The sequence below is a fragment of the Lonchura striata genome, chromosome 4, assembly GCF_046129695.1.
Source record: "Lonchura striata isolate bLonStr1 chromosome 4, bLonStr1.mat, whole genome shotgun sequence".
NCBI lineage: Eukaryota > Metazoa > Chordata > Aves > Passeriformes > Estrildidae > Lonchura > Lonchura striata.
This window is the reverse complement of record NC_134606.1, coordinates 13,708,083-13,780,171: the sequence shown is the minus strand read 5'-3', so window position 1 is coordinate 13,780,171 and position 72,089 is coordinate 13,708,083. Positions and strand designations below refer to the sequence as shown.

General features: G+C 38.0%; 1 protein-coding gene across 4 annotated transcripts; it reads left to right on the top strand.

Moving 5' to 3' along the window:
• Positions 1-30,179: 30,179 nt before the first annotated feature.
• On the top strand, positions 30,180-41,404 carry HS3ST1 (heparan sulfate-glucosamine 3-sulfotransferase 1). 4 transcript variants are annotated; one of them, XM_031504574.2, is made up of 3 exons: positions 30,198-30,278; positions 31,220-31,485; positions 38,725-41,404. In XM_031504574.2, exon 3 carries the CDS (start codon positions 38,853-38,855, stop codon positions 39,813-39,815), a length of 963 nt encoding a protein of 320 aa, XP_031360434.1. In that variant the 5' UTR covers positions 30,198-30,278; positions 31,220-31,485; positions 38,725-38,852; the 3' UTR covers positions 39,816-41,404. The 4 variants fall into 4 exon arrangements, with proteins under 4 accessions (XP_031360435.1, XP_031360434.1, XP_031360433.1 ...); XM_031504573.2 differs by having other exon boundaries at positions 30,262-30,278; positions 31,215-31,485; XM_031504575.2 differs by lacking the exon at positions 31,220-31,485 and having other exon boundaries at positions 30,180-30,278.
• Positions 41,405-72,089: the final 30,685 nt, after the last annotated feature.

The following is a 72,089-nucleotide window of genomic DNA, read 5'->3' as shown; positions in this document are numbered from 1 at the left end:
AACATTTGCAAGTGTATAGATGTTCTTTGATAAAAAGCCATCCACGAATTCTACCATCATCATTATTTGCATTTATCTTACTACTGAGCACTGTAATAGAATTTCCTGTTATATGCCACCAGCAACCTATGAATCACAGCCCCCTAACTCAGCAGGGTATGAACTAGTTGTGCAAAAATTTGACTTGAAGGTAATTTCTTTTTCCTCAGAAGTATTTGGACAGATCCCACCTTTCAGCTCAGAAGGAACACCAGCTCCATGGAAATTCTTGATGAACCAGGTCCTTTAACACCTTATAACTTGTACAACACTGTAATACTCACAAGTGTAAAAAAATGTTTACAACCTGTCCTAAACACTTGTGAGACACACTGAGAATAGCATGGAAAGGTCATTATGAAAAACCTAACAGTGGGTGGCTCCACAGGTCTCAGACACTGCAATCAGAAAATTACTTATGGAAGGAAAACTAATAACAATTTTCTGCCTCTTCTTCAGGATCAAGTGTGCTTATAGATACTTGTAGCAGCCCCTACTGAAGTAAAGTTATACATATTCAGTAGATTAAATGTAGCCAGGTCTACACATACAAGATGAAGCTCTGATTTTTAGCTGAACATTTGGCATTGTCACCATGGACCTCTTAATACAAGCTGTTTTCTGTAATCAGGTGAAATAGATTAGGAGGGGTAAAACTATTTTGCTCAATCATTTCCATGATTATATTGACCTTCAGAACCTTTGTGCCATAGAAGGATTTTGTGTCCAGATGAAAAAAACATGTGAGTAGTACTGAAATGTTCATATGAGAGCTGCCTTTCATACACATCTTGTCTCTTAATACCTCCATTCCCAAAAAGAGTTGCAAAATATTTTCAATTTACATGAAAAAGTAAGGTATTGAGTGCATTGCAATTGCATATGACTTATAGTAGATCACAAGGGAAATATGATTTCTCAGCCTTTAAGTCCAGCTGCAATTGGGTCTAGAGTTATGCAACTTGCTAACAGAGCTAATAGATCCATTCAAGAGAAAATCCCAAAGAGTCCATGAAGAAAATCTAGCAAATGATATCTTTTCATGGTCTCCCATGCTGACTGGACATGCAACAGCCTGAATAAGGCATTAGATGTGGATAAGATGCCACACGTACTTTTCTTTTGGGAGGCTTGACACTCTGCTTTCTAGGCATGGCAATCAGAGTATTTCCCACTGGACTAAAAAAAAAAATCAGAAAATTGATTAATACTCTGTTTCTTCTTCACAGTGAGAGTTCTTCAGCTGACTGACTTTCTTGCTTTTTTCCAATGCCACTCACATTCAAAATACAATAACAATTACACTAACACAGGCAGTGCAGTCTCCTGTCATTTAAATATAGTTTTAATCCAGCTCCAGGAACACATAGCCCTCATGTAATAATCACTGTCTATAAAATTAGATTTAACCATATCTTGAGCAAACAGAAGGGTTTATTGCTTTTGTTAGTTAACATCTGAAAATATTCCTGTGTTCATATTTTCTTAAAAAATTAATTGTTCACCTCTACACTTTTCACTTAGTCTCCACTTTGAAGTCTCCTACAACTACTTTTAGAAGAGTTAAACCTTCACAAACATAGGAAAAGAAAAAGCAGCTCTGAAACCAAACTCTTCACTTAGTTGCAATTTTGATGCAGTTTTTCTTGACAAAACAGTAAAAAGAAATAGAGCAGATATTCACATAGCCACTGGAGAATTGAGGATATAAACCTAGGTTGTACCTGCTATCTTTTCTGTGTCCATTTTTTTCGAAGGTTGAGAGCAAAAAATATGTTGTGATGGCATATACACTTAATTTAAGATTAATATTGTGACAGAAAAAAAGTAGTATAGCCTAGAAGACAAATTTTAAACATAGATTCTTTGGATAGTCTCTAATGTGATTCACAGACACTAAGAATTAATTCCACTGAGAAAACTTATAGTCTGATCATTTCCATAAGAATGGACTTTTTTCAATTACACGTATAATAAGAGGAAGTTGAAAAAACCTATCTCAACTTTCTCAAAGTACACCAGAAATAGGAAACAATATTATTTTAACAATGTTAAAAACATTTCACACTGATTTTATTCTTAATTTACATTAGGCTGTGTTCTATTCTATTAAAAGTCAGAGATAACCAAAGGAAAATGTTGAATTGAAATATTATTATTATACTGAAAAAATAATAAATAACAACGTATTGAAATGAATGTAGGGGATAAACAAAAATTAAATCCTTCAAGTGTCCCAAATGATAGAATTTTTTTTAATGTAAAATTTCACTGAAATGCTATGCTATAATATCCTCTCTCTCCCACAAACACAAATCCAGTTTCTGACTTGCTTTTCTCTATTAACTGCTTGTAAAGATTATTTTATTACCTCCCTATGAGGTAAATTGTTCCTGTTTGGCACAGACTACTGGAAAAATCAATGCAGACCCTTGGAAGGAGTAACAGGAAACACTGGGGTTTCTCAGAACTCCCTGACTGTCCTGGGAGATGTGTCAATTTAAGACATCCTTTTAGTGAGGTACAGTATATTCACCACTTATTAATCTCACTGTGCTGGTAACAATAAAACTCAATAGCTACTTTCATGGATGATTATTTTTAGAGTTGCAATGGAGAAAGGTATTACAATGAGCATTGTAATACCTTCCATGAAAAACAGAGGAAGGCACAAGATTTACTGTAAGAAAGATTGACAAGATGTCCACAAGAATCTCATTACACACGTCTACAAAGAAAAATAACCTTCAGTAAGAGTAGCTATGTGAGTACTTATTTTTAGATGGAAACACAAATGTGATACAAATGCAGTCTGTGTGTTATTTCGCACAACATGTGAGCTCACAGGATGGCATATAGTGTGAGGTGACTGTGTGAGCAAGTAGAGAACAGACCAGACACATAAAAGCAGAGTGAAGAAGGCAGGAAAAGAATACTCGTGCCTCAATTAACTGGAGTACAGAAGCATCACACATCTCAGGTGCACACAACTCTAGCGTCTCATGAATCATCACTATGAAGCAAACAGTATTCATCTTTACAATAAGAATTGACGTGCAATCTGCAGTTTACTTTTTCCTTCTCACACACCGCTCAAAAATGTAGGTTGTCATATTCACTTGGTGTTACTGTTAGGTGTTAGATTTCATTATTTCACAAGCAGCTGAAACTACGTAGTTTATAAAGCAAACAGATTGCTCTTTGTTCATGTGATGCTTATTCATCTAGTCATTAGGTGAGATACCAGAAAATAAACACTGGTGGTTTGGTTTTGAATACTGTATTGCACAAACTCTGTAAAGTACCTCCTGGGAGAAGGATGACGGAATGCTGCTTTCCCTGTGATTAATCATTCTCAATTGTTGCACCGTTTTCATGAGGACGATGATATAATACACATGGCTGCATAAAAACATTAATACTTCTCAATTAAAAAATTAAGTTAACTCATCTCCCTATGCTCATGTCCTACCTTGGCCTTTTGCCAACATTTTTATGAACTCCATGGAAGAAAAATTAAATAAACAACAACTGATAAAATTTGTGCTTTAAAAGATATAAAAGCTAAACATGTATTTCTCTAATGCAGTGTAATTTGCAGTACTTACTAATCAACAGCACTGACGGACACATTTTGGACCAAGTGACTGCCATTTGACCCTGATTACCTTGCACGCTGATGCAGCTCAACTGTTTTACATTGTCATGGAATGAATAAGAGAAGATGAAGTTCGAAAGCTGATTTAGTAGGAAATTGACAGTTTTAATGACAGACACTATTACCCAGCTAGTGAATGAAAATTGTGGAGAAAAGATAGCTGTTGCTATCCTATGAGTGTGAAAGCATCATGTTCATGAAACAGGTCCTCATAGTCCATCTGACTCCAGTACTGATCTAAATATTACAGATCACGGGCCAGAATATTTATTGCCTTCCATTTACTCCTCTGCTAGGAGTATGAAATGTTGTCAGCGTGGGTAATGATTCAAAAAGGCAAGGCTGAGCATAATGTTCCCCTTTAACCCCTGAGTTGAGAGAAACCAAAGATTCTGCACTGGGAAGTTTTCTTCCTGTTCTGCATGCCTTCATGATCTGTGAAAGATGTTACTTTGCAGTGCTCACAGTGGGAGTCACAGTTTTAGCAATATTGTACATTTAATTTCGAGAAAGCATAAAACTCTGGTTTTGTCAAAGGAGAGAATCAATAGAACTCAGTTTGGCAACTCTTCATATTTTTTCCCCTCCCCCAAAACATTGATTAAAATATAAATATTAACATTACTTTCCTTTTTGCATCCTAGACTGGCTCAAGTCTGTAGACCTAAGTTTTTCCTGCAGTACTGACTTAAACATGTTTTACATAGTATAATATAAAAAGCCAAAAGTTAAATTAAAGAATTAAATCCTCCAGTTACTCATGTATTATAAATTTTTTCCCTTGCAATCACAGTGAAATGCATACACTGGATACATATACAAATCCAAGTTGTTTATCCTTGCAATGCTATATTTTTTTCTTTGAGTGCATTGCTATAATTCAAGAAAACAAAACAAGATATCATGGCAATTCCATTAAAATTAATCCGTCTGAAAAACAGTGATGGACTACACTGAAAAAGCCAAATTCTTCCATAGGGTGAGCCTGGCAATGTCAGTGCAATTAAATCAGAAATAAATTTGGGCATACACAGATACACCACTGGATTAATTTATTGAGCAATTTCTTTTCATTATGCAAGAAAATCTGTTCAAAATCTAGTGAAACTGCATAGGCTAATCTGATTCAATGCCAGCTGGAATGTTTGCTGTATAATCAACACTCCTTAGCAATATTGCATTATCTTAGCTTAAGGTTTACAGGAAATGATAAATGCCCGTGACTCCTGACAGGCACTGGATCTGGAAGCTTACATGAATGACAAGTTGAACAAATCTCTTCCTGGGATAGGTGTGCACTACCAGTGAAAAGATGTGCAGGTGAGGCCACAGAGGCTCAAATTCACTCATATACCTTCAATCAGCCACCTTATTTATTAGATATTTGATTATTGCATAATGTTGGCTGGGGAAGAAATGTGAAAAAATAGAACAGAAATGAGAAAGTTGTACTGTGATAGCTGAGTAACAGCAGGTGATTTATCACTGAGCACTTGAAAAAAAGAAATTTTACTTTTTACATACACTGATTATTTTACTTCTAAAAATGTTAGAAATTTGGTGCTAAACTTTTAAAGTGAGACGAAACAACATCTGAATACTTCAAAATTAGGTTATTTTGGGACTGCAATTTAAATGTGTTTGTGACACTCTAAAGAAACAGGTCTTTACAATGGTTTTCAGCACACACTATTAATAGCAACAAAAATGTCTACAGAAGACCAGGAATTTCAAATTTGGAGCAATTCTGTAACAGACTTTTGTCATGTATCAGAGTCCTTCACAGACCATAGCAACTTTCTCCCAGATCACTTTGATGATGCAATATCAAATTTTACCCAAAACAAACTATAAGCAACACAGTTGAGGTTGAGAGATCTAGAACTGATTTGAAGTCCAGTCATGACTAAGGCACCTCAGCTTAGGAACCTCTGCACTACCCATTTGATATGATGTGTTGGTAGTTATCTTCCTAACTTACAATCTCCCTTCCTCCTGACAACATTTCTTGTTCATGCACAAGGAAGAAGCAAGCTTCTGAACCAAACCCTCACCTTTGCTCTATTCTGACTCACACAAATGAAATGCAAACAAACATTTTCAAACAGATTAACAAATCTGAAGTTTGCAGCCACTACTAGAACAGGAACTGGTAGTTATCATGAGATGATTTTTATCACAATTTTGCCATAGGTACTGCTCCTAGCAATATTTAAGCAGTATTTTAACATGAATGATTGACTCTACAGAGGGTACATTATTTTATCTCTAGTTTACAATCAGGTCAGAGCTCAAGCAGGATGCCAAAGTGTTCTTGGATCAAACTAAAAGACATTGGCAGGACGGCATTACAGCTGGCAGGCTAGACACAACTACATGACCCAAGGTAGGGTTTAAGTTCTGCTCAAAATAGCAGTCCTTCTTTAGACGGACATATTTTCCTGCTAAGACCAGCTTGTTAAAAGGAGGCTGTGACATGCAGAACAGTGACAAAGCTGTGCCTGGCTCATGTCTGTATCTCTGCAAGGAGTCATGCAAGCTTGCCTCCTGCCTAAAGAACTCTCTTTGTGCTATGTGATGAGCTGGGCAATCCTGCCTGATGATTTCTCAAGAAAAATGAAGCCTTATTTCTACCTAGGTCTTATCCTCATTAAAAATACCCTTAAAACCTGCTTCAAATACTGATGTGGAAGGTGCCCTTTCACTTGCTTTTGCTTCTCGATGAATAAGTTAATAAGTTTCCACAAGTAGAGAAAACTGCTTTACCCTTGCCCTTCGCTTCTGTGTTGTTAGGTGAGAAAAGCTCTAGAGCATTTTGCCTTCTCATTTACTCTGATTATTTACAGCCCCACTCTTACCTTCACTGCTATAATTGCTTATGAGTTACACAAAATCAGTCAGTTGCCTTTATTCATACTGAATAGCCCCATAGACTATAGTGAAAGCATGCTGAGTGCAGCATACTCCAATTTATGACACCCATGAATCGCATCAGGCTGAAGAACTTTAACAGGGGAAGTAATTCAGAGAGCAACTTCCACTGTTTGCAAAACAGGACATGCCTTCTACCTCACCCTTCCCCTTCAGAGACTCTCTGTCTCTGAAGTAAACCCAAGATCCGAGTCCACCCCCTAGTTCTCCTTCTGGCATAGCTACAAAACCTGGGCAATCTGTGCAATAAAATTTAATGTGCAAGCAAAATTTAAAAAAACAAATTTCAATTTAAAAACAAACAATGCCCACAGACAATATAACCAGTGAAAATTATGGCATGAAACTGTAGATACCTTATAGCAGCCAAAAAATGACCTCTCCAGATTCTAAACTTTTCTTAGAAGAGCTTGTAAAATATCTACATACAAAAATTATGTTGTGAAAGGTGTTAGATATGGAAGTAGCCAAATGACCATAATTCAGTGTGGTCATGACAGAGAAGGAAGGTTTTTCCTGGACTTCTGATACTCTGACCTAATATCTCAAGTATCAAGCCAGAAGGAAAGGTGACACGGCAGTGACAGCACCAGCCCTTAGAGAAGCATAGCCTGCTAAAGCATTGTTCAGGAACAAGAACAAACAAACCCTTCCTGCACCCATCCTAACTTGGACTGTATCTTGATGTACAATTTGCTCTTATTTTCAGCTCTGCTGCACAGCCAAAAAAAAAAAAAAAAAAAAAAGGCATATTGCTTGTGTTACTAACAAGACTGAAAATAAGCCCTGAAGCTTAGAAAAATGTATTAATTATTTGGATGAGCACTTATTTACACCCTAATATGTTGGCTGTCTTTTCTACTTCAGCAGCTTTATTATCAGGGAGTCACCTCATTCTCTCAGAACAAAAAGAAATCTAGGTGTGGGTTAAATTGTTCCTTAACATACTATGGACAAATTATGCTTAGATTGTCTTCTGGTTTTGCTGCCCAAGGGGTTTTTCCCCATAAACACAAGCACTTGGAATTTTCCCCATTACTCATTTCATCTTTGCTCAGCTGCCACCATGGCATTTGGGACTGCTCAATACAGTTTTCAAAGCACTGCATCTGATATTTATGAACCTATAAACTAGTGCCGTTTGTTTGAAGCAGCTCAGGCTGTTGACAGGGTTTGTTTCTGAGTCTAATTGTAAACAAGTTTTGACTGCATTTCAGGTTCATTCAGAGTGAAACCTTGAAATATCCAGCGAGAGACACCAAATAACTTCAGGCATGTCTATATTCTTATCTGCCTTGGTTGTCTAAACATCTTCTGAGGATGGAACAGATATGAACTTGTCCTCACTGTCCTTTTCATTACACATATCCCTTTCTTCCACCATTGTTAACAAAGAGCCACCATGGTTTCAAATTATTTTCCCCAAGAACATCCTATTTCTCAGTCCTACATTTCCTGATATATGCATTTGCTGGGAAAGAACAAAGACTGTAAGGTATATAGTTCACATTAGCTCAGCTGTGTCTGTGGAATGCAGGCGAGAAAATTTCAATAATGGCTTGGCAGCTATATGTTGTTTTAGCAACATCACTGCAACCATTGTATAATGGTTGTAGTCCAGTTCTTGCTCACTCCAAGGATTTTCTAAGCTAAAAAGAGGCAGAAGCCTGGAAAACACTAAAATTTTCTACCTGATTTCCTACTGTTTTTCTTTCTCCATCATTCATGCATCATTATCCTGAAGTGGTGGAAGAGATAACACTGCACATCTTTCTGCTTATTTTTCCACTTTTCACTTTTTACAGTGTACAGTGGGAAAGATCCCAGACTGGGGAGCACTACAAGCTATACTTAATGACTCCTGGTGTTGCAGTAAAGACTAAACAAAGTTTCATCAATATCTCACCATTTAGAAAGTGCTCCTCAGAGTTTTATTTTTCAAATAACAAGTTCCTATAGCTCTACTTACCAATATGAGTATAAACAAGCTCCTCTTTTTCAAAGACTTAAACATCCTCCATCACCACAAACAACTGTTTGAATAAAAAAATAACACCAGATGTGCTGGTTTTGGCTGGGGTAGAGTTAATTTTCTTCACAGTAGCTAGTATGTGGCTGTGCTTTGGATTTGTGTTAGAAAGTGTTGATAAAACAGGAATATTTTAGTTATTGCTGTGCTTACAAAGAGTTGAGATCTTTTCTGCTTTTCACCCACCTCAGCAGCGAGGAGGGTGGGGATGAACAAGGAGCTGGGAGAGGACACACTGACCTCACTTGACCACAGTGATATCCCACACCACGTGGCATCATTCTCAGTATATAAAACTGAGGGAAGAAGAGGAAGGGGAGAACATTCAGAGTGATGGTGTTTGTCTTCCCAAGTGACTGTTAAATATGATGGGTCCCTGCTTCCCTGGTGATGGCTGAACATCTGCCTGCCCAGGGAAAGTGGTGAATTAATTCCTTGATTTGCTTTGTTTTTGTGTATAACTTGTGCTTTCCCTATTAAACTGGCTTTATCTCAACTCATGAGTTTTCACACTTTTATTCTTCCAATTATCTCCCCCATCCCACTAGGGCAGACTGAGCAGCTCTTTGGGTCTGAGTTGCTATTTGGGGCTAATCCATTTCACCAGAGAATGCTCCTGACATGAAAAATACCATTTTCCACACCATTTGAACCATCTCTAGCATAGTTCTGTCCAGGTCCAACTACAGTCTCTCAAGGAATTCTCAGCAAAAGTTGGGTAATACAAGCCAAGGACAGGGCATTTGCCACTCTGTTCAAGAGGGAAATAGTTTAACCTTAAGTTCATGACCAGACCACTTGACATGAATGCTAATAATATTCCCTGACATAGTTTAATTTTCTAGCAAATATGTAGTAACAGTGGTAACTCTCAATAATGAATCTGCTGAGCTTCAGTTTAAGATGGGAGGAAAGGAATAAATATTGTTACAATTTTCCAAGGCACAAGGACAATAATGCTTGCTTTCCCAATAGTATTTTGGTAAGTAATTCTCATTACTTCAAAGAGAAAGGTAGGGCTAATTTTATTCACCAAGGACATCCATGGGCAGAAAGGGATTTAAACTCACCATAGCTCAGAATCCAAGCAAATGGAACAAATTTTTTTCCTGTGGACAAAGCCTGTAGCTAGGATTAATGCCAAAATGGATTAATGCCTCTGGTTGTGCCAGCACTAACCCACAGTAAATTGGATACTTAAGCAACTCCAGATATGACCAATCCAATGCTAAGACAGGTCTCTAGAGTACAAAAAGCTGTCCTTTAGTTTCAGTTTTCTCTATTAATTATGAAGACAGCCTTGATGATTTTTCTGGTACATATACCTTAATTTTAGAAAGTTAAAATTAGAGAAGAATCCCACACCCAATCCATCTGTGAAACAAAAATCAAAACCCAATAAGGATTGTACAGGGGGCAGTATAACTTAGGAAGGTTAGATTTAGATCTTTGGCTTAATAACTTATAGAAAATTTCAGCAAGAACTTCTAAAATTCAAAATGTAAGATGCAATCATTTCACCAACAGTTTTGCATAGTTTCTAACCTTTTTTCCCTCCTAATGGTAAGTTTTAGGGACAATTTTTTTTTTCATTATCATAGACTCAGTGATCTCCAGATAAATTGCACTAATTTTATAAAATTATTTTCAGTTTCTTTTATTTTTCACAATCAAATGTAAGTGTGCAACTGTAGTTAAAAGTTAAGAAGTCAGAAGGATTTATCATTTAAATGACACAGATAAAATCTGCTAAGGAACATCTGCTCTAAGAAATTTATTATCAGAATACTTTCTAAGCACTCTCTTGATTATCTTGCAAAGATCTGCATACTAACAAATCTGCGGAATATCAATTTGCAGTGCATATATACTTACTTCTTAACATATCAGAAAAGCATAAATGCAAGAAAATTCAGGCACTGCCTATCATGGGGCAAACTCGATTGTAAAAGATTTATCTTACAGTGCCATATGCTTTTTCATATTCTCCATCCCAATTCTATATTTCCTGTTCTCAATCTTCAAGCAAACAGTGTGGGTGATTGTTTTCTCAGATACATCTTGGATCCCCAAACAAATGAGAATGAATGTCTTGTTTTCTTTTGGTGAAAACTGCCATTGCTTGCAATGGAGGGATATAAATAAATATACATCAAATTATATAACATGTCACACAGCAGACAGTCACAAGATGAATTTGTCTTTTTTAAAGGCATAGCTGAGTATAGATGCTGAGAAAATGAAAACAGTACCTCTGTTATAATGTACAGCATGACTCCTTTGACCTGGAGATAAAGGAAGAAAAAGCAACAAAGCCATGTCATATCTAAAGGATACAAAACCAGAGAAACCAGTGTACCCTGGTTTTGTGTACAAGTTTTCTCTACAGAAAAAAAAAATATTTCCTTTACATTCTGTCTCTTTATCAATACAGCTTTATTCCCAGAAAGCAGTACTATAGGTCATTTAGAGAAAAATCACTCATTGCTAATGGAAAAACAAATCAACAATATATTTACTCAGCTAATGCACTTCCCTAGGTCACATTATACAGGAAAGCTTTTAAAACTCTTTTGTTTGACTGATCATATTATAACTGAACTATTAGCTACTCTGAGTAGGAGGCCTTGTTTTAATGCAAAGGCTTTAAAGGTGCAGCTCAGATGTGCTCACTGCTGGAAGTAAGGAGCCACTGTGCTGCAAAACAGCTGTATTTCTGGCAGATGAAAGGTGCCTCAGGAAAACACAAACACTCTCAATACCAGCTCCCAGACTTTCTGCTGCAAACTCTGCTCATGACCCTGGTCTAAGAAGGAACAGTCCCAGCCAGTGGGCAGAGCTCCTGCTGGGCTTTCTGGGATGGTGTGACAGAAAGCTGAGTTTTTTCTTGAGCATTTGAATTAACTTAAATAATCACCATTTTGTGCAGAAGTGAAGGGGGCATTTCATGATGTGCAGTTAGTTCAAGCTCAATTTACCACTGGAAAAAAAGCCACAGAACATCTGAACACAAGAAACCATATGCTGAAACTGAGGGTGACCAAAGACTCACACAGGCTGTGCCTGAAGTTTGTGGAGACTTCAGCCTTGTACCTGACTGCACTGCACCTGTGCAGCACATTTCTGCATTTGCTACACCTGCAGTGTATATGCAGTGATGGTTTACTGAGGAAGAATTGCCATCTTTCCTTAGACAAAGCCTTATAGATCCTCACTCTGAAATCTCTTCAGAGCAAATCCATCTTGGCAGAAACCATCTGCAACTAATATGAGTCCATCCAAATGCAATGTATTTGTATTTCTATATATATTTAGATGTAACCTGGGTTTTAGCAGTTTTTTATTTCTGGTTTTAATCTAAATACCAGTTTCTAAATGTCAGAGAATCACAGAATATGTTGAGCTGGAAGAGACCCATCAGGATAATCAAGTCCAACTCCTGATCCTGCATGGGACACCACAAAGAGTCACATTGTGTGCCTAAGAGCACTGTCCAAAGGTTTCCTGAACTCTGTCAGGCTTGGTGCTCTGACCACTTCCCTGGGGAGCTGTTCCAATGCCCAAACATCCTCTATGTGAAAAGCTTTTTCCTGATATCTAAATTAAACCTCTTTCAACTCAGCTTCATGCCATTTCCTTGAGTCCTGTCACAGGTCATGAGAGTGAAGAGATTGGTACCTGCCCCTCCTCTTCCCCACATGAGGATGTTGAAGACTGTTGAAGACAATGAGGCCTTCTCTCAGTCTCCTCCAGGCTGAACAGACCAAGTGATCTGAGCTGCTCCTCACAAGGCTTTCCCTCAAGGCCCTTCACCATCCTCATGGTGCTCCCCTGGACACTCTCCTTTCCCAAAGCCCCTAAAACAGAATTAACTTCTCAAGGAAGCTGGGGCCAGTACAAGCAAAGAAACAAGGTTTGTCATAGAATGTTTTGAGCTGCAAGAAACCTCAGAGGTCATCTAGTTCCAACTCCCCAACCCTGGAAAGACCTTCCAGCCTTCCACTAGACCAGGCTGCTCAGAGCTCCATCCAATCTGTCCCTGAACATTTCCAGGGACGAGCCATCCACAGCTTCTCTGGGTAACCCATTCCAGTACCTCGCCACCCTCACAGTAAAGAATATCTTCCTAATAACCAATCTAAACCTACTCTTATAGTTTAAAGCCATTCCCCCTTGTGCTATCACTACATGCCCTTGTAAAATCTTCCTCACCAGCTCACTTGTGGCCCCTTTAAGATACTGGAAGGTGCTAAAACCTTCTCTTTTCCAGGCTCAACAGCTTCAACTCTCTCAGCCTGTCAAGACACTTCTGTGGTTTCTACTAGACAAATATTTCCCTCTACAACATTTTCTACTCATGAAACTGAACTTTCATTAGCAACTCGGTACCAAGAGCTGACTAAAATAGATAATTCATTATTTTTGAGGAATGTAAAACACAAAAGAAAGTTCTTCAATGCAAAAAAAAAAGTGATGGGCATGACAGAGGGCTGCATATGACCCAAAGGAATTATGCATTGTCCAGCCCATTGCTATATTCTTTCTCTGTCAGTCTAGTTCACATTCACCATTTTAGTCTTGGGGATTTTTTCAAGGGGTGCTATTATTATAATTATTTTGCATCAATCAAAAGAAATTATATTTAAAAGAGGATTGTAAGAGAGTAAGTAATTTATGTCATTAAAGAAAATATTTTCTATCTCGAATGTGAAACAAACCCTTTTTGACTGCAAGTGTCAGGGTCACAACTACATTTTTTTTTAGTTATCTATTTTCATCCTTTACACTGATAAGTACAAAAGACAACCTTCTGAATCAAAATAAATGCAACACTATTTATGTTCCAAAACAAAATAGAAGATAACAATTCTTTCTGCCAGAATTTCTCGGATTTGGAAAACTATATCCTAAATCTGTATTAATGTACAAGATCTAGTGCAATTTTTGTTAATGCTAAAATATTTTAAAATCTACTCAGAGTGGCTAGCAAATTACAACCCATGTAAATTTACCATGATTATTGCTGATCCGCTTCCTGGAATTCCTCTAGAATTTTTGTTTTGGAAAGACTTCAAGAGGGGAAGTATATCACCATTGCTTGTTCTGTTCATTTCTCTAGCATCCTAAATTGGCCACTAGCACACATGCACAGCAGTCCAAACAGACCTTCAGTCTGACTCATTACAGATGTTCTTATGTCCTCAGTATTTAAGATAATTGCTTTAGAGAAGAGAGTATATGGCTTTCCTACTAAGTTTGTGTTTTGTTTCAAAACAGAAGTGGCAATGCCATTCTCTTTTTTAATCTGTTTTGCATTGCTTAGCGCAATATTTTGCACTTTGAATGTAAACAGATTGCCCTTTGATGTCAGGACTAATTCCTTGCATGTTGATGGAGCAGAATATCAGAGATGAAATCAATCATATGGCTCTGAGACAAGAATCCATCTGTACCATCATGTTAATTTGACAACATATTTGGAGCCAAGATAACACATAACACTGCATGGAGCTAAACATCAAGCTGATCAGCAGAGACACAACTAAATGCCATTGAAGTCCAAAGAAAATAAAATCAGTGAGAAAATCAAATCAAGTTGTCCAGCAGTATTTCTTTATAGCACAACAAACATGTATGTTGCATTCATAAGCTCATATATTAGAAAAATAATAAACTGGGGAAACATTTGCAGACATACCACAGTTGAGTTGCAGTGTAAGTATTAAAGGGCATTAGACTTTGGCACTGTTTCTTTGGATCTGACATGGAAGCAACTCACCAACATTAGTATAAAATAATTCAAGCCTAAAAAGTTCTTCTGGCTATAGGAGTAGGGTATTTTGTTGGCAAGAACTGTTGGCATAGAAACTTTAGCTAATCCTATAGGATAAGGGAGTAACTTAGTCCTAGAAATAGATGAGTACATTGAGTAAAATACATGCCAAGTATTGTGACCGTGTATTTGTGGAAAGCCTTTGAGATGGGCTGATTGTGAGCACCAGTACCAGAAACTTGCTGGGTGCTGAGGAAGGTTGACCAAAACTTTCTCTACCCAGTACTACAACCTTTGAGGTCCAAAGCTACTGAAGAACGGGACCTCACAGCCTTGCTCCACGACCATACCCACAGCTAGAACAACTACTTGGACTCTCTCCTGGCTCCTCCATTGCATTAAACTGGCACAATGCCAGCACCCCCATGAAAATGTAACCTATCAATTGAATGCTGTGAAATGCAATCTAGAACAGAGCAAAGCAGGCCAAATTTAATAACAAGGGGGAAACTTTACTACACTACTACTACTACTACTATAAAAGGAAAAAAAGAAAAAAAAAACCCAAAATTCAAAATGAAAACCTTTCAAAACATTCCTTCTCCCCCCACCCAACTCCAACAAATCACAGTGAAACACATTTGGATCCTTAATTCAGTCTTCACCCTTCCACATAATCAATACTGAGTCCATCAGGGGAGAGAGGAGTCTCCCTTGCACCATAGACCCCCAGGAAACACAGCTGCCACCTTCTGTGTTTTCCATGTCACACACGGCACTGCCTGGAGAGAATGTGCCAGTGTGACACTCTCTTCTACATGTCACAGTGCTCTCACCACTGTGCATGGACAGAGACTGCTTATAGGGCCCCTTTAAGGATGCTTTGCCAAGGACCAACAGGAACAACAGTCCAGTGTCACATTTTGGGACTGCAGTCCCCCACATTTTCCCCTGGGGCCCGGGGTCCAAGAACAGAGATCGCCTTCTCTTCTTCTCTGAAGACGGAGGGCATCCTCACACCCTCCTCCACTTTCCTCTGTTCATTCCTGAACTGGTAGTTGCTGGAGGAGTCTCTTGGCTCACCATTGCACTCCCCTAAAATGCAGTCTCTCTTGGAGGAGAAATTGGTTTGCTCTATGGCTAACAAGAAGAGTCCAGCCAACAGCCACTCCATCATCTCCCCACAACCTTCTTTCCCTAACAACTGAGGTCCCTGGCTGTCTCTCTTTCCTTCAAATTGAGGAGGAGCAATATTTCACAAAGCCTTCATTTCACAGGAAAGGGTTAAAATTCCTGGACTCCCCATCTCTTGGCCCAGGACACTGTGCTGTCTCCCACGCTGGGCATCTTCCTCCCCCTCCTCCTTCTCCTCTGCTGGCAAACTTCCAGATGTCTGCAGGCTCTCTACCTCTTTCCCTCTAGGTTGAGGGGGGGGGGTAAACAAAGACATCTCAGATGTTCATAACCAAAGACAGCGAGTTCTCCTGGGAATTCTGATTTTAACCCCTCTGTGTTCTCAGAGGCATGTCCACCTTCAATTGGTCACCCCAAGTGTCGGCATCCAAACCTGACCCCTGACTGGACTGACCTCTTCCTTCCAAGAAAATTCTTTTCCTGTGTCAAACCACGACAATTGACTTTCCCATGGGACAGGCAAGTCACATCATTTGTAAAATTAATTGCATCTGTGATAAAAAGGTCTTGGCATCCAATCCTGAATAGTCATTTTCAGAAAGACTACTTAATCAATGAAATATTTGTTCATCAATTACATTTAGAGTCTCAGACAACATTTCAGGGAAAGGATTGTTACCACATAAATGCTCTGATATGGAGATTATATGTCATGAGTGACCTAGAACACACGTATCCAACTATTCATGTTACTAAAACTCTCATGAAGGTGTGGGACTTCTGTCCACTACAGCTCATCCCTGTGCATCTCTACATGCAGCCACCCTGTAATCAAACTGCAGGTCCCTGCCATCATCCCCACAGTCTGCAGGCATGTGCAAGATCACATGAACAGTGTACACTTTCATGTACCTCTTGTTTCTCTGCAAAAGCAGGGGTTCCACCATCAGGAGACAGACCTGCCCCCATTTGTATTACAGGGCATGCAAACAGCCTTGGGGCACCCAGCCTTACGTGTCTGAACATGCAGAAGAATGCCTTGTCAAGGACACAGCATAACATTCTGGCCGTGTTATGGATACACAAGGGCATATAGTGGAAAGGACTGGTTACACAGGGAAAGATGACAACTTTCTGGAGGGAAAGGATTGCATGGAAGAGGCTAGGCAGAAACAAACTGCCTAGATTGGCACATTTAGCCTGTGATGTCCCATCCTGCTGTTATACACCCGACAGTCCATCCTAATCCTGAATGAGCTTTGCAAAGTCCTTCCAGAGACAGTTCTCATTGTCTAAAATACATGTACACTAACCCATTATGATCAAATATCCCCATTAATGTGGGGAATGTTGAGGATGAAAAGACATTTCTACAACACCTGAATGGATGTGGCCTATCTGCTCCCTCATGCAATGGCATCACATCGCCTCCACCAACAGCAGCACTGGGCACAGTGGAAACACAATTTGTGTTCCTTCTGCAAAGTCTTCTTATTTCTCCGCTGAAGAGAGGTTGGTTCAGACATCAGCTGATGGACCAGTGACAGGATTCCCTCAGTCCCCTACTTAGATTAGGATGAGCCTGTACTAGGCAGACAAGATGTGAGAAAAATGACAGCATGATGAATCTTAACAGAAACTAACTTTTAATGAATTGTTCAAATCCATAAAAGTGACGTCCTCCATCTGTTTTAAAAAATGTGTCTTATTCTTCATGTCACTTAACTTGTCCTGAACACTGTGTGGGAGAACACAGAAGAAATATTAAACTAAGCTAGGAGTATTTCATAACATTTTGTGGCATCTCCTCTCAGTAAATTGTACTGCCTACTGTAGTTCTTCACATAGTTGCATTTTATGCTGCATTCCTAAAAAGCCACATGACACTTGCCTTTGGGTCAAATTCATAATCACTCAACAGTAGCATACATTCTTTCAGCTACTAGCAGAAATGACAGAATGTTTTTCCACTAGTATTCTAGTGGAAGTAATCTACAGAACTGGGGAAATAGGCATAGAGAGCTCTAAGTCAAATACAGAGTCAAATACAGACACTGAAAAAGACAGACCTATATAGCTTTATTGAAGAGTCTTCAGAAAGACAAACGTAAATGTCAGCTGGCCATCAAGATTCCTTGACTGTAATTAAGAAGCTATAGATAAAGAATGAGATAATTGAAATGTGTTTCATATTTCACAGCAGCTTTGTTCTGCTTTGGACACTAGAGCTGAACTATTCCTTTTTCTCTTGCACCACCTGTCCAAAGCTGTATTACCTGGATCTTGTAGGCAGCTGAGAATATCCCTTTGGGTACAGGTAAAACCCACTTTGCAATTTTTTGCATGGCCTGCCTAAAGCCACAAGTGGGTTGGAGCACTCTTCATCCTCTGGCATGCAATCAGCTCAACTTGTCCAACATAAGAAATCATGAGAGTGGAAAAAAAGTGACATCTTCTGTTAGGATCCAGTCTATCTAAGCACAATTCCTGAAGGTATTCTAAGAATGAATATGAAATTGTTTGATTTCATATAGTCATGAGCTTGCATAATTGTATGAGGGTATGGAAGCCTGGAGTTGAAGGAGAACCACACAAATGTGAAAATCACAGATTAGGTTTCTCCTCTACAGCGTGGTGGGTGCATTGGCAGATATTTGAAGAAGAAATGGATTCCATTATTCTACTGTGTCATTTTTCCATTTTTCGGAAAGTTATGAGAAAATGCTTCCTTTGCTTTTCCCTACATGTGAGATGACTCAACAAAATCTGAAACTCTGCTATCTTCAGCATTGTTCAAGTATATGATACAGAAGGAACATGTCAGCATGAGGAAGACAGGAGATGCAGAACATAAACTTAGCATAAAAAGGCTGAAAATATTTTTCTATGCCTCTTTCCCAAAGTAAGCAAGGAAGTGTTTACAAGGTACCTATTATGGGGTGCCAGCAGATCCAAGTATTGTATCTAAAGGGAGGGTGAAAAGAAGACAGAACCATGTTCTTTTCAGTGGTGCCAAATGACAGGATAAATTAATACAGGAGGTTCCTTCTGAACATCAGGAAACACTTTTTTACTGTGAGGGTGACTGAGCAATGAACAGGTTGCCCAAAGAGCTTGTGGAGTCCTCAGTCTGGACACGGTCCTGGGCAACTGTGTGTACATGGCTCTGCTTGAGCAAGGGATGTGGACCAGATGACCTCCAGAGGTTCCTTTTAAATTCAAGTATTCTATGATTCTGTGACAAATATGAAGGAAACCTATTTCTTAAACCTGCATTTAAAATTTTGGCTTGGCGGAACAATTTAGAAATCATTTCCCTGCAGTCAATTAACTACATGGGAAAAAAGGATCAGAACCAGGCTGTATGTTATTTTTCTATTGTATTAGATAGGTAGCCAAGTTAAAAAAAATGTAAAGCAATTGCTTGAATAAATGATCAATGCTATTTGCAAGATATTTACAAGATATTTGCATGCTTTAAAGTCTACAGTAAAACTGGCTTCTTCCTCTAGTATCAATGGCAATGTTGAAAGGTGTATTCTGGGAGATTACTCACCCACCAAGAAAAATACAGAACCTTCTCTGGTGCTCTTTATATCTTGTTATTCTTCTCTGGTGCTGTTTATTTCCTATGTTATTTCATAACAAAGGCACCTATTTCTATCCTAAGGAGCTGAATTCCACTAGAACTAGAAATGGCACAGACCTGAGCTAACAGATCAACCTTTTCTGCAAGCAGCTGTGCAGCCACCACAGATTACTTCTGCACCACTCCAGGACTGATTGAGCAATGCAGCCCAGAGACCACTGATATCCCAAAAGGAGAAGTGGGGTATTTAACCTATGCATTGAGACAAGGATTTAGCCCCAAATGCTGATTTCATTTTCTTGACTTTTAACTAACTTGTTTGACCTTCTGTGTCTAAAGAATCTGAATAAACGTCTTTTCTGCAGGAGGTATATACCCTCTGCACATCTGACAGCACAGTTTTACTGCAAATGTTTCCATCTCCTTTTAAAAGCAGGTCATTTGTCTAGTTGAATCAGACTTATATAAGCCACAGCTTACTGGGGTAGCAAATGTGCATTAGCACTTTTTTGTTAATGAGTTATACACAATGGTACTCAACAATTCTTTCTCCTGTTCTCCCAGAGAACTGAAAACAGGCAACGGGCTTAAAACAACTTTCTAACCAAGTTGCACCTCATTAATAGAGGGGTATTTTTAGCTTTTGCAGTGAGACTGTTTAAAAGTACACTTTAATTAACTCCAGGTAATTTCTGCTTACTCTCAATTTGATTTAGAAAAGGATCATGTGAGCTGATGCTCACAAATCAAGAAGTTTCTTTTCTTGCAACTTTTTAAACAAATATACAAACAAACAAAAATAGATTTTATATTTTAAAAAACCCATGTATTTCTAAAAATATTTTCATTAGGCAGGAATTTACATAAAATATAAATATTTATATGTAAAATTATTTACATGTGGCTATATTAGCCAGGCACATTTTAGTAATGAAACATACTACAGGACACACCAGGACCTGTGGACAGAAAAAGCAACCTAGAAAATGTAAATACTAGAAAATATTCTTATCAGAAATCAGAAATATGTGATTAGATCCATTTTTTAAAAAATCTCAGACTTTGAGTGAGAAATTAAAATAGGTTTTAGCTCTGTGGGTAAAAAAATAGCCTTAATAATGAATATTTTAAGTATAGAATACTTTTCTGCTGAAAAGAAATCTAAGCAGGGGTTTAAGAAAGAAATGTGGCAGACATGTGACAGAAATGGTTCCTACAATAAAGGAAGATAGGAAAGAAGCATCCTATAGTAAAGCAATAGGTCAAGCTGACAACTGACTGCACCTGAAAAAATGTCAATGGAAAGGAAATCACAGAAATCCGGGAGGTGATAGAATGCTATATAAGGTAGACATAGCACAGGCTGGCCAAAAGTGATTTGCACTGAATAAATAACTTGTATGCAAACAACTAAAATCACAAGAATTAGTGGAAGAACACAGCAGTTGACCAGGCTCTGGCTTTGGGCAGGCTGCACTAGATTGCACAGGATTCCTCTCAACCTGAGCTGCTATTGATCTAGATAGAAATCCATGTTAATGATGATGTCCCAAACCCACAGTATTTGTAAAAAGATGACTGACAAAGTTGCAATTGTTTTTATTATATAGTCCCCTTCATCAATGTATTTGGTGATTAGCAGGATGAATTATGAAGAGGTGGAACCTTGTATTCTCAAAAGTACAATTTGGATCATAAGATTTGGATAACTCAAGACCTACCTCTGCTAAAAGTATTGGTCCCTCAGCACCCCTGATGCCCACACTCTTCTTGTACTTTCTTCTTCCAGCATCTCTGAGCTGTGCTGTCCCCCACTCATTCCACAACTCTGAAATTCAGCCCCTACTCTTCAGAGGAAATGATATCAGCAGCAGCAATTCATAACATTTGGGTGTGTTTACCTCATTTGTCACCCTTCCTCTACTATGCTCTGCTGCAACATAAGGACAAAATTAATTTCTTTGAATTGCAAAGCTGGAGTAAAAGACATATGAAACAATTATTCTACCACAGAATTTTTCTAACAGTAGGTCTATAACTGTGTTAAGAGATGTAAAATTTATATTAGTCAGACATAGATACCTTTATTTGCTGGTAGCTGCTGAGGAAGATTCATGATGAGTCTGTGCCACTGGTCACTTCTTTTCCTGAGCTGTGTGAGTTGAGATGCTTCTGTCTTGTCTGTATTGAAGAACAGTAGGTAGAAAAAGAGGTTTCAGGTGTTTACACAAACACACAAGAGCCTAAAAAGTCAGCTGAATTTTAAAATTGCCGTATCTTATCAAACACTGTCTTGGAGCAAACTGGTTGCTATTCATATACAAACAGCTATTTGAAAAGCCTATCTTACAATCAGTGAAATATATCTTACACCTCTTCCACTGAGGGAGAGAAGCTGGAAGGAAGAAAGTACAGAAGAAGATAAAAAAAAACCAATCTATTCTTTTCTTTGAAAAATTCTTTGTCCAAAAAAATCACTGAATTACTTGAATTAAAATGCATTTTGCCTCTTTTTCTATAATAATCATTAAACTAAGGCATATGCAACAGATAAGCAAGAACAATGGCAGGGGAGGACAAGACTTTTCAAGAAAAGCTGTAGGTTATTCTTGCACTAAACGCTTTTACATATATATATATATATTTTCTATTCAATCATGTTAGATTTTGCTTTTAATTATGAAGTTAGGATCACCTTCCTTTTCTGTCACTGAAAGAATTGAATTGGCTCATATGATAAGGCTTCTGTAGGACTGCAGGGACATCCCCCATGAGGATCCCAGCAACAGCTTTCGTATGCAGCCAGTGCACAACCCAAGGGCCCTACCACCTCTAACAACCTTTACATATTGAAATTGGTCCCAGTCAGAATTAGATAAATACCTGAATTAGGCCAGAAAAACCAAGTGTTACCTTAAGTGACTTAGCAAGAAGTTCCTTTCCCACACCATAAAGGAAGCCTGAATGGTACTAGCCCTATGCATATAATAAAAGCTTTTTCACCTATCAGGTGTGAATGCCTTTCAGTCAGGATAGCCCCAGGAAAGGCATGCTGCTACAGGCTTAGGCAGATAAGGGTCACTCCATCTTTGTGATGATTTTAATATTTCCAAATGAAGTTTCTATGAACTACCATTCAATATTTAACAGTTCTGAGGGCTGGATTCCTGCCTAATGAAGACTCCTGCAACCAGGGAGCCAGGATAATTTAGGGACCCTGCCAGTGCACCCAGCCCCCAGGATGCTGAGGACCTGGGGAAAAAAATCAATCCAAGAAACCAGAAAATTCTAGGCAGAATTTCACAAATAACTGTTTCCTTCAATCTCCAGCAAAATCAGTTGGAATACTCTAATTTGACTACATGATTACTTCATCTGAATCTATCTAAACATCTGTACCCTCATCTGTACTTTCTAAAAAGGCCCATAAAGAATTGGTGTCAGTCCTGTCCTTCAGTGTCTAGGAACCAGGATCCATCTCCAGAGAAGTAAAAGAACCAGACTCAGAAAGGTAGTGAATTTCATTAAAGCTATATTTTCTAGTAAACAGATATTAAAGATTTGCTTTCTATTGTTCCTAACAAGTGAAATAGGGAATAAATGTTCTTCCCCTGTAGCTACAGAAATTTGAAACAAGTCCAAACAGCTTCTCTATTGAATTTACACAAGCAGCGGCTCTAAGCTCATAAAAATATATCACTGTGAAGCCTACAAATATGGCTTCATTTTATTACTCTTACAACGATAATTTGGAGCAATAAATATTTTACACTGAACTTGTATTCTGTCTGCAACATGGGTCATCTAATTTCCTTGGACTTCACTCTGTATTTCAGGTTTCACAACCCACTTGGTCTGTGCCTGGTAATTCTGATGGTGTTACTAGCAGTTGCATGCAAAAAAGGCAAACACAGACCAGCTCACATTACAGGAGTGGCCTTTGATTCAAAGTGTTGCCTACATTTGCAAGTGATTCAGTGGAAATCAACTGACCTTGCAGAACAAAGTCCATTTAACAGAGGAAATAAAGCCTGATCCAGGTTTTCATCATAGTACCACAGCTGAGCTTTAAGGTTTGAGTCCACCCCAGAAAAAAAAAAAAAATAAAAGCAACAAATTCTTTTAAAAGCAACAGTGGACTTCAAGGAACATAGTCATGGTGGATATCATCTGGTAGGTGAAAGCATTCAACCTTGAACTCTGTCTAATAAAGGTTATAAAGCATCTGTGTGTCTGGGTATGTCTTTTCATCTAAGGTAATCATACCCTACTGGAGCTATCACAAGCACCTTGAACATTATTTGGTGTTAAGAGCAATGAAAGCTTTTTTCAGGTGTCAAGTCCATTCAGTGACATTGCATTCTATTTAAAATAAGAAAAGACCCTGCAGTAAACAGGCATTTTTCCTGTAGCATAAACCAAGGGGACAAACAACCACGCAGTGGGTCCCAGTCATGGCCCTGAGCAGATAAACATTTCACACTGTCCATGGGAAGGATGGCTTCAGAGTGCCCCATCAGTTCCTACTCCTGAAAACACATGGTATGGTTCACCTCCTGCTGATTGTGTGAAAGAAAAGTGGGCCATGGCCTTGCCTCTCCTGAATCCCTTTAAAGCCAGCAGACATCCCAGAGAGGTGCAGTGCTATCGGGCTCTGTCTAGCAGTGAGCTGTGTACAGCACACATTTTGATTCCTGATTTCCTGCCCATGCCACACACTAAAGGCTGAGTAAAGACTAGACCTCAACAATACACTGCAGTACTAGAAGAAATATGTTTGTATTTACAACCTCACAGGTTTTCATTTGAGTTGCTGAGTATAAATTCAACAGAAAGTTGCTTCTTCACCTAAGCAAGAAAACCAGTAGAGTACAATTCGAATAGAGCATGCAGATCAGTTCTGGCCTATTACTATTAAGTTCTCACAAACCATGTAATTTTGGCACAACAGGGATTTGCTTCTAAAGAAAGCAGTAGATATACACACACACAAAAAGTATCAAACCCAATACAAACCAAACAAAAAAAGAACTCAAACAAACAAAACCAAAAATTCCATCTGATATAATATATTCCATTAGGTAGCAGGTACAGAAAAACAAAGAAGGGTAGAACAAATACAGAACAGTTCTTTCAATCACAGCAATGTCCTCTAAAAACTGAGCTGGAAATTGTCATTCTGAAGATCACAAGCATCTATCATTAATATCTTTCTCTTAAAATAACCCGAGGCCAATCATTCCTAATTTAGAGTAGCCTGAAGACTGAGCAATGGACTAACTTTTCTTATAGAGACCTTTTGGCTATTTCTTTACATTTGTACAAGGCTGTGAGTAGAGAAAAATTTCAGCTCTCAGACTGAAGGTATAATAAACCCAAATAATACAAGAGGGAGGCTTTTTGACATTGAGAGATGTCTGAAATTGGAAGTCTGGAAGCATTATAATGCTTGAACGGGAAGGCAACCCATTGTTTACACTGCCTCCTTCCACCATCTTTAGCATTCTTTCTGGATTTGAAACTGCATAGCAGGGCATGGATGCATGGATTGCTGCCGCCTGCTCTGAGTGAAAGGGTCTGTGCGCTGCTAGCAACTTCCAATGTACATAATAGCATTTGACTTTTCTGATTTCAAGGGGCTAAGTACCTGAAAATATAGATCCTAACCTTTTCTTACCAACTCTCAGTCACAAGGGAGTCTTCCCAGAGCAGATTGCACAAAACCAACAGGAAAAGATTCTCTTTGCTGGAGGTTTTCTCCTGCTTTAGCAAACTCAGCTGCCTAACAAATGAGTCCAGCAGCAGCAAGGTGAGGATGAGGAAAGTCATGTACCTGCCTTTTCAGCACCTGCAAGCTCTGCTGCCTTTGCAAGGTTCTACTAGACTTAGGATGTCATCCAGAACAGAAAGGTGGGAAATCCTGTGCAGCTGCAACTCCACTGGACTCACACAGCTGTTTGAGAAGATGACATTGCAAAAGTTAATGTTTTGTACCTATCCCTTTCTATTTATACAACAATACCTTACTCAAAAGGGGTACCCTACATTCTCCAAGTCTTAATTGCTTGCAAAGCTATGACAATGACACAGAACTGGAACTTAGATCTCATCCATTTTCAACTTACTACTAATCTTTTTCTTCCTTTACTTTGTTAAAACCAGCATTCTTCAGATCATGTAAAAGCCATCATTCAGAGTCTTGAATCACCAAGTGATAATCTGTTTCTTATTGCAAACAACACTACAGTTAGGGAAAGAAAAGGTCTTAAAAGTTTGTACTGATCTACAGAACTTTGACAAGCCTTTCTTACAGCAGTATAAACCTCCATGCTCAATATTCAACTCCAGGAGCTTAAAGTACCAGTCTGAGAATGTTTGACTAAAGAAAATGAATTAGAAGGCCATGGCACCACTGCATGCTTCATAGAGATCATTTTAAATAAAAGTCTAAACTGAGCTATGAGGCAGGGCTGTGAGGAATCTTCAGACTAATCCTTTATTTATTTCTCTGGAAATGTTCAATATTATCACTTAATTATCATTTATCTTCTCTTTTCACTGTAAGGTTCCTCTCTGCATGCTTCACTTCCACCTTTCTTTCATAAGCTCATCTATACCACAAGCTCTCATTCATTCTCTGTAGTTAAATCAACCCTGAAAATAGTTTTAAGAGATTAGGCTTTTTCGATTTTCCTTGCACCTCCTTCAGTATTGTACTTAGACTAGTCTGCTCCTTCTCACACAGCTCCTTTCCATCTGCTATATCTTATGCATTTTATTGCTTAATCTAAGGTGTGAACTTAATTTTAAAATATACTGGACCATTAGCGAGGATATATGGTAGTGGTGGCTCCCACCTTGGACAATATTATATCTCCTCAATATTACTATTACTAAATGCACCATCTGAGAAGTAGAGCTGGCTATTGAAAGCACTGGACACCTGACAAGCAAACTCAGCTGTCAAAAAGTTGACAGATTAGCCTTCTGCATTTTTGTTCAAGTCTGCTACCTATTCAGAATCAGTCTCATTCCCACAGTTTGTTTCCCTATTTCAGCTGTGCCTTCTACTGACAGCAACCAACCTGCATTTTCTACCTGATGGACAGGTCTTCTCTTCAGAGGTACTTCGCCTGTGCATAGGCTGGCTTATAGGCTCACATTCCTAACCACAAACATCTTTCTATACTTCCCTACCCTTTTCACTTCCTTTGCTTTTCTAGTCAAAATAGTGCCTTACTCATGTCTTTATACTCTTGCCCTAAGTTAGACATATATGCTATAAATTTTAGACCTGAAGTAACACACCTTTTATTTCCTGAATTTAAAATAACATTACAATATATACCTATTTAATTGTATTTTAAATTTCTACATCTGAATTCCATTAGCTGACTGGATAATACCACTAATTCCTCCCTGATTTCCCTAGAGTATTTCCCGGTGACAAAATAGAAACCTGTGAGTCTGAATTCTTAAGTTATATCTGCATTACTTCAACATGACATATGTAAATTTTGTTGTGTAACAGGCAGCTCCAACACAGACCGTACACAGAAAGCTCTATTTCTTCAATTAAAAAACTTTCATGTCTTTGCTCTTTCAGCTACTTTCCACCTCTGCATCTCCAAAACACCTACAGTGAGAAGCACAGTGTTTGAAATAAAGTTTTCAAATCCCACTGATGCTTATGACAGCATGAACCCAACGCTCTCCAGGCTGCACTGGGAGCTGCTTCAGCCAGCTCCAGAGCTGAGCCAGCACTAAAGCCACCTCCAGTGCTGACTGAGGCACTGGGCTCTGTCCTGGGAGCCACATTGCTTCCAGTGAGTCACCACTTCTTCCCTGCTGTTCATGCATCCCACCCCTGCTGTCCTCCTGTCTCTAACATGGGTCTTGTCCTCAGCTCAATCCCCAAATTATCCAATTTTGGCTCTGAATCATTTGCTATTTCCTCCAGCAGAGTTCTTCCTCTAAACAGGCTGCCATTTAATTTAATCTTTGGGCATAACACCCTTCCTTTTGCCTGTATGGCACATGTCAGTCATTCAGGATATGCTAGAACTTTGGTAACCCCATTTTTCACATCTTCCTTTTTAGACTAATGAGGGAAGCATAAATGAGTATTGGCAATGTTGCATTGATAATTTTCATTGCCTTTCTCATTCTTTTGGCTTAAAGAATTCTCATTTCCTTTTTCTAATTCGTCATTACTCAATTAGCAAAATAAAAATATGGCACTGTTGACTCAATGTCACTCTCTCTTACCACTTTACCCACAGCTGAAGAAAAATTACCACCATCATGTCAAATACATCTGCTTTGAGGAGATTACAAATTTGCTCGATAAAGAGAAGTGTGAAGTCAAAATACTCTCATAAGGCATCAGATTTAGTAGCTTGGAACATCTGAATTTAAAAAGTAAGGATTACATAACAATGAAAGGTACTTGAAATAGCTTAAGAGCTGTGTAACCAGTAAATCTTGAAACCTTATTGGCAATTGGGATTCATTATCAAAGCATTGTGAAAATGCTTCTATTGTCAATATTAAGCATCAGTATTGTACTCACTGATGAGACCTTGTGAAAAGTGAAGAAAAGTAATTAAATCTAAACTTTCTTGAGCCTTTCTGTGAGATGCTGCAAGAGATCACTTTGTTTAGCTTATTAAAAAGAGAAAAAGAATACTGAGAAATGACCTAATTAGAATAAGAAAGTATGTTTTTGGGCAAAACATATCTTTAATCTACCTGGGAAAGTGATAATATAAAGCAGTGGCTTGAAGTTACACTTAGATACCTTCAGATAAAAAGGTATACAGATGCTTTCTGTTATTATTTTGACACCAAAGATAGTTCATGATTGGAACAATAAAGAAATTATGAATTTTTCATCTTTTGATTCTTTTATATCGACTGAGTATTAAACATGAAATAAGTATTATGATACCTAATCTATAGATCACATGGAAGAAACAGTGATCCCTTATGACTGAATTATGCAGGTCTATAGCAGCTGAACAACATTTAAGTTTTTTGATTTTAGCCTGTTTCCAAGACAATCCAAACCCACAGTTATGACATAAATATCTGGGTTAAACAGCAGGGCTAATCACAAATGAATGTATTTCTCTACTAGACTCTCAGATTTATAACATACAGAAAGCTATAAAAATACAAAGTAAAAAGACAGTATTATTGTTTTGGGTTTTTTCAGTAAACAGTCTTGTGAATGTTCTGTTTTACAAAATTACAAGTAAAGTATTTGTACATATCTATTGGTGCTAAAGCAACTACACTGCAATGACATAGTACACTTAAAGACAGAAAACATCTTAAATATTAAATATGAAAACCCATAAAATAAAATACATTTATAGTTACACCATCCTAATTTTCCTTAAGTACTTACATTTGTTTCTTGAAAACCTTTAACAAAATTCTATGTGGAGATACTCTTTTTAAAAAATTGAGCACTCTTCACTCTTCAGATGTTCTGTTACATATTTCAAGGCTGGAGGTAAATGGTTGTAAACAAAATAACTCACAAACACAGCTATTTCCTCTAATCTACTTGAAATTGCTGATGATATTTTAATAAACATATCATCTTTGTTCTGCTTCCCCCAACAGAAGTCATGATTAGAAAGCAGAGTTCCATAACTGGTAGCTTTGCCTCCTGTCAAATTATCAGTGCAGGCCAAGGCTGAAGGTAAAGGATATAAGCAAATATACAGCATAGATATTTGTGTGTTGCACTCGTGCACTACACTGGTTTTTGGTGAAGTGAGTCAGAGTGACCCAACATTCCCAAGGCTTGGCACTCAAGGAGTAAATGAGGTGCGAGCCGGTCACAGCCCATGGTTGAAGAATATATATCCCTGCTGAGAGGGTCGAGGAAGCTGTTACCACCTGATAAACAACGCTGCTTATGGGTGAGGAGATTGAGGTACCAAACCCCTTTTTTGCCTCAGCCTTCAATGGCAACCACTCAGACTTCCATCATGGATGGACAACAGGATGGGGACTGGGGGAACAAAGTACCTCCCACTGTAAGTACAGATCACATTTGGGACCACTTGAAGAACCTGAGCATACACAAATTTGTGGAACCTGATGAGATACATCCCAGAGTCCTGACGGAATTATCTGAACTACATCATTTCAGGCAAAAAACCTAAGACCTGTGTACAACCAGTGCTAAAAGACTTTCTTTGGGAACACCCTATCTGTGTCAGAGCTGTTAAACTACAAGGAATTGATCGAAATCAACTGAGAATGTAGTATTTTGCTCACAGTAAATTTCAAGAGTTTGGCTGTTGAAATCATGGATGTAGTATGTTAATGCCAGTTTTAACTCATTTTGTCTAAAAAAAAAAAAAAACACAGTTCAGTTCATGGTAAATAAAGATCTATTTCAATAAATTAACCTTAGGACTTAAATCCCCAGAAGGTCTTTTCCCCACGGCTCTTAAGGAGCAGTACTTCAGTCATCCCAGACAGCCATCCTGCTTCAAATCCATCTGGCTTGACAGAAAGCATTTCAGGAGGAAAAAAAAAAAATAATAATCAGAGCCATTTTGTAAAGTCCCAAGAAAGTAAACAAGAAGTAGTAAATACAAGTACTGCAAGTCTGTTATTCATGAAACCTTGCGCGCGTGGTATTTTTATAAGTACAGGAAGGAGGCAATTGAAGGACTCGGACTCCCCGATGCTTGCGCGTCCCTTCCAACTCAAGCTATTAGGGAGGCGGGGGCAGGTGCGCTCGCTGCGCGGAGCCATTCGTTTCCCCGGAGCCGCAGCATGACCCGCGCGAACCCCGCCGCTGGCGGGCACGCACACCCCGGCGGGGCGGCCGCGCTCCGCGCTCCGCGCCCGGCGCCGCTCGCCGCCCGGGGCCGGGCGGGGCTTGTCCGTGACGCGGGGCGGGCGGGGCGCTACAAACGAGCCGGCGCCAGGCTCGGGCTGCGGCGCTGCCGGCCGGGCGAGGCGGGCGACAGCGGGCGACAGCGGGCGCTCGCAGCCCCGCTTGCAGCCCCGCTCGCAGCCCCCGGACGCCGCCGCCGCCCGCGGGCGCCCATGGAAGAGCGGGGCGAGCGCTGCCCCCCGGCCCCGCGCCCCGGCGGTGAGTGACGCGGTGCCTCGGAGGGGAGCGGCGCGCCGGGTGCTGCCCCGGCAGCGTGGGAAGTTCGGGATGGGCGAAGGTGCCGGCGATCGAGGATGGGCTCTGCCGCCCCCGGGGTGCGCCGCCGCCCGCCCGGCACCTGCTGCCGGCAGGTGGGAGCCCCGCGGCCGCGGCGGGCGAGCGCCGCTGTGGGGCTGCGGAGCGGCTGCCCGGCCCGGCGGTGCCCGAGAGCTGCCCCCAGCCTCGGCGGGGACGCTGCGCTGCCCCAGCGCTCCGGGCTCACCGAGCCAGGCTCCGGGAGGCAGCGCTGCCGGGAGGCGGGGTAGGAGAGAAAGCCGGGGGGAAAGCAAAGTGTTCGGCAGCACCTGGCCAGGTGCGGCTGCCGGGCGCTTACTTCATCTTCTTTCTCTTGTGGTAAAATGACAAGCACAAGTAAGGGCAGAGTGCAGGGCTCTGGAAGCGGGGCGCCTGCCTGACGGGAGAACACTTGCAAAAGCTCTGCTGAGCATCTTCGATCTGCTCCTTCGCATAATGCTGGAGCCGGCGGGATGCAGCTTGCTGAAGTGGAACCTGGCGAGCTGCATAGGGGTTGGGGCGCAGTGGTCCTTGGGGCTTGGCAGGAGGGCACAAAGCCTTAATTTGACCTCGTTTCTCTTTTGAAGGACTGGCACTCTAGAGTAGTACAGCAAAGGCTTGGTTACTGCAGTTCTCGGTGTGCTTTCCTAGGATGAAGGTGTACGCAGTTCAATTCTTTTGGGGGTAAAGGATGCTGAGAGGGAGGGGCGGTAGCCTTCAGATGGAAGAGTTTGGGTTTGGTCTCGTCTGCCAGCCAGACATTCCAAAGATCAGGAGGGGCACACAGCTGAGTACAGGCAATTCAATCACCTCAGCTGACTGGGAATTAAAGTACATTATTCTCCTTCCTTTCTTTGTCAGTGCAGTGGGTTAAGAGCTTTCCCGGTTTCAAGACTGTTCCTCTTTGGATTTTGGTGTGGAAAGAAAAAATACCTGTGAAGTTTAGGAATATCACGCTTGAATGGCATGGGTATAGAATGTCTGCAGGGAGCATCTTTCTGGCATGAGAGATCCATGCAGTGCCCACTCCCACTGAGAGGGAGCCTCTGCAGTATGTATGGCAAATGGAACATAGTAGAACACATTCAGTTTGGTGAATGCCTATATATTCTCTGGCTATCAAGCTTAATTGGTAAGTATAAATATAATAATTGTTGCAATTTACATCTGCCAGCATTTCTTACACTCTCGAATAAGTGAATTTCTCACATTGCTCAGAAACAAGCACCTCTCAATAAGAGCACGGTAACTGACATCAACTTCAGCTCTCACTTGCAGATCCACCCTTTCAGGATCCGCCCTCTTTTTTTCTCCTCTTTCAAAAATGCAGAGCATTTTGATACTACATAACCAAAATTACTTCTGGTAGGTTAGCAGGAAGGTTATGCATTTGAAGCAAGGCCAGCTGTTGCAGTGGAGAGACCCTATTTTGACAGAGCACATTCCAGCCTCAGGATTGCCAGGTTCCCGCCTGTGTCCCTTCCCTTGTCAGGATACCTTGGTTATTCTGAACTAGGTGTAGGCTTACACAGGCATTACAGGAAAAACAGAATGGGTGGAAAACACTTTCCAATGCATGTATATATGTACAGATAAGTACAACTTTTCTGCTTTTCATTAGAGGAAATCAAAAATGTTTTTTTTAGTCTCACTAACCTGGGATCTCTCTCTTCCCTCATTTAGAAATGCCACTCACAACGCATAAGATATCAGAGCTCAAAAATATGTCAGAGCTGATGGATTTCCATGAAAACTTTTGATAATAAGAAAAACAAAACAGTAATATGCTAAGGCAGACTAAGATGGGAGATTCTGCTGGCCATCTCATTTGTCACTCCAAAGCATGAGGGTTCCCTCCAGGTCACTGTGTAGTGCTTTGTTTAGTAAATTGATTGGTTTAGCTAAGTCTAATACAGTGATGACCTCACCACTATTCACCCTGCTCCAGTGTTATTCTGAAGGCAGCAGAGTGAAAGGCACAGAAGTCTACTTGGACTATGAACTAAATGACTGTTTTGAGATGTGGAAATTTTTTTGGTTTATATTGTTTTTATTTTTGTTTTAAATACTAGTATTTGAAACAGGGCCCACATCCCTGTGTAAGAGGCAAGAAATTGCTTGGCAGAAGAAATGAAAATGGGATTGCTTAGTCTCCTGTGTTCCCTATTTTAATACATCAAGTTAAGGTGAGCCTTGGTACTGAAAGGGGGCAAGACAGGACAGAGCCATCTTTTCACACAGGCTGTTTTCTTTGGGACAGCTTTGATGAATTACGAAGCAACTCTATTAACTGTGCAATAGATTTCTGCTTCCTAATTAGAATGTGACCCATTTTGCTTGGTAAGTGGGGTGGGGAGTAATTTCTGGAGTTCGAATTGAGCATTTGGGTTTATGGGCGGGTAGAGAAGGCAGTGCTACAGTGTACCCTCTTCACAAAAAAAAATTGAATCCTGACAGGTATTAAAAAAAAAAATACTAGAAGGAGTTAAGGAGATTCCATATTACTATTCAGTACAAAAAGAAATTTTGTGCATCCTGAGCTTTTCAAGTTATTTTTATTCTGGTGTAATGTCCCATATTTTTTTTTTTTTTAACTGCATGAGGTTCTCTGAAATCTAGAGTATTTTCTAACAATTTTTATGATCTCTTGCCATGAAAGACTGGAATGGTCCCTTCTGACCTTAAGAAAGAGTGCATGTTATATATAACCACAGTCTATTGTAAATTTGCTACTTTACTGCTCACATTGGAGCTGAACCACTTTAGAAGTCATGAACTGGTGGCCTATCTAATTTGCATAAACTGTATTTATCACAGCAGGTGCAGAAATACAGCAGATTTCAGCCAAAAATACTTCCTACCAAGTCAGCCTTTCTCATTTTGTGAAGTTCCCCTTCTGAAAATTTATCAACCTTTTAAAGTGTATTTCTGAAGTTTTAGTGCTGATAGTATCTCATCTTAACAGCACTGAAATTATTATTAGATTTCTTAACATCTGACTATAAAAGTTAAAGCCGTGGTTTAATCTTTGCTGGTTGTGCAGCAGTTTTAATATAATTGGGAAAAGTACATATCATCTAGGCACTGTAAGACAGGTTTTATACAGTTGCATGTACTTTCATGTCCCTTCTTAATGTGCAAATGACTTTTTTGATATATCATGGGGTGATCAATGGTTTATGGTTTTAGAGACCTTCAGTAGTATGTAGTTCTATTTCCTTTATTGCACTTGTCTCTGTAGCACTCACTAATGTAGGAAAGTGTTTGTAGTTAATTACTGGAAACTAGAATTCAAGCATTTCATTGCCAAGTGTTGTTTAAAACTTTTGTTAAAATGGGATTTAAAAACCACAAGTATACACAGTGGGAAGTATAGGAAGAATTTCTTCATGGAGAGGGCATTGTAATACAGTTTAATAGATAAAAATTTAAAAATGCAGAATATCTTTTCAAGAAAAAACACATTTCATAAATTGAATTAAATTTAAAAAAAAAAAAAACCCAAAAAAACAGCACCTACTCCCTTTCCTTTCCTGGTCTTGGCTGAGCCTTAAGTGATAGCTGTACTGGGAATTTTTATGTTATAAGGGTACAAAGTGGCACTTGAGCTAATATACACAACTAAGCAATATATCTTGTGGTGGACAGAGTCTACCATTAGAGGATAGAAATATACTGTTCATATCAATGAGCTCTTGAAGGATTTCAAGTACACTGCAATTGTTCGAGTTCAGTTTTCTTGAAGCACATCACTGAATCCAAATGTTCAGAACACTGAGTCTTTGTCAGTTTAGGAAGTTGGTTATCTCAGTTAGGGGAATTTTTTTACCAAGAGAAGAAGCCAGCATAGCAGATGTGTGGGTTGTACTGCACAGCTTGGTTTAACCAGCAATGTTAGTCTTATATTTTGCAATACTTTGTGCCCAAATATGTGCAAGGGGAAAATACACACAAACTGTCCTGAGGTTCTATCACATCAGCAAAACCAAGTATTCTTTTAGAACAGAATGTCTCAGATTTTCAGCTCTAATCTCCCTCTACAGACAAACTTCAGCAAGTGAAGTATAGTTTTCATTCAGTCCAGACTGTATTTTTAGATGTCTGTGGAGAGATCTCTCCAGTGAAGGGATTCAGTTCTGCAAGGAAATAAAGTGAGGCCATCTGAAACTTAACCTGTTTGTCCACAAGGAAAACACAACTTCTCTTTAATGAAGGTGATGCTTATGGAAAGGATGTTGCATGCTTATGGAAAGGATGTTGTCTTACCTCTCCTAGTGACTGTCCTGGTAGTAACTGGGTCCCAGTAGCTCTGCTGAACCTCTCAGTGTGTTGCTGTGGGCTTTTTTTGTGAGGTAGGTCCCTGTCAAATCTGCCAGCAGACTCTGCCTGATGGTTACTGACTGTCCTACAGACATTCCTTGTGCCTCTTCCTACCCACTTGGGCAGCTAACCCAGAGCTTCTTGTGAAAGTTCAGAGCTAAATCTAGCCCTATCCAATTGCCAGCAAAAATGAAGTCACCAGTCCAGGAGGAAACTACCTTATTTTGTTAATGCATTTTAAGCTAAGAAGTCTATATAATCAGATGGTTTAGGCAATGTCACTGATGACACGCATACAGAGGCATTAAAATACCTTTGTAAAATGCTAAGAAATATTAGAAATTACAAAATAGTAATACATGTTTCAAACAGTACTGAAACATGCTTAAAAGTCAATGACATATGACAGACTCTGGTCCTCATTCTGCATTTACTGATTAAATTTTCTGTTTATTTCCAAGTTACTATTACTGTTGAAGAGGTTTTAATAATAAAGTCCACACTGCATCTGGTTAAATAAACAGGATGGCACATTTCACTAATTAATTGGAGAAAGCTGAAGAAAAGATTAAGCAAAAGCAATCAGAGTTTTTGAAAAGTCTTGGTATAATCTTCAAAGCACCATTTAACATAAACTGTGTTTCTTTTACAACTTGCTCATTTACTTGTAGCAAATACAAAAGTAATGGCTGTCAGTTAAATTTTTTGGAGTAATCTGGAAAACAGAGTCATCAAGTGAAGTCATGTATGCTCTGCATGACTTGTGGATGCAGTGAAGAGAATTCTTAAAGCAGAAAAGTAACCTGGCAAAGTGCCTGCTTTAAACTCCTCAGTGAATGCTTCTTATTGTTGAAAGAGTTTTTCAGACCCACAAATTATAAAGCTATGGAATACATGTTTGTATATAAACCACTGTAATTCTAGACATCAAACTACAGATCGACCTAATGCATTAAAGAGAATGTAGGACATAAGAGCTGAATGACAGCTAATTTATATGCTGCTTTATTCCTGAAGACCACTCTTCTCACACATCGTGTATTTTATGCTGAATCTAGAGGCACAGTTGTGTCCATTGTGTTCCATTGGTCTAGCAAAACAAAATAATTGGTCCAGGTATCAGGCCTATACAGTTTGGGAGAATAAAATAGAATGGAAATAAAAGACAGACAAAGCTTTTTATTGCTTGCAAAGAAAACAACAATAGTATATGTACTCTGAATGACATAGTTACTGATATGGTTTTTTGGACATGCATAAGATAAATGCTACTGATATAGTAGAGGTGATCTGCAGTGGAGGATGTGCTCCTGAACAAATAGCTGAGGAGAAATAATGAAATTCTGTATGTCTGAAACAAAAGATATTCCTGTGTTATAATGAGATTTTATATTGGAACAGGAAACAGTTGCTTTTGTGTATTTAGAAAAAGCTGCCCCACAGAAGTCTTTAACAATGGGAAGACACTGAGGCAGAGCTCCACTGAGGCTCAAAAACCTGCCTGAAATGGGACCCCTGGTACCACATCTGTAATGTCCCACATATAGAATGAAAAACACCTTGCTAGGTCTTTTTCTAAAAAGTTCCTGTGCTAAATTCAGCCACAGGATGGCTTGAATAAAAAAGCTGGCAACTGACTAGTGTGAAAACTATAAGTAACAAATTAAGAATCCCAATGAATGAATATATAGCATTGATTTTATTTTTCAAAGATAAAACAAAGCACCCTAAAAATCCCCCAACAACAGCAGAAAAGAAAAAAAACACCCCCTCCACCCATCCAGCAGTGTGTTGTCACTATGAGACCAGCAGTTAAAATTTAATTTTTCAAGAGACAGTCTGTTACAGAACTTTGCTTTTAGCATAGCATATTTCAACCTGACTATTAAGAAATAACTGTTCCTATCAAGCTTTAAATTCACTTCTTTCCACACAGTTCAAACTGTTCCTTGCCAGAATCCTATTATGGTTTTCCAATAAGGTGTTAAGACAACTACTCTGGCTTACTATTTATGGAGCCAGTGACTTGAAATATACTGTGAAGTAAGTGGCTATTCCTTTAATCTGTGACCTTAAAATTCAACAGAGTTGATGTTTTTTTGTTCTTATGTACTGAGCTGCCCGTCAGTCACTGATCCAATCTGGCTCGTGCTGTATCCTGTGCTCCCATTGCTGCTGAATATTGTGGCAGTGTAGCTCAGTGAATTCACCTATATCGAATTTGCTGTCACCCAGTACCTTCCCCTATCAACATCTACACTGTGGGGCTATTAATGCTATTTATTGTTAAAAGAGATATAGATTAAGCTAAGAAAGATTAGGAGGAATGGTGGGGATAGGGAGAGCAGACTAATGACAACAGATGAAATGGAATTCTTCCAGACAGAGAAAACTTAACAGTGGCCAAAAATGGAAAACCCCAAATTCCTCTGTAAACTCGCCTCACATCAGATATCACAGAATAGCCTGAGACAAGGTATGGCCACAAGCTCAAAGTCTGTGAGCTTACAAGGAAGCACTCTCTTAACTTCACATCTATCATAACACTTTGCTTCTCTTTCTTCCCAGCCTCGATTTCTGCTTCCTAACAATATTGCTGCCTTGTAGCCCGTTAAAAATGGAAAAAGGGAAAGCAATGAAGTGATAATCAGTAGAAAACATCAGGAAGCAAAGCTGTTCTGTTCAGGGTGAAGTCACGACCTCTGTAAATGCAAAGCTATCAAACAGAACTTTAGATTGCTTAGAAACACATCATTAGTCCTTGTTGCACTGGGACTTACTTTATTGTGGAAAAGTCATTAGTTTCTTTTCACATTCTCTGGAGAATTTCCAAAACCTAGCCCTTGCATTTCCTCAGGTTGTTCATATGTAATTTCGTATTTCAGCCCTTGTTAGCTGGCACAGTATGTGCTGTTCCAGGCTTAAATTCATAGTTACAGTAGCCTACTAAGGCAAAGCAGTCAGGTACTCAGCTGTCATGGCTTCTACTTCTGAGTGGAGTCAGACAGTACTGAAATCTACACCAGCCCTTCACTGAGGGTGTAAAGTCTTTGGAAGACATTGTAATTCAGGGAGTTTGTGTGCACAGCCTGCTCATACTGCAACAATCTAATAGCTCTACTACATATGAAACCATTACAATTTCGCTTCAAACATTGCATTAAAAATACCCTGACCTTTAAAGGGTGTTCAGTGGTGGTATTGAGTAGTCTTTTCATAAAGCCTAAACTTAGTTCTTCACATCACAACAGCTTGCTGGCTAACTCTTGAAATGACCTTCAGAAGTGCCCATTGTGTATTTTCTTTCCTGAGTATGGAGACGGGAGCCACAGATCTTCTAGTGTTTTGTTGATTCAGTCATACTATAGTCTGTGGTTTCATTATCTTACCTCTTTGCAGGGCCAGCATGCAAGCCACCTATTTTATCCTTAGAAACAGTAAGCACAAAGCAAAAGTTAGCTTCACTCTAAAAATGACACAAAATTCACACACAAATTGATGTGCTATTTACCTAGAGCTCTTCCTAATTTGTTCCTAGGAGAATGTTGTCTTCTCATGCTGGACAGCTCTATCTACATTGCATGAGCCTTTTTCCGTGGAGGCTTGATATCTAAGGTTGCTGTTACATAGTTCTTTGAGAGGCTGTAATTCCCAGACATCCTACAAGACCCTCAGCATTTAGGCATGCTCTTCTGATCCCTTCTACACCTTTTCATGTTTTGTTTCTAAGACAAACCTGTTCTTGTTGATTAAAAAATCCATTGTCTTGTATTATAGTTCAACTCCAAGGAAATCAGATTTTTAAAAAAATAACTAATAATACTCCACGTGCAAATGAAAGATTTATAGTATTCATGTCTCCTGATCACTGGAAATAAGTTTTTTTTTATGGCATTGTTGCATATGTCTGTCTTTTAAAATATTTAATTGCAATAAATTATCTATGAGCCTGGAGTTGGGAAAGATAAAGTTTGTTCTGTTTTGAAAATAAAATTATATTTGCAGTGTGGCTGAATATAAGATAATGTGCTTTTTCTTTTCCCTCTTTCAGCGAAGTTTTTGCTTGAGAAATACACATCCGCTCAGCAAAACAAAAACCACTTTTAAGGGTTGTTCTTGGTGGAAATCGCTCTATGCCCTATTACCCGCTTGAGTGAAAGCAGACTAAGAACTTCTGTCATGGCAGCTTTTCTGCTGGGAGCTGTGTTGCTTATTGTTCAACCTCAGATAGTGCCTTCCAGACCAGCTATAAATTCAAATGCTGAGACTTCTTCTCAGTCTGTTCAGAGAGAGCTTTTAAAGAAAACGTCTCAGAAAAATGACTTCAAGGAAAACATTCATTCTAATGGATCATGTCAGCAGCTGCCACAGACTATTATTATTGGAGTGAGAAAAGGTGGAACAAGAGCTTTGTTAGAGATGTTGAGTCTCCATCCAGATATTGCAGCAGCAGAAAATGAAGTTCACTTCTTTGACTGGGAAGATCATTACAGGAATGGATTGCAGTGGTATATTAATCAAATGCCATTCTCATATCCCCATCAGATCACCGTGGAAAAAACTCCAGCATATTTCACATCACCTAAAGTGCCTGAAAGAGTTTATAACATGAACCAATCCATGAGACTACTCCTTATTTTAAGAGACCCAAGCGAAAGAGTACTATCAGATTATACCCAAGTGTTCTACAACCACATGCAGAAGCACAAGCCGTACCCATCCATTGAGCAATTCCTGATAAAAAATGGTGAACTCAATGTGGACTACAAGGCAATAAACAGAAGCTTATATTACATTCACATGCAGAACTGGCTGAAGTATTTTCCTCTTGATCATATTCACATTGTAGATGGGGATAAACTAATCAAAGATCCCTTTCCAGAAATAGAAAAGGTGGAGAGATTTCTGAAGCTATCACCACAGATAAATGCTTCAAACTTTTATTTCAATAAAACTAAGGGATTCTACTGCCTGAGGGACAGTGGCAGAGAGCGCTGTTTACATGAGTCCAAAGGACGAGCGCACCCACAAGTAGATAGCCGGTTACTCGAGAAACTGCAGGAACATTTCCATGAACCCAACAAGAAGTTTTTTGAGCTTGTGGGCAGAACATTTGACTGGCACACATTTGTGGCAAGTTAGTGGTAAGCTTCAGAACCTAAGTTCCAGTGTACAGTTAGAAGATTTTAAAAGGGCATTTAAGCTATTATTTATTTGTAAAATCCATAAATACTTCTGTACAGTATTAGATTCACAATTGCCATATATACTAGTTATATTTTTCTACTTGTTAAATTTGAAAGCATTTTGTATTGTTTTTCATGGTTGTTAACATTGTGTATGATGTGTCTATATGAAGAAACTAAATTATTTCATTGCAGAAGGTGCTCTCTTGAGAATGTGTTGTCTTCTTAATAAATAAGAAATTCATTTCGACCAAACATTTCTGAATTATTTGAATACTTTGGCCTTCCTGGACTATTTTCTCTAATTGCTAATGAATATGTTAAATTTTATCCTTCCAGTTTTCTTAGTTTAAAGCTTGAATTAATAATTTCTTTTCCATTTGAAAATACTCTTGCAGTTTACAAATTGTTCAATCCTGCTTTATGAAATTATTTCCTGTCAAGTGGTGGTACTTAACACATGTTGGGAAACACACACCCAAAGGACAATGGAAGTATCTGTGTCATTTGGTATATTAACTGCTGTACTTAACATTCATATTCACTGTTATAACAAGTGCTCCTCAATTCTTTGGCAGTACAGTGCAGGTTTCCTGGCAGATTTTTAAAGATTCTGTGGGGCCCAGCTCATAAAATACAGGTAGCTGTAGAAATATGGTCAAGCTGAAAATTTCCAGTCTCTGAGTGTATGCATACTTCATAACGAGGTATGGTTGCGAGAATTTAAGCAATATAGAGACTTATTCAAGGCTGCTTTTTACTGTTCCTACATTTCATAGCACATTTACGCTTTACTATCACTGAAAATAAACACACCAGAAAAATTAGTTGGTCTACATTCCAGTAAGCAGCAACTTCATTAATATAAATATTACCACATTTCTCCGCTACTTAAGGCTGCTTTCTGTGTTTTCAGTTGCTTCATGCAACTGAAAATTTCTTATCGACTACTGTTAGTTTAATTTCCTTCCAACAACCGTGATGCCAGGTCTTGATTTGATGTGTGTTGTGGGATTAACCCAAATTCCAGGAACTTGCCTTGTTTTCCAGCTGCTAAAAATGGAAGTTAGTACATTGATAAAGACGGCAGCTGTCCTTATCTGCAGTGGTTATGATGTTTTGTTAACCATCAGTTTCTGGAGTTAGAGTTAATCCAGTTTCCACACAAGGCTTCTTACAGTAGTTTCAATCCAAGCTACTGATTTTTATTTCATGATCTTGAGTTTAGTTGTTGAATGTGCAATAGCAACACCCAATAAATTTGAACTTGTAGCTGATTGTTACAATCCTTTATAAAACTTAAATGTAGATTGATTCATTTTTTTCTGCTGACCTAGTGCAAACTTGGGCACTATGACAAGGTATTGTCTAGATGCAGATATCCCATATTATGCCTCTTGCATGAAATTTTGCAGATGCTGTCCCTCTCTCTCCCACTCCTTGTGCACCTGCCCAAGCTGTATTCAACCTCAGAGAGGTTGGTGGTGTTTTATAAAGCCTACAATGAAATGGTATTGTACTCAATAAAATATTTTCTGAATTGCATTTTTCCTTTTTGTTTTTTTTTTTTTTTTTCAGTTTCTAGTTTGGAAGACCAGAATTTAGGATTCAAGTCTAGTTCAGATTTCAGCTAAATGTTACTTAGAGCTTAGCTGTAGCCTGTTGCTATTGATAAGAAAGCAGTTGTTTGCTGCTGGGTTGTGCCTGCATGGTCCACTGCTGACCCAGAATATACAACAAGGAGGGGAAGTTTCTGGTGGCAATAATGTGAAATCTTACATGAGGCAGATGCCAAAAATAACAGAATTATAGTACCATCATGTTTCTATTAAAGTTTTAGAAATGAGAAATTCAGGGGATTTTGTGTAAGGTGGGGCAGTATTCTCTCCTACACTTACCCCATTACCTTGGTAATGTTATCTCTGCAGGAGTCAGCTGGACCAAAGTGATTTTGGACCAAAGAGATTTTGGCCCAGACAAAAGGCTTCCATTAGTGCCTTCCTGCAGTCTCAGATTAAGCTCTGCAAATTCACCAATGTTTTGCTGAGAAAGGAAAAATACTAGCAGGTATGTGACCAGGAATTGGAGGAGTACATGAAGGCAGGGTTACAACAAGTCCACCTGCAGCAGGTTGAACAGGGCAGCGGAGGGCATCAGTGTTGAACTGGAAATGCCTGTGCACTACTGACAGCTGATGTTGGTACTGAGGAAACTTTTAGTGCCTAGTGCTGCTTGATACCAGTATTTTGCCCATCTCTAAGCAGGACACATGCACACATTTCCCCACACACAATATGGCTTGTCTCTACAGAAAGGGAAGTGCAGCATGAGCCATGAGGTCACTATTACTGTTATAGTGCTGGGATCTCACAGAGCGTTGTCTGCAGGATCCAGAGGTGAAGTGACCACTTCAGGGGACATTCTGAAGCAGAATATCACATGACTCACATCCTCAACACCAAGTTCAGAGGGTCTCATAGAAAGTATATCATACCCAATGCTTATACCTTGTGCAGGGATGGCGTGATTGTACAGTACCTTATCCTGGAGGTAGCTCTGTTAGCTGTGATGGTGATGAACAATAAATCACACCCACACTAATAATAACTAGTAATGTTTACCTGCCATAAGTTCAACAGGTCAAGAGTTCCAATTCCCAAAACTATTCTGTGTGAATGTTCTGTTTAACCAGGGCAACATTCATTTTCCACACTACTTACTGTACTTAAATATATTTACTAGGCTGTTTCTAAAGAAGTGTTATAAAAGCCATCAGAAAGTGAAGAGAGAATGAAAGAAGGCTGAAGCACATTCCATCTTGGACTCTGGAAAAATTAATAATGACCTTTAAAGGCTTGTCATATCTGTTCATAAAAGGAAAAAATCCCTGAAATACCTTTCCAGTGTTATGCAACACAGGTATTTATTTCTGTAAAGCTGTACTAGCTCAGGTTTAAAGTGCAACTACTTGGGTGTTGCTCCAGAAACCTGTTTTCTCAGGGCACCTGGCCAAGCCTGTGATCACTCTTGAAAACATAAAATAAATACAAAACTTTATGAGACTTCAAAGCCTGGCACTCCCCTTGAGTACAAAAAGAAATTCCAAACAAATAATTATTCAGGGTGACACTGCAGGACTGTGTTGTGCCCTTTGCGTCACAACATAGATTAGTGGGAGACTTTGAAAGGCAGATATTGTACCTGCAGAGGACAAAGATTAGACTATCATGATTATCCCAGGAACGCTGCTGAAAGATTATGGAAATGGAAAAGAACACCAAAGCTATTGTTTCATCAAGAGTATTTCTACATGTACTGCTGATGCTGCATGATCTTGTTACATGGGCTTTGCTCTTCCTTATATTTTTTCTGCTGTTACAAGTGAAAAAACATCTATTGTGCTTGAATAAATCAGCATTTCTTTGGATCATATCAGAAAAAAGTAATAAATTTTTAAATCTTGCTGCATTCATTGATGAGTGTGTGAAACTTAACACTATAGAATATTTTAGATGAAAAGTTTTTTAGTTTGGTTCTCAAAGCTGATAATTTTATCTTTCCTTGTCTGCTGCCATTTTTGGAGTCAGCTTCTGCAGAAAGCCAGGGTTTCATTCCCTGTTGTAATTCGAACAGATTTCAAATGCCAAATAAAAATATGGGTTATGGAATATGGCATATTTCCATGTATCTTTCTTCTGTTTATCTAGCATGGCTGACCATGTATTTAGAAAACATCACACGTGTACTCCATAAGAGACTGTACATCAAAACTACTTCTCATAGGAATATTCCTTTTCCATTAATTTTTCTGATTTCTGTGTCTTAATAGTCCTAATTAAGACCACACTGTGAATGAAATTGTGCAGAAGTATATTAGTAGATGTTCTCTAATACAGTAACAAAGTAGTAAAACTAAAATAAGGCAAAAGCATTAAATTAAACTAAACTAAGTCAACAAAATGTGTTGAATTTGGTACTAGGTATATTCCTGCTGAAATACTTGCAAGTATGTGCCTCTACAGCTGTAACAATATTTTCTCATTCTTAACCCAGCAACTTTTATTTATATGACTCTGTCTAAATGCCCAGTTATGCTCAAAATATTGTATGTTCAGTGTTAATTCCTTTATTTTTCAATTGATTGGGGAGGCCAGTTATGGGTGGAAGCCATGTAAATATCTTGTGAATGGAAAAAAATAATTAATAATTTCTTTACAAAAAATAAATGAGATTCACTTATATCTCCTAGAATTTTAGCAGAGAATAGTACTCTTTTCCTGCAACAATAGCCCATCCACAGTAAATTTTCTACTTAAATACCACACAAGAGTTGATGCAGTTTTTAAGTTAATAGTGCAATAAACTCAACAGTGATGCTACAGATTTTAAATGCCTACTGGGAAGTATAAAATAGGCAAGTCAGGGTGGGGAGCAGCTGGATGCATAGGAACATCTGATCTCATTGGTCTGAGATTTTTTTTTTTTTTAAATGGTAAGGAACGTGAAATTTTTGTCTTGGACATAACTTTGTGTTGTCTATGCAATGTTTTCAATTAACTTTTAAAACAATAATCCTATCGTAATTACATCACCTTTATACTTGATATTATTCTCTACCAAAACACATTTTAAGAGCCAAACTCCAGATAGCAGGTGCATCCCTCAGTGTAAGAAAAATTTGTAATACAACCCTGACACATGGCTTCAATTACAAAGGCACATTGGCTTGCACAAAGCAGTGTTCTGAAAGTGATGGCAAAATTCTCCTTTTCTTAATTTATATGAAGATTACAGCAACAGGAACATTTAGACATTCACAGAAAACAGAACAACTAACATGCCCTCCCCTGCTTGGTTTACACTCAATCAGTCAGCAGTATTTCATCAATAAAGATCAGGCCAGCTTCCAGGATCCAACACAGTTCAGTCCAGATAACTCTCAAAAGAAAGAGTTCTTGCAGTAATTCTTAGCCAAACACTTCTCACTTCTTCCTATTAATGATATTAGTGTAATTCTTCTTTCCTCCCCTGTATGCTACTGTCCTGTCACATCTTTGCTATTTACTATTATATTATCACCCTATCAGAAATAGATCCATTATCTGATGGTGTTTTTATATAATACTATTCAAATGAATGTTAAATCACAGCACTATGGAGCTCAAAAATTACTTTATATGTGTTTGCTCTGATATGCTTTAAACTCTAATTGAATAAAATTCAGCTTATTTGCTCTGTGTCACTGCATTACAGGAAGAGCTGTTGTCACACCATAATCACATACATAGTTATCTAATGGTAAATGATATGTTATAAATAGAAATGTATAATCAAAACAAAACTTTCTTGTTGCTACAGAACCAACTATGTTATTTGACATATTATGAGACTTTTCCCCATTATTCAAATGGTATCACTGTTTCTTTGGAAGTGACAAAAAACATTTTGAGTGCCATTCTCTTAATACATACAGGAATAGGGTCTTTGTTCCCTCTGTGACCTTATGTAAAATACAAAGTGCAGGAATGCAAATTATATTCTATAGTCAATTAACAACAGTTGGTGAAGTTTGCTAAACCTAAGGTATCAAAAGTCTGCATGTTCTGAAAGAAAAGTAATTGGAACCATAACAGGTTTTTTGGGGGGTTTTTTTGTTTGTTTTGATGTCTTATCATTTTCTTGCCAAAATATATATGTGTTTCTGTGCAAATGTAATAACAGAGGGAAAAAAAGGACACATGCTGCAGAAATAGAGCACCTACTCTATCTTACAGTGGCATTGGCTGGACCTCAGCTAGGCAGCTGCATGAATAAAGGACAGTGGAAGTGGATAGAAAGGGAATGCTGGATACAGGTGAACATCTTGTCATAACCTCATTATTTCTGTTCATATCGTTACATATGATGAACAAGCACTCTCAACTCTCAATTCTCAAAACAACTTCTTTTCCAGTTCTTGTCTGTGCCAGAGAAAAGGCCTCCAAATCCATCTGGGTGTCCGTTGATTCCCTTGCCTTAAGGCATTTTTTGCAAGTTAGCACACTATAATGCAATTATTCACCTCAGCTTCTAATCTTCCCCTTTTTTGTTTTTAAATTTGTACTGAATTTTCCATCTGCTACAAATAAAAAGGTTTGATCAATAAATTATTTACAGCCTGCAGGAGGAGAAGAGTTCATATGAAACATTTTGCAGACAAGAGACTTGCAAAAGAAGATATTTTCTCATAGAAAAAAGAGCATCTGTGGACCAGTTGGTTTCTTGCTGACTAAGCCAACTGGATAGATACTATTTTGGCAGCTTCCTTATTCTTGTGTGGGCTTCAGTTGTATGAATTCCATAAGATATTTATTATTGAATGTAACTATATATTGCATATCGTGCATATGATGGTTTATGATATTAGCATTTGTTTTCTAACTTAATTATTTAACATCAAATGATATTAAAATCCTAGTGCCATTTTTTGATAATAAACTTGAATCATTTAATTCTCAGACATTCATAAACTGGAAAAAAAATAGTAAAAGTTGAACTGCCTCTAATGCTCCTTTTTGTGACTCACAGAAAAACATCTTTTCTATAGCCTTATGCAAGAAAGTTAAATTTCAAGCATGGTAAGTAAAGGAAAGGATTTATCCTCCCTTAAAAAGATGGCCATGCATGAAAAATGGATTTTAGCAAGCGAATTTAACTGTTCATGTCATTGTACAGAGATTGACAGCTCATGAAAGTGAAAAGGAAATCCTTTCTTGTTCTCAGAGCAAGGGTAAAATGGTGTCAGAGCCTCTGTGGGGACTTGCAGAGTTCTGGTATGGTTCCTCCACCTTAACACAAGCATGAGAGTTTTACTTCTTCTCATGTGTCACCTCCAAAAGATGCCTTTTCTTCTCCTTTGCTCCAGATTACCAGCCTTAAATTGGTCTGTTTAGCTGTGAGTATACTGGAAATAACAGTATAAACATAAAGGAGAAAGTGGTTTAGTAGAAGCAGATCTCTACTCCACCCACATAACTGCTTGCCTTATAAACAGTTAGCTGAACCAGCTGGGAGGACAATGTGCCCAGCACAGGCAGAAGGAATACATTTCACTGGTATTGCTGCTAAACTCTTCATTGCCTTATTCAGGAGACAGCTTTGTTGTTGTTCCTACTAAGTGAAGGACCTCAGCCTTTAAAATTGTATCCATTTCTATGGCACACAAACCATTATGCCTTGTGTTTGATTGTCTAGTAATAAATACTTGCTGGGAATGATGCCCCTGAATTTCCTATTCCCCAAACTGGTAATTCAGAATGTAATTTCAGCAGATATGAACCATGGTTGAACACTCAGAGATATTGCTTATTCTGGCCAAAGCTGTTCAGAGTTGTGCCAGAACAGGAGTGAATTCAGCTGAAAAGGAACCCAAACAAAACTTGTTTTTTCAGCTGCATCAGGTCCTTGGTTCTGGTTATCACAGTTCTGCAAACAGAAGCATCCCTGAGCAGACTTGAATGTGAGACAGCCTTTCATTCCAGCAGTGCCACCAAAAACTAGTCCATTAAGTTACAAAAGTCTTCAGGTATTACAGTACCTTGAGATATTCCTGCCCTCTATTTTTACTGTCTTAGGACTGGTACAACTTTGTGGGCAGTTATTCTTTGAATTGGATCAGGGAACTGATGTGTCTTTTTATACATTTGCTTTAAAGCAGTGATCATGGAAAGAGGACTGGAGAAGTGGCACGCAGTGGCCATTGTGGAGGTTGCTACAAATTGTTCCATGGAACACTTTGTGGTGTGACACCACAGCTTTTGTATGTACATTTCATATCTGCACTCACTGACTCCTCTAGTTCAGACCAATCCATGAACTGGCAAATGCTTTGGATAAAAACATTTAAACTGAATGAATGCCCAGGGCTCCTTTTCCTACTTGACTGATGTTAGATGTAATAGTGTTCAAACACTGGGTGAAGAGGAGGCAGTGGAAAATGACCCCCAAACCTGTCTGTGAGAACACTGCAGCTGTGGAAGTGCAGAATTCCCCATACCTCTCAAAATGTTCATCTTTCAGTGGGTTATGTTTTCAATTCAATTTCTGCCTTTCCATTCAATACTTAACATTTTGTCTGTCTGCCAGCAAAGGGTAGAGTGTCTAAGAAAATTCCTGGTTTTGAAGGAGGCATTTTATTACCACCCTTAGCCAATTTCACAAGGGAATTGTGCCACAATTTTGTATATTTATAACTGAATATTTGATGAATGCAACAAACCAGAAAAATAATGACAAGAAAAAGTCAATCCTTTTCTAAAAGAATACACAAATATTGATCAATTTTAAATAAAATATCAATAATTGGGAAAACCTTTCTTCTAATCAGCAGAATTGTTATCTTGCTCTGCTCTCAGATGCACTGATTAAATGTGCTGTCCTCCATACAATCATCTGTGGAAAGGGAGACAATTCTTTAGATCCATAGATATAAACTACAGAAAATGCAGAAAAGTAACCTTTGGCATTTTGAAAACCAGCTTCCAAAAGTACTGGATTCTTTCATGGGCTGCGGCTCTGATAGCCTCCTGAAGGCTTTGTGAATATTGTCACAGGGAAATAGTCTCCACCTTCTAAGGAAACCCCACCAAAACACAACCACACACAAAAAACCCAAAATCCAATACAAGGAGTCCTGAATAAAAAACACTACCTTTTAAATATCTACAAACTGAAGCAATCAAAATAAAATCTTCTCATCTTTAAAGACACTGAAGACCACCTCAGTTAGGTAGTGTCATTTTTCTGTTTATGCCATCTCCAGTGATAAATCCCCCTTAGCTTAGCTAACCTTTTCTGAAGTTTTGCTTTCTCCATAGGCAAGAGTTAAAAAGAGCCAACCAGAACGCAAGGGAGACCTACCTCAGTGCTGCTTTCTATGGAACACGTGTAAATGTATCACAGGAATTTAGCATTATGGCAAGTTAAATAGTGGAAGAAACTCAAATAATCAAATAAAATACACAAACATTAGACATGCACTAGACTTTTCCAGATGGTAAGTCAAAGTTTCATATTGTTTAAATTAACATAGGTTCATTAAACTCTACACACTTTGATATAATACAATTTTTACCATTGAAAAACAGCTTAAGAAAACAAAAATTATCTGTAGTTGTTCCATGGTGCCTCTTTATTTCTCAAATGGTGTAAAGGACTTTATTAAAATGAAAATAAATTCCTCTCTCTCTGGTCCCAGAAAAGAATAACAAGGTTATATAGCTATCCTTCTTAAACTAGCCAAACAGCATGAGAGAAAAAAAGGTATATTTTAAATTAGAAGCAGAGTTGTATAGAGCCACATATCTTCCAAAGAACAAGAAATCATGTAGAAATTATCTATAATCAAAGTGTTCATGGAAACAACCCATGTCTAATAAAATCCCCTCCACCCAAATAAGTTCAATTCATTTTTGAGTTACTGCCTATGCTTGCTATGTACAGACATATGCTTGCTTGTCTTATACAGACAGACTTGTTCACTCTTTTACACAGTTAATTTAAAAACATGCCTGCTCTACATATTTTCCAGCAGGACAGTCAATAAGCTGCTAACTTGATATGTTGCTTTACAATTTATCTCAAAACAGACAATTAAGTTAAATGCAGCAGAAGGATGCAGACAGTCCCAGCAGTTATGGTTCATTGATAGTGTATTCTGCAGCTCAAACGAAAGTCTTATAGTGCATCAAGCTATTTTTCTTTTATATCCCTAGAAAATTCTATTAAATTACCCATATTTTGACACCTGTAATTCAAGTATAAGGGAGAGAATGAAAACAGATTTTTCTTCTGCCTTTCTTGGAGCTTGTATAGCAGTAGAGAAGTTACCAGGCTTCTTTGACTTTTCTAGTATATTTAGTGAAGGCCTCAGGAAAAGGAAATTCCAGTTTCCTGCTCTCCATTTAATCCTTAAAAATAAAACAAAAAGACTATGCAGAAGTGGTTACCGAGGCAGATTCCAACTTGCTCATGCAGGCAAGATAAGCAGACAAGATAAAGCAGGCAAGTGCAGATTGGTTTATGAGATGGGAACCATAAAGACAGCCATCATTCCCTGGAAATGGTTAATCATTATTCATCTCCTAACAATTTATTAGGCTCCACAGACAATCAAGAAAAAGCTATATCTTGCAATCTGAGTTTGCAGGCTAAATTGCTAGTTTGAAAAGCAGAAGAAGCCACCACCACTGTCACAATGACAACCACTTTCATTTATTCCATTGAATGAAATGTCTGCAGGATCGTGCTGATCTGGTAAGAGGTCTTCCACACAATGACCATGGTGAACAAAGACTTTCCTAAACTGCAAAGCAAGGTCATGACTATGCTCAGATGTCAGATGTAATTTAGAGAAGAGGTCAGAGAAATGTGAAGTTGCCAAGCATTTTTCTTTCTTTTTTTAATTATATAATTCATGTTCATTTTCACAGAAGAAAGACAACCAGTTCTGCCTACAACACACCTAGAGGAATACTGTGGACATGTATTCCTAGCTGTTTCTGTTTTCTCTCAATTTGGTCTAGATCAAGAGGTGGCCTCAAAAGAGCATATGAAGTTACCATCAACTGGAGATTAGCTTGGGAGGAAAAGGTGAAAGCACATGCCTCAGTATTCATCATTAGTAGCTCTCCCACAACACACTGGCATTTTAATTAATTCCTTTCTGGAGATGACTTTATTGACTGCAACCTCAATAGATGTTTTGCCTCAAAATCATCAGAATACAGACTTATTGAGACATAATGGTGCTGTTTGTACTGAGTATATTTAAGGTCACTTGTCTTGACTGCCATCTGGGGAAAAAACAAGATTCATAAAAGAAAGTGTAAGTTTATGTGAACTTCAGGGCCACTGTAAAAGGACTATATTGCTCTACTTCTGTAGAAATTATGAAAAGGAAAAGAAAATAGGAGCCAGAAAGAAAAAGGTGCTGCAGCAATGAGGTCAATGACTTTTAGATTTATAGACTTACCTAAGTTAAGCTAAATGTAGGACTACATTCTTTTCTAATAAACACAACAAAGAAAGAAAAAAAAATACATAAAACAACAAATATTAAATTTTTTTGTTAAAAAAATAATAAACTGCCAATAGAATCGAGCTTTTCAATATTTTTGAAGTGCCCATATAGATACTTCATTTGCAGGAGGTAACAATGTTTCCTTAAATCACTGAGGATTTATATCCAATTACTATTGGATATATCTGGCTGCACACTGCTGTTCTGCAGACTAAAACAGGAAATGTAAATTGCTATTCTTTAGTTAATAGTTCTATAAAATAAGCAAAGCCTTTTTCTTATTGACTTTTGTAGGTGAATATCAGAAAGGAAGTTAATTTTTCACCTAAATAAACTGGCAGCAAATTGTTTAAATATTTATACACATAGTAGTAAGATGTACTTCATGTCTTCTTTCAACCAGTATGCAGTGCAATGTGTTATACCATTTACAGTACTGTTTGCTAAAACTATGTTCTATTGCTGTTCTGCCTGATTGGCTGTAAAAATCATGAACAGGATTTAAACAACATCTGAATGTTTGTGACAACATTACCTCAGATAGCCAGATGATTTACAACAAAAACCTTTACAGCTTCACCTGCAAAATCAGCCACATAAAGCTGATTTTTTGTGCTATGTTTTCTGCTAAGTGTAATTTAGACTATCCTTCCATGAATGTTGTCAGGCAAGATTCCAAAACAGAATTTAAAAACCTGCAGGTACCTCACCATCATCCTTAAAAATTGTGTGAGTACTTAAGTATGAAATAAGATTGTAATTCTGGAAGGGGAACAATAGAATTTCCCCTAAGGATTCCTATGGAGATATTTTTTTGAAGCAGCTTTTCTTCAGATCTTGTAAATTATACTCCTTAAATAACATAATTCTAAAGTTTATCATTACTACAATTTGCCCCTGACTCCCAGTGCCTTTGAAAACACTGATACTTGAAGAAATGTAACTGAAGTTAAAGACCTCAGATGAGCTACTTGCTAGAGGTATAACAGAGACTCCACTTTAATGCTAAAACTTGTATTTAATGATTTATTTATTCAGAATTCCTTAAATCTTATACAGTTTTTATATAATCCCTATATTTTCAAGGACACTAAAATAGTTTTGAAGAACAAAGAGATCAGGCTAGCATGCTTTTAAGCAAAACTAATATTGTCTTATTAGAATTACTATCATGGAATCCTAGAATCACAGAATATACTGAGTTGGAAGGGATCCATCAAGACTATAGAGTCCAACTCCTGGACCTGCAGAGGCCAGCCCAAAAATCACACCATGGGTCTGAGAGCATTGTCCAAATGATTCTGGAACTCAGACAGGCTTGGTGCTGTGACCACTTCCCTGGGGAGCCTGTTCCAGTGCCCAAACACATTCTGGTGAAAAACTTTTTCCAGTTATCCAACCCTAAAGCTCTCCTGACACCACTTCAGGCTGTTTCCTGGAGTCCTGTCACTGGGCAAAGAGTGAAGAGATTTGAACCTGCCCCTCCTCTTCCTTTCACGAGGAAGTTTTAACCACATTTTAACTTCAGTCTCCCTCAGTCTCCTCTTCCCCAGGCTGAGCAGAGCAAGCAACCTCAGCTGCTCCTCTTAAAACCTTCCTTCCAGACCCTTCTACTCTGACTATAGTTTTCTTTTCTAAATGTAGCAACCTCGTTCAACAGGTATTGCCCCTTTAAATCATCTGCAACTAAAAACTAAGGGAATAAAAAAAATCCACAAGAAAACACCTAAAGGCATTTGCACCTGCTAGAAGCTGATCAGCAATATATAATGCAATCTATTAACACAGTATAAAAGGAGTTAAAAGTTAATCCCTTATGGATCTGTGAATATACAGCAGCAAATTATGCAGAAGGGTAGCTTTGTAAGAAACATTTTTACTTAATAGAGAATAGATAAAAAAATAAAATTACCAGAGTAGATAACAGTAGATAACAAAGGTTAAATGATGTAATGTTTTCATTATCTGCATTACCATCACAGAAAACTTCTGTGCAAGGTCACTCTGGACAAAACACGCACAATCTTACTAGTCTGTGATGATCTTGACTGTCCTCAGTCTGCCCTGAGTCTTTCTCTCTTTATTGAGGGGAAGAATCGGATTAATACAATTCTTTTAATGTAATGTTGGAAAAACAGTTATGAACATCAATGTCACAGGTAATAGATATATGAAAATCTCTTTCTTTTTGATCTTCAAGAAAGTAAATCAGAGATGCTAGACCTTTATTTCATCTCTCTTCAGTGGGATTTACAGTTTAACCTCTCCCAGGATTTATCTGAGTAACAATATAACATTGGACATAATTGTTTCTTAAACATATGTACAGAGTCACAGCTATATGATTGCACCTGGGAAACAAAAACTGCAACATGAATTCTGGAACACACACAGAACTGTGTGAAACTTTTATTTTCTCATGAGCTGGCCTAACCTCATTTCCGGAAGTAAAACAAAATGAGACAAAGTAAAAAACCCCAACACCCCACTCAGCTCACCACACTTGGTATTTTCCCATGTCTCTTGCAATCTGACTGTCAGTTTTCCATTGATTCATCCCTCATAGCCTTTCCTAATCTATTAATGCCCCCTCCCCTTTCCTAAAGTCTTTGAAGTTTCAGATCTCTGCTGAACCCAGGCATAGCCCTAGGAAGAGCCACTGCAGCCTACACCGAGCCAGTTTGTATCCCAATAGCCCAGAAGCCACTCATATCTAAAATTCTTTGAAGTTATATACCTTAGGCTGCCTTATCTGTGTCATTGTTCTACCTTCTAAGGCACTCCTTTAACAACCTTGTTGCCATTTCCCAGGATTTAACTCTTTGCATTCAGATTGGCAACCAAACAAAACTGAACCCTGGAAGAGAAACAGTCAATACTGAATTTATAACAAATTCTCAAAGCATATATTCCAAGCTTTATAGCTTGAATAGAAAGAAATTAACTCTGTACATGGCAATTCTTTTAAATTCTAACTTGTTACTTAAATTGTAATGAAATTAAGAAGAGTAAATTAATTTTAAGTACCAGATATTTCATGATTCATCTTTACTGACACTTTTAGCCCTTAACAATATTTTCTGAAAGTTGTGAAAAACCAGGCCTCCTTATGATGAAAAATGCTTCACTTCATGGAACTCACACCAGAATTTTGTCCCTTACCTTCCCTATCTAGTGCACAATGAGACTTATCCCACAGAAGGGCTGCCCTGTGCTGCTAATAGGAAGTTGCTCTGAGTACCCATCAGAAAACACTGCAGAGTTCTCACTTCTGTTACTCTGGGGATGGTCCTTGCAGCTCTCCTGGACCTCCTACCTAGGACAAGAGTATACCTTTCACATAACTGAGGAGGACCTGTTTTCTTTTAGAAAACAGCTGTGCTGTGCCAGGATTCCTATGAATACAAAGGGGTAGCATTCTTTTCATACAACACAAATGGCTGGGTCTGTTCCTTTCCAGTTTGCAAAAAGAAGAAAACATGGAGTTTTATTCAGAAGAGAGGAAAACATTGGAGGGTTGGCTGACCTGACACTCTGCAGACATTTCTTGTTATTCTATTAATCACATCCTGAAGGTTCTGCTTAGGTAGTTGAGGTACTTTCTACCTCAAAAGCAGGCACCCCTCACCTCCTCCCAGTAACCTGAGAACTTCATGAGGAACCTCTCTGGTCTGAGTGGGTTCAGCACCATGCATTGCTTCTCCAGATGAAGAACTGTCATCAGAACTTTTTAAAGGCTGCTTAACTATAAAAGCACATCCTTTAGGGCATTTTTTCTAGTATGTCTCTTCAAACCAGAGTTCTAGATTAATTAACACAAAACTGTCACATGAAAACAGTGGGACTTGATGTTAATCAAATTATTAAACAGAAATATTTTCACCTCTTTGTTTTATTAGTGTTTTGATTATAGGATTTCAATATGAGGTAGAAGTTACCTATAATAACCTTGGTAAAACTAGAATTTGGAACATATTTTCAACAAACTTATTAAAGTGCAAGCATCAGGGAAATTCAGGTCATGAAGTAAGTTTTGGCAGGAAAATATTCAGAAGTTTACTGCATAATTTCAATACAGCAAAATATGCTACTAAGACTCTAAGATTAATTTGCTATTTAGCCTAACCAAATTTGGTGACTGAAAAAAGTCTCAATATACATTAAGTCCAATTTCTAATCTCTAGAGGAAAAAAACAAACAAACAACCAAAAAACAGTCAGGAATTGCCTAAGACATTACCTGGCATAATTGGTTTCAATTTAATTTTGATCCAAAATGAAAAAAAAACTACACAGAATTTGTGTATATTGGCCACACTTCACAAATAAATGAGGCTGGTGAAAATCTTATGCCTGCCAAGAAAGAACCTCCCTTTGATTATTGGCATTTCAATGCAATTACAGAATTCAGGTTTAAAAATTAGACTGACTGATAAAAAGCATATTCTTCATAAATATTTAACCTTCTTCAGTATGACAGTAATTATAGTGTGGAGCTCAGTTGCTGCATATTCCATTTAAAGATCTGTCATGCCTTCCATTCGAAATGCTTCTTTTCAAAGGGTTGCAATGCCAAGATAAAAAGAAAACTCCCCCAAGGTGGAAACTCGGACTAAAATCTCATCTTCTTAAAATTATTATTAATGGTAGATTCTAAGGATGAGAGACTGAAATACAGTGAGATTTTTACAACCACTGCTTTCTTTTCCTGGATAAAAATATTTGATATCATTGGGTAGTCATTCAAATTTTACACTCTAAAAATATCTGGAAAAAAACCTGCAGAATAATTTCAAAATGAAGTCACTGATTTTCGTGTTTTTGTATTGTAACATCCTTTGATCCTACTGATACCATTTCCTCATTAAAAATAATACTTGAAATAAAGATAAGGTATTTGCTGTTCAAGACAATTGTTTCATAGTAAATTAAATGCTTCTTTTCCATGAACTCTAGATAACTAAAGAAAAATGTTATTCATCTCTGGAAAGGTATAAATACATTTTGATTAATAAAACCATATTTTCCTGTTATGGAAAGCTAGGGAATATCTTTGAAGATGGTTTTGATACTGCTTAACTCAAAATTGTGAATTTTTTAACTTGAAGTAGCTAATTCAGCCATCTGAAGTCTGACAGTCTGGGTGTGGGGTAAAGAGGGAAGAGTGAAACTGCTAAACCTCAGCTATACTCATTAGCTAAGTAAAGATAACAGGTCTTGTCAGGAGAGGCTGATATTTGTGGATGTGCTGGCACCCAGACGTTTGACCCAGGTTTTCACTTGGCATTGGAGTGGGATGTGTAATTCTCCTGCCAGGGCAGAGTCTTGGTTTGTTACTGAGCAGCTGCAGTCAGAGCACCTTAGGAACAACCTAGACTTCCCTCTTGCTTGCAAGGAAAGAGCAGGAGCATCTCCCAGGAGCTATTTTCCCATTCTCTGCCCACATGGTGTGGATAAGAAACTAGGCTAGTTTGTGTGTAGGTGGTTACTGGGAGGAGATAAATAAAGACACATATGTTTATATGGCACTTCATCTCTGCTGAAAGTCAGTGAATTTGGAGTCCAGCTTCTGCTTATGCAGCTTTGAAAAGCTTCTTGTATGTCCTTGGAGTTGAACGCTTATTAAAGAGAAAACTTCTCTCCTGCTTTATTACCGTAGAGGTGAAGAGTAACTGGATTAGCCAAAAAATGCAGTCAAAATTTGAGTTTCACTTGAGATTTTCTTAAGCATTCAAAGTTTTAATGAGACATCTGTGCTTCACTTCATCCCTCTTCTAGGCTTTTTAAAAAATACGAAAAACTTCTCTCTTTTCATTCATAATAGCTTTAGCCACAGTTACCTGGATACTACCAGTGACTATTATTATTCATTTAAATTGTTTTGCATCTATGACAGTTAATGTCACTGCATTTTTACCACTGTAGCATTTAATTAGCATGAGAATTTTCTGTAATGTTTGACAGCCACCCTAAATATTTCTGGTTTAAATATGATATAATAAAAATCATATAGAAACCCTCTTCTTTTTCTATTAATACTTGTTCCAGATTTTTTAAAATTGTGTTACTTGGGTCTCAGTTCTGTCTTCTATTGTCACAACCAAGTATATACTCTACCTTCTATTTCAGACCTTTTAAACAGTTGCTGACCTATAGGTGGATTTTTCTTTATTTCCTGTGACAGCTTCATTTCTCCAGCAGTATTCATTTTATCATCCCTACTGATATGCTGTTGACTTCAGAAGACCTTTAGTAGATGTGTGAATTAGGAGTTCCCCCTATAGAGCAACTCTTCCCTCAGATAACCTCTCACCATTCCTCCATTAACTCCACTACACAGGATACTCATCACTCACTATCGAGTGTGCTTACCTGGTTAAGTGATGATTTCATATTTATACATTTTCTCTGAGAGAATCCTTAACATATATTTAATATGCAAAAGGATATTGTCATTTAGATGGTCATTAAGCTAATTAGACAAAAAGGCTGCATGAATCTACACATCTGTCCAGAAAAAAAAAAAAAAACAGATTAATTGACCCTCGGTTTCTTCAGATCATTTTTGTTTCTTCAGATCCTTTTTGTTTCTTCAGAAGGTTTAGTATCACATTGGTCACCTTCTATTACTTCTGTATTAAACAATGTATGATATACAACAGTCATTGACCAAATTCACTTCATTAGAATGTATTTCCCTTACTACTACTTTAAATTTACTGAATTTCAGAGAGGGAAATAACAGCAAAAACAGAGTGAAAAATAAAAAATAGTGAAGAAAGGAGAAAAGAAGTCTAGCCACCACTCAGACACAAAAAAAGGCACATGAAATTAAAAAAAAAAAAAGGAGGGTGGATTTAAATTAAGCAGAAGTAAAACTTTTTCAAAAATAAACTTATTTTTTCTACTACTGAAGACTGTCCCATTTTCAACATTGTGCAGCAGATAGAACTCACTTTCTAGAAACTTACTGCTCTACTTGCAAGTCCATGTCCTTTCTAGTATTACAAAATGGGAGGTATTCACCTCTCCTCCAGCTGGGGAGCCAGGACCAATTCTATTGATGTGCAGCTTTCCTGGATCAAAATCTGTGAAAAAAAAAAAAAAAAAAAAAAAAACGGGAAAAAGTAATCTTTATTCACTGTTAAAAGATCAGTTTCCCTCTAAAATTAGAACATAAATGACAAGGTGATGCTTGAAGCAGGAATCTGGGTGACAATTACTTGGAAATAAACAAGCGGGTCATAAATTCATAAATTTGAAAATATGAGGGGAAAACCAGCATGCTTTCCTCAGTAAGATATGTTTATCTGAGGATAAGGCTGTCATTACTGGGACTGGGCTAGGTCTCTTCCCTGCACTGTGCTATTTCTTCACTAGGATCTGTCACATTTTAACCTCTTCATGTAACTATGGCTGGCAAGTACCAAAGACGATTCCTTCACATTTGCTTCCAAAAGTATGTTTGTATTTGCCAGCATGCTTTCCAAATTCTTTGTACATCTTAAGAAGAGATATGCAAATAAAAAGATATGGACTAGTAATTTCTTTGGAAAAACCCTAGTTATTAGGAACAGATAATTTTTATGGTTTGATTTCTAGGCAGTGATAATTTTTGATGTTTCGTTCATCTGGGCCAGCTATTATTTAAACATTGTTAAAATGCGAGAAGCCGCAATGAATGAAATTTATTTCACTGATGTTGCTCAAGTTTATGTGATCATAATCATGTAAGTATCAGCATATACAAGTCCATAATTTAAATTTTCTTGCAGTTTCTAGTCTGAACTCCTTTATAACTCTTGCAGTGAACTGTATCTCTGCATACGGGAAGGTATTCGAAGACCATAAGAACTTGGTTGTCTTTGTCCTTATCCTCAAACAGTAGTGAACACGACATCAGACATGGATATTGCACAAGAGAGGCTTAAGCACCAAACAGAGCTGAGCAGCTGTGTGTGAATGTTGAACCTCACAGCTGACATGCACTCTGGGTATGCATGATGGTGTCCCAAGCTACCCTGAGTGCTTAAGCAGACCAAGCACCACATGCTCTAGAGGGTACAGACATGCTGGGATAGATTTACATGTTCAAGACATGTTTATTTTTTGTGCCGAAAATTATGTGAACTTAAGGAATTTCCATGCCTATGCTGTCCTGTGCCACTTAAGCCTCTTGTCCCTACCTCTGCACTGAAATTTACTGTCCCTTCAGGGACCTTCTCCTTTATCCTTACATAGTATGGGCCAATATGTATATGCAGATAATTTCTATGAATTAGATCACTAATATTATCTAATTTTTTTATGTCCCCTTGGAAATATTTTTTCTCTTTTTTTATTTCTATCAAATATCTGAGTATTTTAAACCCAGAATATTTTCATGAAGTAGGTGTCCCAGATAAGACTGCCTTAACCAAACTCTTAAAGAAATCCTGCTTCAGAAAATTGCTTAAGACCATTATTATAATTAGACAATTATTAATCTTCAAAGAAGATTCAAAGAACTTACAATAATTTTGCAGACAAAACTGAATTTCAATTAAGCCTCAGTTTAAAAGGCAGAAAAAATCCACATGTAAATACGAAACAGAATAATACATTCTTCATTAATTTATTGCCATGTAATACGTGAAAAGTATAACTTCAATAATCAGTTATAAATTAAATTCCTGATGTATAAAGCAAATAACTGACTGTGTAAAAGTACTAAAAAAATTCAGTTCTTGTCAAAAAATATTTCTGAATCTTTATGACAAAGGTGGACAGAGAGAGGGTAGAAGGGAAGGCACATAAATGGAAATATTTTAAATTACTAAATGCAATTCCAGATGATAGATATTTTCCGAAAATTCACATAGGAAGATAATAACTAGAAATAAAACTCTAATCATCAAGCAGCAAAGCAGAGAATGTGGTTGCTGTTAAGAGTCTAGAAACAGAATCAAAGAGGAAAATAAAGAAGATGGAAAATTCAAATAGGAGTACAAAGGATTGCACACTAGAAATAGAAGTGTGATGAAGAAAACTACATGTGAAGGATGGGGACAAAAGATGAGGGAAAGAGATGGCCTCTCCTTTCTAAAATACTTGTTGATTTTTTTTCAAAAAACTGTGTGAGGCTATAATAGAAATAGGAGGTTATACTTTGCATTGAAAGCCACAAAAAAGGATACAAGATAAGATCTCTAGAGTTAGCATACAAAGCGTCTCAGCCCAGGTCTATAGAACTTCACAAATGAGATTTCAGCAAAACCAACGCTTGTGTGTCAAAAGAAAAATGAAAGGTTGATTCCTCTGTTATCAGGAAATAATTCAGTGCCATTGACTTCAAATAGAGATGGAGCAATTAACATCAGTATTGAACCTGGCCTGACCCATTAGTTCCCATACTAACAAGGGGTTACAAAATTCTCTGCTAATTTGTGACAAGCTTAAAATAGCTCCGACTATTGCAGCTCAAAAAGTGTAAGATGAAACAAGAGCAATTGAAGACAGTTCCTTTTTATGAGAAACAGCTCTTCATTCTCCTTGCAAAAGCAACACCAGTGTTAATAATCTCACTAGAGTTTTCATATGCATATGAGTGAGTATAAACACACTGAGAAAGGACCAGTCTTGTCTGCAAATCTAAGGAACACAATCATACTCAGGAAGGACAAAATTTTCATTAAGATCTTAGCACAACAATTACATCAATTTCTCCAGTCTCATCTAACTCCCACTGCCTGAACTCATGGTGACTGATGCTGCATGTCCTGGGACATTGAAGCTCCAGGTAGGAGAGGTTTAAACCTGGAAGGGGATGGCCCTTCTGTCGAGAAGATTTACTTTGCTTCTGTTTTGGCCAAAAGAGAGGGACACTGACTTAATGTCTATCCCTGCAAATTACCGGATGAGTGAGCTGGGCTGAAGCACTGACTAAAGAGCTTTTAGTGGTCCTCCCATTCCTTGGTAGAGTTAGGAAGCAAGTCACTGGACCGTTACATCAGTGTAGAAGTGTTCTAGAAGAACAGGGTGTGGACAGAAGCAGGTAGGTTTCCTACAGAGGAGAGTACATTTGCTGGCAGGTCACCCAGTTTCTCAGCAGTGTGTCAGAAAAGCTAAACATAGCCACAATTCTGGCAACTGCAGAATAACAACTGAAGAAGCCACAAGCAGCACCTCTTTACAGCTCTCTGCAAGGGAGTTGGAAATGTTTTGGTCATGGAAATTGAGTGAAGCCAAGATGGCTGTGCTGGCTGGATCTGCCCAGAGATTTGTAAACCACCACTACTGTGGCGTCCAGAGAGCTTAAGGAGGTTCATCAATATTTTGCTTTTGAGAAATCTATATATGATTCTTTGTGGTTTTATAATCAGAAAGACAAGACTTCAATCCATTTATTTCTAAGAAAAATTAGTTTCATTTCTTCAAATGCAGAGAGATTTTTAAAATCTTCTGTTTCCTATGAAAGGTAATTATGTATTGTAATCAGCCTCAGCGCATGTATAACCAACCACAACATTAAATATCCTGAGAATCTGTGAAGCTTCAATGTCTTTGCTATTTGGGCCTGGAAATGGCTTCAAAAAATTAACCTTTTATTGGAGAAAGGCCTGTAGAAAACACAGAAAGTGGAAGCAGGCAAATTATGAACCTGCAAAATTTAATACATTTTTTCAACTTTGCTGTTTCAACAGGAAATTTTGTACAACAAAATTCTAGAACTGGATCAAGATGTTGGGACTGCACATGAGGCAGAACATTAACCTCTCTTATTAACATCTGTGTGTCTTGCAGTCTATAGTTAGTGAGAAACAGCAAGCCCTGGAAAACAATCTAGAAAAAAAAAAGAACACCAAACCAATAAACATATGAAATTGAACAAGAGTTTTAGAACTGCTTAGACCATTAAAGCTACAGGGCCTACACAGAACAGAAAATATTTCCTTCCAAATATATGATCTGCTTATTCTTCCTGTCATACATGGAACTTCTGTCTCCTTCCAGCTCTCTGGGAACTATAATTTCAAGAGGTGCTACTTCTTTTTATCTCCACGTGAAGATCTTCCACTTTATAAAAATAATTAAATATTTATTGTACATTGAACTAAATAAACCACCATGTAGGTCACACACCTGAGAGTATAGAAGAGAACATATATGACTTTTTAATACATAATTTTATCTTGGAGGATAAAAATGTTTCTGGGGAATAGAGAGGGGTAAGGAAGTTGCTGAGACTGCACACTTCCTTCAAGAACTGGAGTTCTTTCAAGTAAATTGTCATTTTCCTAGAGAAAAAGCTTGTTGCAGATGTTCAAATCATTCCACTACTAAGAACTTCATCTCATACCATTCCAGCTAGCAGACAGCTCAGGAATTTGCACTGCTGTAATGTCACTTCCCTATTCCTTTGGCAACCCACCAAAAAACCAGAGCTCTCCTTAACTATTGTTTTACCTGTAACTGTGCTGCCAGGCTTCCCTGCTGTGCTTCCCGTGGGAGCTGCCTGCACAAGCCGCCGCGCCACAGAGAAACCCGCAATGAGGCTGACAGGGAGTGCTCATAAATGCTTTAAGAGCTCCATGTGGGAGTTTCCCAAGGTACAATATTTAAAATCCTTCCACTGTACAGGAAATTTCATATTTCTTATTTGCTGCTCAAGTTAGGAAGAACATCAAGAGAAAGATCCTGGGGAGTAGATATACAATCTCCTTCACTGATTTTCTTTTAAACTTCACTTTCAAATCTGCAAAATATACAACTAGCCAGCCCAACAAACACATACTCAACTTCTGCCATTACCTAAATTGGCCAAAAAAAATTGTTTTACTAATGTTTTTCATTATATAAAAATAAATACATAGTTAGAAGGTGTTTATTCCTCACAGTTTACTTTCTGTTGTAGAATTTCCCTGGGAGCCTAGTTGGTGCAAATCTAAAATTACAATTCCTAGAGTGTGTTTGGTGAATGCATCAGTGACATTTTCAAAGATATTTTACCTCAGTTGTCTTCTGTCAACAATTAAAAAAAATTTTAAAAAAGAAAAAAAGGCATGCTGCAGAGCATAGGCTTTTGGAATCCAGAAACTCTGTCTAAGAGTAACAAATAAACCACATGACAGTAAAAGACCCTGAGCACAGCAAAAGTACGAAAAACTGGGCAAGCTGAGACAACCCCAAACTACCAAACAAGATGAGAAATCTTCACCACAGTAAGATGAAATGAGATTTAACATCCATGTGGAAGAACATGCATGGATTGCCTCTGATAATGATGTATGGAGGGTTTGGATTTGGTTGGCAGTTTGAAGGCATAAACCCATTTCTCTTTACATTTTGACAATTCCAAGTACTAAAGCAATAACAGTTTCATTCAAATTATGAAGAATTTATAAATAATTTCTCAGGAACTATGAAGTCATGAGATGTCCTTGGCCACGAAAGGAAGACAGTCTTCAGTACTAAAACAGATGAAGAAAAAAAGTTCAGTAAAACAAGTGGCTGTTCCTGGTTAATTAGATAAAAGCATTCAGAAGTCTTCTAGATCCAATCCTCTCCATGCTGTCATATTGTCTGTGTTTAAATCCAATATGATCTCTGTGCATGGTGTAAATAAAAAATGCATATAATACTGATAAAAGGAGGTATCATATTCAGCAGCATCACTGGATTCCCTTACAACAGCAGCATTTGAATTAGAAGCCTTCAAAGCAATCACAGCATTCTCACTGTGCAACGATCCTAAATTCAATGTGCTTTTGTAACTTACTCTCAATTTCATCACTATATTTCCTGCTTGTCTCTTTTGAGTATTTACATCTGCCTAGCAAATAATCTCACTGAGAAAAAATCCATGAGCAAGGAAGAAACTGGCATATGGAAAATATTTAATATCCTTAGGATAAAAAATACTCACTGATGGAATTCCTCTCTGTAGCAAAAGATGTCCCTTTAACAAAGAAAAAATGGAGGAATGATGTTTGCAAATTGTCCTTCCACACAATTCCAGAGGAAAATTCCGCATATTTTGCTGTTGGGTCACAGTGCATCATATGATCTTTCTAAACATCTGCTGTAATCTGGTGTGGTGCTTCAGGTAACTGCTGATCCTAGCTGATCCTCAAATAGGGCTCAATAACTACAGTAAAATGAATATCACAGTAATAACAACAGCAAAGTAGGTTTTGCTTACTGATTCAACACCATGATGCAATCTCGGCACACTCCTTCTGATGGATGATGAAAAGTCCCTTCTGCTCCTACCATTTCCATAGCTTTGAATTAAACCATCCTTTGCCAATAAAAGGAATCTGACATAATATTTGTAATGAGATATTAATGGTACTATAATAGAAAAAGAACTTCAGAACTTGACAAAATTGCCCACAATTTTTAATGATTGTACATCAAAGAATATCAGGGTAGGGAGTGCAAATAATTGAACAAATAACAGAAAAAAACCCCAGAGGAATAAAGAAATAAAGATAAAAAGAGGCAACAACACTGATAGAGTTGTTAGGACATTAGTAGAAAAATAGCAATTTAAATTTGTCAAGTGATTAAGCTCAGATACTATTCATTGGGGCTACTCCAGCATTTTGAACAATAAATTTGCATTGGCAACAAGTTAAAGTGTATTTTCCATGAAGAGTTAGCCTCAAGAAGGACTCATCTTGGAGAAGTCCATGGTGGACTGTCTCCTGTGGAAAGGACCCCACGGTGGAGAAGAATAAGAGTATGAAAAGACCTGGTCCTGTGGAGGAAGGAGCAGCACAGACAGCATAGAATGAAGTGACCCAGCCCCTATTTTCCATCCACCTGCACCTCTGAGGGGATGAGGCAGAGGATTCAGGAACACAGTTGAGCCTAGGAAGGAAGGAATTAGAATGAAGATGTCTTCCGAGTACCTATCCTTTTTCTCTAATGTTACTTTCACTTATATAATGCTCCTCTAGGTCCTAAAGCAAACAGTTCTCTAAGAAGTGGGGCAATATGAGAGCCTTACTGAAAGGAACTTAAAATACATTTTATTTCTTACCAGTTAATAGAAAAGAGTGATGTTTGTTACCAAATATATCTGCACGCTTCTAAAACGAGCTAAAATCAGATCAGGCTAAGACAAGGCCAGACAACTTCTAAGTTCCCATATTCCTAGACTTTTTACTAGTAATGAAAAAAAATGTTTTTACTGGGCTGCATCTATGATAAAGACATGTAGATACTTGTGTACAGCACAGGAGAAGGGTAGGTAGGTACACAGCTACTGTGCCTTACTACAGACAGTGGACAACCTATTGATTGTCACTGAGAATATATAAACCCTACATGTAACAGAATTAAGTGATACACACAAACCTACTATCAGAGATGTTTTGAAAATCTGTAACCACATCAGCATGCCAAAGCATAAGTACAATCACATTTCTCTTACTTCTGACATTTGGCTGATGTTTAGAATAACAGAATTGTGTCTGTTGCTATACAGTGTTGTATAAATTTTAAAAATCATGTTTCTGAGCATTAAATATGTAGAATAAGATAACTTCTCCTGAAGTCAGATGGCTTTGCTAGTGGAAACTCATGTCTCTCTTAATTATTTAGAACTTTTGAAGAATTACAAAAAGGAATGGAAAAAAATCTACTTGAATATTTTAAAAGCCTAGGGGAAGATACTCAGAAAATTAAACTGATGTAATAATTTTTCCCATGGGATTTTAATGACAAATTATATGCAGAAAGGGTTAGTTTTTAGCACAGTAAGTGTTAACAGTTTGGGAAAGATTCAATGATGCAGTTTATTTCAAAATAGTCTTAAAAAGGAATAAATAATAAAGATTGCAGAAGACAAATATTTGCATTCATTGGATTTAAACAAGTTAAAACTGAAGAAAATTTCAACGCACAAAAAGACAATAGGGATTTAGAGTCAAATTACCTCAAAATTTGATGGCATTTATATGATCTACAATACTATAAAAACTTTCTCTTAGCTACCTTCCTGGATTTAGGATTAAAATTTGACCAGAACAATATCCTATATAATTTATTTTTACATCTCTCAGTGCATTATGTAGTCAAGCAAAGAAAATATACTTGATGAAATGAACTTCTGGTCCAGTTTTACAAATGAATTCCAGTGCATGCTCTGCTAATATAAAGAAATAAAGATATATTTAAGGAAAATTTGAAGTTTCTTACGCAAATAAATTTAATAACATTTTTGGGGTTAGCTGTGTTTGTGTGGTTAGGTTTTATAGCAGGAGGCTACAGGAAGGGCTTCTATGAAGAGCTGAGAGAAGTTTCCTGTGTCTGACAGAGCCAGCTGGCTCTAGGATGGAGCCAAGGCTGAACCCATTGGAGATGCTGGCAGCTCCCCTGGGATAGCACAGTTAAGAAGGGAGAAAAGCTGCAAAACCAAAACTGCAGAGAGAAGTGAGAACACGAGAGGAACAGCCCTGCCAAGATCCTGCTCAGTGAAGAGGAAGGGGCAGGAGGTGCTCCAAACACTGGAGCAGAGATGTTCCTGCAGCCCATGAAGACCCTGGTGAGGCCCTGCAGCCCACGGAGGCCATGCTGGAGCAGGTGGGTGCCTGAAGGAGGCTGTGACCCCATGGGAAGCCTGTGCTGGAGGAAGCTCCTGACATGACCTGTGGCCACATGGAAAGAGGAGCCTGTGTTGGAGCAGGTTTTGTGGCTGGACTTGTGACCATGTGGGGGACTCCCCTGGAGCAGCCTGTTCCTGAGGGACTGCACCCCTGGAATTGACCCACACTGCAGCAGCTCTTCAAGAACTCAGCCCATGGAAAGGACTCATGGTGGAGAAGTCCATGGTGGACTATCTCCCGTGGAAAGGGCCCCACAGTGGAGAAGAAGAAGAGTGTGAGAAGTCCTGTCCCTGTGGAGGAAGGAGCAGCACAGACAACATAGGATGAAATGACCACAGCCCCATTTCCCATCCACCTGCACCACTGAGGGGATGAGGCAGAGAATTCAGGAGCACAGCTGAGCCTAGGAAGGAAGCAATTAGAATTATTCCATTCTGATTTATTAGAAAAAAATTAAATCATTTTTTCCCCAAGTCAAGCTTAGTTTGCCCATGACAGTAACTGGTGAGTGAAAATTCTCTGTCTTTCTCTTGACCCAAGAGATTTTTTGTTACATTTTCTTTCTGTCCTCTTATGAAGGCAGTGATAGAGGGGCTTTGGTGAGCTACTGGAGCCTAGCCAGGAACAACATTGTTATTGGGAAAATGGATGGGAAGTTGCCAAACAAGAACAAGGGAAATCATAGAGTTGTACTGTCTCCTGCACAAATTTTAAATAATAAGCTAAGCAAAAAGAGGGCAAAAATATAGTCAGAGAGATATTAAAGAGTAAACTAGATTTGCCATGTGAATTGGGCCTCTGTGTTAAAAAAGCTTGTGACTTATGCTAAATGTTATATCTACTGGAAGTTGAGCAATAAATTCTAAGGTCATTAAAATGCTGAATTTAAATATATTAAGTATAGTTTGGCATTCTATAAGCTGAATTTATTGCTGGTTGCCAAATTTCTTGAGTTATGTCAAGATCAGCTCTCAACTTCAGGCTTGACTTAAAAGTTGACATTTTCACATTGTAAATGCTTGAGCAGTTCTGTAAAATCCAGAGCTAAAAATATTTGTGTGGTGTTGTTGCATCTCAGGTTTTCTGTTTCAGTTTGCATCTCAGGATCAAACTTGTTAGTGCTGTGGTCAAGAATAGAATAACATGTTGGACTGACTAACCCAGAGATTCTGATTCAGTTATTCTTGAGTAGCTGACATGAACAAACAAATGAAATTTTATCTTGAGATTACCGATACATGAATCGTGAAACACAACCTCTCAGTTACTTCAAATTTCATCTGTTGTTTTTAAAACATACTTCCCATTCATCTCAAAAGGTCTGCAAATAGCAAGATAACATGTAATCCCTACACAGTAGCCACCCTGCTGTCTAGAACGTATCAAAGATCATTGTGTAGAGTTTGGTTTTTTTGTCATGGAGCTGATTTTGCTGGTTTTTTAATGCTGAAATAAATCTGCAATTCATGTGAGCTTGGCTCATTAAACTTCAGTTCTGTAACAAACAACATGAACACAAAAATGGAGCAAAAATTTGCCCTTGCAGAGAAGATGCTCAGTTGCATACCAGATTGTGTTATCAAGAGTGTGGACAACAGGTCCTGGGAATCAACAATTCTCATTTAGCTGACACTTGTGAGACTGCATCTGTAGTACTGCAATCGAGTTCTGGGTTACTTGAGATAAGAAAGATGTTGTTATGTTGCAACTAGTACAGGAGATAAGACACTAAAATAGACAGGGATTTGGAACTTGTGATTTATGAGAAGATGAAAGAGCTGTGTTTGTTCACCATTACAGAGAGAAAGCTTAGGGGACATCTTGCTATGCACAACTAATGCCTAATGCAAGGATTTAGAGAAGATGGAGATGCAATCCCTTTGCAAAGGTATGTAAAGAGTCAAGAAACACTTTCTTACCTCAAAGAGAATCTTGTATTCTCAGACTGTTGTAGCAGGGTCAAAAAAGATCTCTAAAATTCTTAACTGCTTCTTAAGTAAAAAAAAAATATTATGAACTAGATTATTTTTAATAGCATTGTTATTATATTCTTCTTAAATCCTCATTTTCATGCTAAGAGATGCACATCATGCTTTAGCATGAAAAAATACTTATGTAGATATGAGAGATTTTAAGTTACAAGTGATTAATGATTGTTGAAGAGCATCAATTCTCAGATATCAACTGGACCAACAAAGACATAAGATCCAAAAGTGAAGAAGTTGCAAAGCCTCACTTTGAAGCAAAATGCCTGTCCTAGGAGGGAAGAATTTCCCTGCTGAAAGCTGCAGAAATTGAGATTTGGAATATCAGATGCCAAATAAAAACATTCCAATGTTAATAACCAGTTTGTATTGCTGGGATCTTGGGGAGGATAATATCTCCCTGCTTTAAAAGTACTTTCTTACTGAGCAATTTACCATGTTGTGTTTGATTAAAAAAAAATTAAAATGCTTAGAAATGCATGCAAAGATTCAATAAAATTACTGTTTTATGGCTAGCTTGCTTTCATACATGGGTCCAGAGTACTTCAAGTACTGCACAATACAAACAGCATATTATTTCCCTCTTTGAAACAAAAGAAATTGAGCCAACAATACTAAATGACTGTATAAGACACCAATTTATCTTGGTCTTAGACCTGGATTCCCTGAGTATCAGTCCACTGACCAAGCCACTAATCAACATTTATTCCTAGCAGTATGCTCTGAGCATGCCAGTGTAACTTCATAGATTTTGTATGTAAAGTAATGAGCCTTAAGGGATTTTTTACTTGGGGCAAAAAACCCCTACAAGTGTGATCAGTTTGAGTTATAAGGTATAGGCAAACTGGCTGATCGTGACTCTATTTAATGTCCACTAGGTTTATATAATCCTTTTCAATTTATATAAGCAGCCACTGCATTTCCGTTTGTCCTGTCAGCTTCCTTCTGTCCTGCTACATCTCTTGGCAAGAGTTGTTGTATCCCTAAAGGAATCAGTGATTACTTGTTCAAATGGAGCTGCTGCTATATTGGAGAGTCTTCACAACAATGGGCTACTTTTCCTGTAGTTGGACTTCTTTGTTCCCCTTTATAATTAATTTGAAACTAGAACATTTCACAAAACTGTAAATGCAGAGTATTTCACTTTCAATGGGAAGGCATCTGCAGTAAGTGTACTCCATATGGAATTAGTTTCTCTATTCAGAATGTGAATGCAGTACATGATGCCATTCAAGTAGGATTCAGATTCAGTATCATCTGCAAAAAGAAAATACATTGTATTAGCACTCAGTTTTGAAATCTTTTTTTTAAGAAATGTAATATCTTGTTCCTATGGTTAAAATAATTAGATGGAAAGGGACACTATCATATGAAAGAAGTTTTGTGATTCAGCTCACTAGTGTTTTGTGTTTTGCCACTGACTGATGACATCAGCACTGACTGAAGTTACCAGAAGAATAATGTGCAAAACAGAACAGACTGACAGGTTTTACATTTTACTTCTCTTTGTAGAATTGTGCTTCGAGTCCAGATCTATTAAAAAGTAAAATTAATTAGTAAAATGTCTTCCATGGCTGGAATCACTATAATATAAAAATATGCTGAATTTGGTGGATTTTTGTGGGAATCAAAGTATCTGAGACACATCTTCAAATTTCTTTTCTACAGGAAAAGAGACAAGATGCAGAAGATGTAAAATATCTACCTACTGTAGATAGCATTATTATTAGCAACAATAATGAAGCAATATACAGTAGATCAAATAGCATCCTCTGTATGCACCCTAAAAGGATTAAATTCACCTTGCTGCAGATAAGAACAAAGTTAATGTGCTGTATAATCCCCACATAAGTCCTGAAAGCTGTGTTATTGCAGTTGCTTTTCAGTTAGGAAGGCAAAAGCAAGGATACTGCTTTTGGAAAAAGTCATTTATGTCTTTGAATTGATTTAGCATGCATGCTTAGAGTGAGGGTAAGCTCACAGCACTCACCCTGACAATTGCTTTGCAATGCATAACAGACAGATATGAGACACTGAAGACCCCTTAAAGGGTCAACTTCTTCCACTGGCAGTGTTTGTTAAGTCCAAATAAAGAAACAACATTTAGCCAGCTATGTAAGTACTTTGCATGGTAAACAAGGTGCATGTTTAAGATCTTGCCTGTTTAAAATCACTCATGAGTAAGCTTTTGCCATCAATACTGTATAATTTTTCTGGATAGTTATGCTTTACTCCATGGTCATATATTGATCTTTTTCAGTAACTGGCTGAGAGAAATCCAAATAAATTCTTTCAATTTCTTTTCTTTTTATTATTTTTTAAAAATAGTGAGAAAATATGTGATAAACTGCTATTTGTTACCTTTAATTCAGACTATATATTGATTGAATAAATGACCCAAGACAATTGCAAAATTGGTGTTGATAGAGGTGCCATCTTTTAAATAAAAAACAGAAATGGGAACTGAAACTCATTAGTTGCTAAATTTTCATAAATATATGTACAACAGAGGTGAAGAGAACTATAAGGCAGGTGCATACACACAAAGAGATGCACAATTGCACAGTTAGTCTATGCAAGCCATTATTATGATTGCAGATGCAAATGGTAAGTCAGCTGTTTAACTGTTCATTTACTCATGTAAGTACTGTTTTCCTAAGCAATGACATTGTATATATGTAAATTGAGAAGCAATCTGATTTGTTAGTGTTGTACTCACTTTGCACAGGGGTAAATAGCTACCAGAGATGAAAGAAAATAGAAAATCATGGCTATAAAGTTGAATGGCATTAATTATTGGTGGTGCTGCTGCTCGTTATATTGCAAAACCTCTTCCTGGTTAGATGTACATTCAATAGGAGAGATGATTATAAAGGAAAAAATGGGAAAAAAAAAAAAAAAGACAACTGCAACAAGAAATATTTCAAAGCTTCTGCAAAAATAAAAAATGTCTATTGCCATGCTCTAGAATTTCTCAGAAAGACCTCTTCTGAGATATAAACTACTTCCATTACATTGACTATTTTTCTTTCAGGAGCATATGTATTGATATACACCCTGTTTGTTTCATTGTGAGACTCCTAGTGAGACAGGAATATCTACCAGTCAAAAAAAAACATAAGCAGGAATGCCTCTTAATTTAAGATATATTTTTCAGTCAAAAAATATTATGCATGTTCAGTTACACAAAAGGTACTGCTAAACCCAAAAGCAAGCCCAAATGCCTGGGGTATAAATAACTATAAAGACTTCAATAAAACTTCAATTTCCATGTTTTTTATACCATTTCTGATGCCCTCCATGTGCTTATTCCCTGGAAGTTGCTTCATACTGTCATTTGATGTTTCTCTGGTCTTTCCTTCCTTCCAAATGCCAAATCCAAATCCAAATCCCAATTTTAGCATGAATCCTAAACCTAAACCTAGTGCAGGGACTGAGACTTGGCCTTAGCCCAAGACAAAATTTCCCAATGTCTATGTGTTTAATGACAGTTATGTAATCACTATGGGGAAAGTACTGTGGATGCCCCTGCTGCACTGTGAAAGAGCCAGGAGAGGATGCATATCCAGGAACAGCTCTGTTTCCTTCTTTGTC

What these genes read in the sequence shown, in the direction of transcription:
- HS3ST1 (XM_031504575.2), top strand. Translation starts at nt 38,853, where the DNA reads ATGGCAGCTTTTCTGCTGGGAGCTGTGTTGCTTATTGTTCAACCTCAG.